Source organism: Heloderma suspectum, chromosome 5 (assembly GCF_057233095.1).
Source record: "Heloderma suspectum isolate Gila_16-S chromosome 5, 16-S_ref, whole genome shotgun sequence".
In the NCBI taxonomy this organism is placed as follows: Eukaryota; Metazoa; Chordata; class Lepidosauria; order Squamata; family Helodermatidae; genus Heloderma; species Heloderma suspectum.
The window spans coordinates 225,900,715-225,972,803 of NC_139462.1; positions in this window are offsets into that span (position 1 = coordinate 225,900,715).

Consider the following 72,089-nt stretch of genomic DNA (forward strand, 5'->3'; position numbering starts at 1 on the left):
TCTCGGTGAGGCTGAATGCCAGTGCATTCAGCCCCCCAAGACCCATCGCGGAATGGCCTGCCCCCCCGCCCCCCCACGGATCCCCCCCAGGACAAGACTTACCTGGGGCAGATGTTCCAGACAGCGGCGGCTCCAGAGGCGGCTTTGGCGGCGGCGGTGGCTGGTGTTCCGACCGGCTGCCACCGCCGCCATTTGCAGTCTGCGTCCTTTTTGTTTTCTTCTTCCCATAGACGTGATAGGCTACGTAAAGACTAACATAGCCTATCACGTCTGGGTTAAAAAAAAAAAGCGTGTATGCAAATGGTGGCGGCTATGGCCACCGCCATTTTATTCCTTATTTTTCGCCATCTTAGTCTACATCAGTATTTACGTAGACTAAGACGAAGAAAAGAAAGGGGAACGCAAATAGCTCCCACTACGCTATTTGCGTTCCCCTTTCTTTTCTTCATCTTAGTCTACGTAAATATTGACATAGACTAAGATGGCGAAAAATAAGGAATGCAAATGGCGGCGGCCGTAGCCACCGCCATTTGCGTATGCGGTTTGTTTGTTTTTTCCCAGAGCCCCCCACGGCCGGAAATCCGGATGCGGATGGGTCTGGCCTGGCTGGGCCTGGCCGGCTGCTCCGCGGAGCTGCTGCGGAGCACAGCCAGCCATCGAGGATTCTGGGGGGGAGGAACGGATCACCTCCCCCCCTGTCGAGGATTCTGGGCGGAGGGACGGAACACCTCACCCCCCACCATCAACATAATCCGCGAAAGGTAAGTCACTTTTGTACATCCCTAATTTCCTGGTCGACAGCTGGTTGGCCACTGTGGGAACAGAATGCTGGACTAGATGGACCCTGGGTCTGATCCAGCAGGGCTCTTCTTATGTTCTTATGTTCTTTATCTTATCGAAGCAGGTGAAATGCTCATGGACAGGCACTGGATTTGAATGAGTGATATTCGCCTGTGTGAGTGCTCCATGGGTGTGTGTGTGTAAGAGCTGTATGTTATATGGGAGATGTGTGTGGTTGTGCATGCATGTATATGTGCACATATGCACACATGTGCACACATGTGCTGTCCCATGCCTCCCCAGCATACATCCTCAGGGACAAAAAGGTCATGCACCTCTGCCTTAAAATGTGCCCTGTTTCTCAGCCAGGCTAGATTTTGGTGGCACACCTGGATCACCCACAAAGAGTTCGGAAATGGTGGGAAGTAGAGAAATGGTCAGAAGGTAGGATTGCCCACCATCCTGCACCCGGGGCACATCATTTCACAATATATGTTCCCTTCCAGGGAACCTCATCTGCCATTTTGTTCTCCTTTCACCCCATTTGGAGAGATCCTTGTGTATCTCCTCACTATCTGTTTGGATTTCTCCATGCTGGATGTTATTGCAAAACAAGTTGGGCAAGCTCAGGGATGTGCAGACCCCAGGTTGGGGGTCCGAGCTGGTGAAAACTCCGTGAGCTCTACCCCACCGCCAAATGGATTCCTCTGACATCCTTACCAAAATCTAGTTTGGCTGACAGACAGGAGACATTTGTCAGATGCCAAAGAAATGTGTCTGTGTTGTGCAGTTAGCCTGCTTGTACTGTTTTAGGCTTAATGAGCTCCTGTTATATAGGTCACTTAAATGTTGGATGTCCAGTGAAAAAGCATCCATGTCTCTCTGGATCCTTTTCCAAAGCATTTTCAAATACTCCATTGCACATGAGATGACCTTTTGTTATAACGCCTTCTTTATGATTTCATCCTGAATGGTAGACAGAAAGGTCTTCTTGTGGAGGAAGATTAGTGATGGTATGTCAATCACTTCCACTGTCAAATGTTGTAGAGGCCGCTTTTCTGAAGCTCTAGATTAGAGCAGAAAGTAAACTGAGGTGGGTGGGGTAGAGCAGGGGTGGGCAGAAAGTAGACAAGCAGATGTTTTTGACTTCAACTCCCAGCATTCCTCACCACTGGCCATGCTGCTAGAGGCGTTGGGGAGTTGAATTCCCAAGCATCTGGAGATTTACCCTCTGCCCACCCCTGGGGTAGAGAACCTTGTATTTGGTGGCAAGCATATACATTTAAATTCTCCTTATTCAAACTATATTTTAGCAATGTATAATTTTTACATTATAATTATTATTTATTAGGAAATGTGCAAGCATATTACTACTATTGCTGATGTTATCACTCTCTCTGCATATATATCTCTATCCTTTTGTCTGTCTACCTAACCTACCTACCTACCTACCTACCTGTCATATATCTTTCTATATGAAATGCTTCTATACTACTTATTTTTTAAAAAAATCCCTAATCAGTGCACATTAAAATGTGCGTCGGTGTGTCCGTGTGTGTGTCTATGTGTGTATGTGTGTGTGTGTGTGTGTATCTCTCTCTCTCTCTCTCTCTCTTTCTCTCTCTCCAATAAATAATTAAAAACTTTACAACAGAATGACAATAAGCCAGTGCAGTAACATAATCTATTACAGGTCAGGGAAAGCCTGTGTAATCAAGCATGTTTTAAGAGGCATTTGAAATTTACCAGAGTTTCTGCCTGTCATAGGGGTGTACGAATTACTTACCCCATTCTGTCTGGGGCAACCGCAGGGCGGGGGAGGCAATCTGTCCCTCCCCCCAGAATTCTCCCCGGCCAGCTCCGCTCCGCAGCGAGTCTGTGGAGCCGCTGGCCGGGCCCGCCCGCAGCCGGACTTTTGTCTGCTGCCAGGCCACGGCCGCAAATGGCGGCTGCCATAACAGCCACCATTTGCGTCCCTGTGTTAACTGTGATAGGCTACGTATATAATTACATAGCCTATCATGGCAAAAAGCAGGGATGCAAATGGCGGCCGCTACGCCATTTGCGTCCCTGCTCTTTTTGTGATAGGCTACGTAAATATATATGTAGCCAATCACGGCTAACACAGGGACGCAAATGGCGGCCGCAGACTGGGGCAGCCATTTGTGGCCACAGACCAGGGGCAGCGGATGGCTCAGATGGCTGACACCAGGTCATGTCCGTCCCGGAACAATTTTGCGGGGGCGCGGGGGGGGATTCCCCTGTTCTGCCACGAACCGGGAGGCCGGATTCTAAAGAATCTGGCCTCACTGGAGTCCATGGCGAAATTCTCTAACATCCCTAGTCTGTCATACCCCATGTGGTAGAGTGTTCCAGAAGGCTGTTGCCACTACTGAGAAGAGCCACTTATATGCTGTTACCTGGTGACATTCTACTGGTTGCAGACCGACCAATAAGACCTCTTCAGAAGATCTCAGAGAATGACTGGGTATATATAGGGGAAGGCAGTCTGCTAGGTATCCTGGTCCTGAGTAATTCAGGGCTTTGTTGTTTACAACAAAACCTTGAAGCTGGATCAGTAGCTAATAGGCAGTCAGTGCAGTTCTTTTAACATAGGTGTGACATGTTGCTGCTCCAATGAGCATCCTAGTTGCTGCATGTCAGGGTTCCCCCTATGACCTGGGTCCCCTGAGCAACTCCTTAAGGATCTCTTGCTCTTTAAGAGCCCCACCTTCCCCTTCCTAATAATGTGGGGTTTAGGCTTTAGACATGGGGTGATTGGAACTCCAGACACCTGGGGTTTAACAGTTTACTGGTAAATTTAAAATAAACAGATCACAGCTAAAGGTATTTACACAACAGAGCTGAGTTATACGAAAGGCATTAAGAGATAATAAAAGTTGCACAATGCAAGTTCCTTTACCCTAGCTGCACTTAGACTCCTCTAGGTGGCTTCTTCCAGCTCTGGTCTTCTGACTCTGCTCTCACTGCTCTGGTCTTTCTCACTGTCTCTTTTTATGCCCTCCTCCCCCAAAACTGAAAGTACTGTTTCGAACCTGAAAAAATTAAACTTAACTGGCAAAATGAAAATGAAACTTAACTGGAGAAATGAAATAACTCCTCTCAGGGGTACTCCCTCCCAACAAAAACTCCAAGCCTCTAAGCCTGACCTTTCCCCCCTTTGTCTCTGTAGACCTCAAACCTTCTTGCTATATTCTGCCCTGGCTGCAGCTTCCAAACAAGGTGCAAGGTAGGGATGTACAAAACACTTACCTGGTTTCATCCAGGGACATCCACAGTAGAGGGGAGGCACTCCGTCCCTCCCCCCGAAATCCTCAATAGGGGGGAGGTGATCCATTCCTCTCCCTGGAATCCTGCCCGGCCGGCTCCGCTCCGTGGCCAGGCTGCGGAGCTGCTGGCCAGGCCAACCCGCAGCGGGGCCTCCAGCCGCTGCCGGGCTGCTGTGGACGCAAATGGCGTCCTGAGTAGGGGACACCATTTCCGTCCCTATGGTAGCCCATGATAGGCTACATAAATATTTACATAGCCTATCACGGCTAAAGCGGGGATGCGAATGGCGTCCCCTACGCCATTTGCATTCCCGCTTTAGTCATCATAGGCTATGTAAATATTTACGTAGCCTATCACGGAGTAAACAGGAATGCAAATGGCATAGGGGACACCATTTGCATCCCTGCTTTAGCCGTGATAGGCTACGTAAATATTTACATAGCTTATCACAGGCTGCCATAGGGACGCAAATGGCGTCCCCTACTCTGGACACCATTTGCGTCCGCAGCAGCCTGTCAGCAGCCGGAGCCGCCGCCGGAGCTGCAGCCAGGTAAGCTCCGTTTCACGGGGCTTTCGCGGGGTGGTGGGGCAGGTTGCTCCGTTCTGCCATGGATTCCAGGGGGCCAAATTCACTGGAATTTGGGCCCCCTGGGATCCGTGGTGGAATTCTCTAACATCCCTAGTGCAAGGGCAGCCCTGCATAGAGCTAGGGGTGTCAGAGAATTTTGCCACAAATCTCGGGGAGGCCGAATGCCAGCACATTCGGCCCCCCGAAATCAGTGGCGGATCGGTCTGCCACCCTCCGCCCCCCCCCCCGGGACGGGACTTACCTTCGGCAAATCTTCCTGGCGATGGCGGCTCCAGCGGTGGTGCGGCGGCGGCCAGTCTTCCGACCAGCTGCCGCCGCCACCATTTCCAGTAAAAAAACAACAACACCGTGATAGGCTATGTAAATGTTTACGTATACTACTACTTAAATGTTTACGTAGCCTATCACGGCTGATTTAAAAGAAAAAAAAACGCGCATACGCAAATGGCGGCGCCCATGGGCGCTGCCATTTGTGTTCCTTATTTTGGCACGTCTTAGTCTACGTAAACATTTACGTAGACTAAGACGGCGAAAATAAGGGGAACGCAAATAGCGTACACCATTTGCGTACGCGCGGTGTTTTTTTTCTTTTAAATCAGCCATGATAGGCTATGTAAACATTTACGTAGCCTATCACGGCTGACTGCAGGGACGCAAATGGCGGCGGCTACATAGTTTGTACATAGCAGCAGAGCATCTGGTGGACCCTCACCCACTGTCTGATGTTCTACTTCTACAGCCCAGATAAAGACATTACTTCAGAAAGAACTCTGAGAACCTCCTGAGAAAAGTTGTAAGCCTCATTAAGATTCTTTATTGTTTTCTCTTGTCCTTGCTGTTTATCTTAAACTGTAACCCAGGGGCCCACAGACCACATGTCCCTGCCCAATGCACCCCCCTTAAAAACAATTAGGGGGACATTTATGCCTGTAGCAGTACAGCATGCCCAAAAGGCTAAACTGAGCTGTTACAGAGGCCTAAAAGGTCAAATTTAGCTTAATAACCAGCTAAATTTCACGATTTTGGCACTCTGTAGCGCTAGGAATGCCATTCCCCCCCCCCATTTTAATAAATGGGGTGGTTGGGGGCAGGGGCAACACTGGCCTCTGGACCTCCCAAAGTTGCCAACCCTTGCCAGGGGCACAAAACATATTTCAGTCTGAGGGAACACTCCATTTTGGAGAAGCTCTCAGATGACTCGCTCCAGTAGTGAGCAGGCCAGAAGGTCAAAGGGAGCAGGACCAAAAGCAAAAAAGGTGGGCCCAAAATGCCATAGGTACCAAAATTATCCACATGTTTTAGCCTAAAGCTCTTCCTGCCATTAACGAATCCTTAGGAGACTCATTTCAACCTTTTTCAAATGGGTGGAAAAGCCTGTGCAAAAGCTGGGAAGCCACAAAATGATTGGTCTTGGGGGAAAGGAGGTGGGGCCAAGGCAAGGGGGCATGGCCATGTGAAGAACCCTGGAGGGCCAGACTGGGGCCACAGGTGGGCTGGATTTAGCTCCTGGACCTGGGATTCTGCACCCCAGCATTATGCATAGTGAAGAAGCTGCCTCAGGAGGCAGGCTCTGGTGTGTGGACCAGCAGAAGTGAGGTATTTTAGGATGAGCTCTGTGTGTGCAACATGGCCTGACCTCCCCACCCACCCCTAATATAGCTTGCTGTCCTCAGATGTGGTGGAGGATGCTGTCCCATCACCATGATTGAAGTGAGATTCAAGACGAGTCCGTTTCTGTACATGGAATACGGATGTACAGATTTTGTAAAATCCATCTGCATTCTGTGGATGGTCTGGTGCCTTTCATTCCATTGTCTGCTCATCGATCAAATCTGATTTTTTCCAATTTCCTGAATTTGTGCAAATCGCCACTTGCACAAATGTGCAAATCCTCCCCCCCCCCAGTGCACAAATCACCTCCAAATACAAATTGTAATGCTTTAGCCTATGGGGGAAATGCACGTTTTCTGCATTTTGTAATGTATTTTTCTACAACTATATTTGCATAAAATTCTGGCTAGTAAAAACAAACAAACAAACACCTGATCCACAAGTCTGCGGAATCCATGCAACTCAGGAGAAGCCAGTCTGCTGCAGAATCTACAGGTCAGATTCACAGAAATCCAAACATATTTGCTTCCATTGTGGATTTCTTCAACATCCCTAAGGTGTAATGGGATGGGGTGGTTGACATCTCATCCAATTGGAATGGGAAGGGGCGGTCGCCATCTCATCTTCATGTGGAATGGGATGGGGCGGAATGGGATCGGGCAGCTGCCATCTCATCCTATCTCTCAGGCAGCCAATTGCCTTGGCCCAGCCCTGCCTCAGGATTTACCTCAATATTTTGCTTGAGGCAAAATTAGGGATGGCGGAGAATTTCTCCCTGAATCTTTGGGAGGCCGAATGCCAACTCATTCGGCCCCCCGAAATTGGTGGGGAAATTCTCTGCCGGACCCCGCCTCCCCCTCGGGATGGGACTTACCGTGGCCGAATGTCCCTCTCGGCGGCGGGTCCCGGCGGCGGTTCAGCGGCGGTTCGGCGGCGGTTTGGCGGGGGCAGGGGCGGCGGCCGGTCTCCCGACCGGCTGCAGCCACCACCATTGCATACATCTACATACATCTACGTACATCTTTACGTAGACTACTGGGACCAAATAAGGAACGTAAATGGCGGCGCCCATAGGGCGCCGCCATTTGCGTACGCAGGTTTTTTTTTTCAAAGTCACCCGTGATAGGCTACGTAACAATTTACGTAGCCTATCGTGGCTGACTTTGGAAATCTAGCTGTGATAGGCTACGTTAATCGTTACGTAGCCTATCACGGTTGTTTTTTGTTTTTTTTTTACACTTTTTCTCTCGCAGCCGGGGAGACGGGGCGCTTCTTCCCGGCCTGAATTTCCGCCAGGCGAGGCGGGGCGCCTCCCCCCCCGGCCTGAATTTCGGGGGGAGAAGCGAAGCGCCTCCCCTCCACCGCAAAGCAAGCTGCGGGACAAGGTAAGTCCCTTTTGTACATCCCTCTTGCACTCTCTCCCGGAGCGTGCTCAAGTCCATATTCATTGCATCAGTGATGCTATCTAGCCATCTCATCCTCTGTCATCCCCTTCTCCTTTTGCCTTCAGTCTTTCCCAGCATCAGGGTCTTTTCCAGAGAGTTTTCTCTTCACAATATATCTGTCTGTCTGTCTGTCTGTCTGTCTGTGTGTGTGTGTGTGTATATATATATATATATATATATATATATATATATATATATGCATAGAGAGGTAGTTTATTTTCCTCTGTCTGTATTTGTGTCTCCAGACACAGCACAAATGATGTACAGAAGGAGGCTGCTATTGTCACCCCAATGCCACTAATAGGAAAAATAGTGGCAGTGATCCCTAGGTGGGTTTCCTCCCCCAGCCCCTGAGTCCCCAAGCCTCCTTTGATGCATGTTGACTGTCTTATTGAGATTCATTAACAGGATGAGCTCAGAAGCAGTGACTGATAAAGAAACGCTTGCACCGTCTGTGGATAATTTCCACAGTGAGCAAAGAACACATCCACATGATAAATGCTTAAGGGATGCATTCTGTGGGTGCTGTAGCAGGTGCTTGAAACTGACAGCAATCCTGCCATCAATGGAAATTGGCCAGCAGATCAGTTAGCAACACCTAGGCATATCTGGATCAGCCTATATCTGGTCTGTGTCTGTCCTGCATGTATTCAGTCATAGGTCCATTCCATCCAATTTCCACTTCATTCGCAAATACTTAAAACACACACATGCAAATTCAGATTTATTTTCATACATAACTTCCTTCAACATACATGTTTTCCATGCATCTTTCCCTAATAGACACATTTTTGTTTTTCTCAGCAAAAACAAAACAGCAACAGGAAACCCCTGACTCCACCCAGATACAACTAAACCCACTGCCACCTAGTGACTAAGCTATATAATGACACTATCCATGCGCCATTGCAGGAACAACTCTCTGCACATGGGAGAGAGAGCAGTGGGAGAGTGAGCCAGGATGGTAGGTAGGGAATGCTGCATATCATGGAATATCACCCATGACAGGGGTCAGATGAGGGACCAGATCTTCCATTCTGCAAAACATGGCCCCTCCAGGAAATTCCTGACTTGTGTGGCGGATAACTTCCTCCTACAGAAAGTAGAGGAAGGAACTAGAGGATCGGCTATCCTTGACTTGATCCTAACCAACAGAGATGACTTAGTGGATAAAGTAGCAGTTACAGGAACTCTGGGGGAAAGCGACCATGTTGTACTTGAGTTCTTGGTTCTAAGGGAAGCAAAAGCCGAGTGTACTCAAACGCGTACCCTGGATTTTAGGAAAGCTGATTTTAATAAACTCAGAACAATGATCAGTAAGGTCCCATGGCAAGCAATGCTAGCGAGAAAAGGAGTCCAAGATGGGTGGGAACTTTTAAAAAAGGAAATTCTCAAGGCACAATCACAAACAATTCCAACAAGAAGAAAAGGTGGAAGACAACAGAAGAAGCCAATGTGGCTTCACAAAAAGCTTAGGGATGACCTGAAAACAAAAAAGGACACATATAGGAAGTGGAAAGAAGGCCAAGTAACAAAGGAAGAGTACAGGCAGGTAGCACAGAATTGCAGGGATGGCGTCAGGAAGGCTAAAGCGGAGAACGAGGTGAGGTTAGCGAGGGATGCTAAAAACAACAAAAAGGCTTTCTTCAGCTACGTGCATAGTAAAAGGCAGAGGAAAGAAATGGTTGTTCAGCTATTAAATAAGGATGGCAAAATGATAACAGATGACAAAGAAAAGGCAGAGGTGCTCAATTCCTACTTTGGCTCAGTCTTCTCCCAAAAGAGGGTCTATGACCCCCTTGGCAAAGGCGAAGTACAGGCTGAAGGGGCAGGATTGCAGCTTGAGATCGACAGGCATATGGTCAAGGAACACCTCATTACTTTGAATGAGTTCAAATCTCCAGGGCCAGATGAACTGCATCCTAGAGTCATAAAGGAACTGGCAGAAGAGCTCTCAGAACCGCTGTCTATTCTCTTTGAGAAATCATGGAGGACCGGGGAAGTGCCAGATGACTGGAGGAGGGCTAACGTTGTCCCTATCTTCAAAAAGGGTAAAAAGGAGGAACCTGGGAACTACAGACCAGTCAGTCTGACATCAATCCCTGGGAAAATTCTGGAGCAGATCATAAAGCAATCCATCTGGAAGCACCTTGACAACAATGCAGTGATTACTCGAAGCCAACATGGATTTGTCAAAAACAAGTCCTGCCAGACAAATCTGATCTCATTTTTTGATCAAGTCACCTCCCTTGTAGACCGTGGGAATGCTGTAGACATCATATACCTCGACTTCAGCAAAGCTTTCGACAAAGTGCCCCATGATATCCTGATGAGCAAACTAGCTCGAAGTGGGCTAGATGAAACAACGATCATGTGGATCCACAGTTGGCTACAGAATCGGACTCAAAGAGTGCTTATCAATGGGACCTTCTCAAGCTGGGGAGAGGTAACGAGTGGGGTACCGCAGGGCTCAGTCCTGGGCCCAGTGCTCTTCAATATTTTTATTAATGACTTGGAGGAGGAGGTGCAGGGAATGCTGATCAAATTTGCAGATGACACAAAATTGGGAGGGATAGCTAATACTTTGGAAGACAGAAACAAAATTCAAAGTGATCTGGATAGACTGGAGTGCTGGGCAGAAAACAACAGAATGGCATTTAATAGGGACAAATGCCAAGTTCTGCACCTAGGAAAAAGAAACCAAATGCACAGTTACAAGATGGGGGATACGTGGCTCAACCACACTACGAGCGAGAAGGATCTTGGAATGGTCGTCGATCACAAGCTGAATATGAGCCAACAATGTGATGTGGCTGCAAAAAAGGCAAATGCTATTTTGGGCTGCATTCATAGAAGCATCGCTTCCAAATCCCGGGAAGTACTAGTTCCCCTCTACTCAGCACTGGTTAGGCCTCATCTGGAGTACTGTGTCCAGTTCTGGGCACCACACTTTAAGAAGGATGCAGACAAGCTGGAGAGGGTTCAAAGGAGGGCAACAAAGATGATCAGGGGACTGGAAACAAAGCCCTATGAAGAGAGACTGAAAGAACTGGGCATGTTTAGCCTTGAGAAGAGAAGACTGAGGGGAGATATGATAGCGCTCTTCAAGTACTTGAAAGGTTGTCACAGAGAAGAAGGCCAGGATCTCTTCTTGATTATCCCAGAGTGCAGGACACGGAATAATGGGCTCAAGTTACAGGAAGCCAGATTCCGACTGAACATCAGGAAAAACTTCCTGAGTGTCAGAGCAATACGGCAATGGAACCAATTACCTGGGGAGGTGGTGGGCTCTCCCACACTGGAGGCCTTCAAGACGAGGCTGGACAGCCATTTGTCAGGGATGCTCTGACTTGGATTCCTGCATTGAGCAGGGGGTTGGACTCGATGGCCTTGTAGGCCCCTTCCAACCCTACTATTCTATGATTCTATGATTCTATGATTCCCCTTGGCCCACATGTCAAAGGCACAAATCTTTTGCTTTAAAAATAGGAGGGGACTATTTTTTCTGTGTTGAAAATATTGCTGTAGTTATTGTTATGAGGTGCATATCATCACAGGAGGTGGTGATGACTGCAGGCATAGCTGGCTTTAAAAGGGGCTTAGACAAACTAATGGGAAGACTGGTCTATCAATGGCTATTAGTTGTCATGGCTAGATGGAACCTTCATGTTTAGAAGCAGTGTGCCTCTTAGCAAGAGTTGCTTGGGAACAGCAGCTGGAGAGGGCTATTGACATTTTGCTTGTGGGATTTGCAAAAGCATCTGCTTGGCCATTGTAGGGCACAGGATGCTAAGGGCGTATCAGGAATTTGTTTCAGTCCATTTTTTTTTATTAAGATTTACACAGTTTGGACCTTCTGAACCAAATATGGACTTGGACGTACATTTCTGAGCTAGCAATGTGATTCACAGGGGAAAAAATTGTGTTCGACAACATGCTTACATTTGAAACATGTGCATGAAAAATGTGCACTGTTGAAAAATGCACACAGATATGCTGTAATCGATGGGATGAACAATGCATTCATTTCAAAGATGATCACAATCGATGTGTAAATTTGGGGGAAAAATACTCAAGAAAATACACACAGATTTTCATGAGAAAAGAAAGAAACAAAGCTCAGAATATGATACAAACTAGAGTCAAACAAGCTTTGAGATGGAATGTGGAGATCTTTGGCAAGCTTGAATTTTGCTAATTTGCACATCCCTAAGTGCTGGACTACATGGACCTTTGGTCTCATCCATCAGGGCTCTTCTTATTTTCTTGTATTTGCATCTGTCTAATCTGCAGAAAAAATCCCATGTGTGCTGACGCTGAAGTAAGTCCCAATGTGTCCAACAGAGCATTCTCCCAACTGTGTGTGCATAGGGACTACAGCCTTAATCTTGAGTGTATCTAACAGCACACTTCAAAATCTTGACAAGAATGGCCTGCCATTGTCTTTGCTCCCATCCTACTGACATCTGAGAAGTCAGTCTGGGAAACACTTGATCTTTTACAAGTCCTCCAGGCAATCTGAACCCCTGTTTGAGGTGTGTGCAATTGCATTTGAAGCACATTGGAAGGCAGTGGAGGAGAAAAGGCCATGCGCACTCTGGCTAATTTGATTATAACAATCCTGCAGTTGTCTCAACATTCCTTGGGCTTGCTTGGCAGAGGGCAATTGAGGATGCACCCATATGTCTTGTGTGACTTTCTCTAATGGCACTGGGAAATCTTAGGGATAAGCAAGAGAGTACTTCTTTCAAGATGCCAAAGTGGTTTGTTTAGGCCCAGTGCCTTTAGAAATGAAATTCTTCTCATCAGCAACCTGTAAAGGGGAACTCCTATGGCTTTCCAAATTTGGGGGCACACTGGGCACTTTGAGACAAGTTCTCTGGGCTTATCCCTGTGTTTAGTGCCCCTTCCCTTCCCTTCCCTTCCCTTCCCTTCCCTTCCCTTCCCTTCTTGGTTCACTGGAAAACCTTGCACAATGGGACACATTGCTTTCTGCAGCAAAGTGCTTTGAAGACCAGTATGTCTTTTTAAGAGAGAGAGAGAGAGAGCACAAACATTTCACAAGCCATGGGAGGGAAATCAAAGCAGGTCAAGAACTCAAGATGCTGAACAAAACCAGCAGGGATCGTATGTCTCAGCAAACTAGGCAACCCCAGCAATAATACTGCAGGCCAGTGGCATTTGAACTGTGTTCTCAGGAACTTTGAGATTCCTTGGAAACATGCCAAGAGTTTTTCATGAAACATTGCTTGTTTCATGAAAATGTGCATGATGTAGGCTGTGTTCCTGGGTGCACTGGAGTTTATGCAATGCTGGGGGCCACCAAAGCCAGCCACAGCTCTGTGTTGAGTATGTATCCTAGAACAGGGATGGGCAAAGGGTAGATGTCCAGATGTTTTGGACTTCAACTTCTAGCATTCCTGCCCTTTGGCCATGCTGGTAGGGGCTTTTGATGTTGAAGTCCAGAACATCTGGAGATCTACCTTCTGCCCACTGCTGCCCTAGAACATGACCCAGAATCCTCTGCAATGGATAGTGGTTCTATAACTGACATGCAGTGGCTCTTCCAGGATTGGTTGAAGCTCAGGGGGCAAAGTGCTATATGATGGGCCCTCTCCTACAGTGATGGCCACCAACTTAGATAGCTTTAAAGGAGGATTAGACAAACTTATGGAGAAGACTATCAATGGCTACTAATCATGATGGCTCTGTATTACCTCTCAATACCAGTGGCTTAGAAACATGAGTAAAGGGTGCAGTTGCACCTATGTCCTGCTTGTGGGCTTCCTATTGGGGCATCTGGTTGGCCACTGTGGAAACAGAATGCTGGTCTAGAAGGCCCTTTGCTCTGATCCACCAGTGCTCTCCCTATGTTCTTACAGCGGTGGGCACTTTGTGGACTCATCTGGTAATGAGCAGGGCCACAGTAGCAACAGCAGTACATCACTCAAATCAGCACTGAGTAGCTGCATTTTACATCTCCCCCAAATGTACTGTCACTCCAGAGCATTTGGGGAAATTGAGATGGCAGCTTCTGACTGGAGAGCTGCATTTCAAGGGGGAACCATTCTTTTCAGTAGGGGTGCACGAAAGTCACTTACCTGGTCTCGCAGCTTGCTTCGCGGTGGGGGGGAGGCGCTTCACTGCTCCCCCCGAAGTTCAGGCCGGGGGGGAGAGGCTTCCCTCCTCGCCCGGCCGAAATTCAGGCCGGGGAGGAGGCGCCTCGCCTCGCCCGGCCGCGAAATAAAAAGTTAAAAAAAAAAACGCCCCCGTGATAGGCTACGTGACGATTAACGTAGCCTATCACGGCTAGATCTGCAAATTCAGCTGTGATAGGCTACGTTAATCATCACGTAGCCTATCACGGGTGACTTAAAAAAAAAAAGCGCGTACGCAAATGGCGGCCCCCATAGGGAGCCGCCATTCGCGTTCCTTATTTGGTCGCTGTAGTCTACGTAAATCCCTATGGGGGCCGCCATTAGCCGTACGTGCTTTTTTTTTTTTAAGTCACCCGTGATAGGCTATGTGACGATTGACGTAGCCTATCACGGCTGACTTTGCAAATCTAGCCGTGATAGGCTACGTTAATCGTCACATAGCCTATCACGGGGGCGTTGTTGTTGTTTTTTTACTTTTCTTGGAATGGCAGCGGCGGCAGCCGGTCAAAAGACCGGCTGCCGCCCCCGCCCCTGACGAAGACCTGCCGAACCGCCGCCGGGACCCGCCGCCGGGAGGGACATTTGGGAAAGGTAAGTCCCATCCCGGGGGGGGGGCGGGGGGGCGGGGGGGTGGAGAATTTCTCCCCGAAACTACTTCGGGGGGCCGAATACGTTGGCACTCGGCCCCCCGAAGTTTCGGGGAGAAATTCTCCCCCATTCCTACTTTTCAGGGGTCTCTGAAAGCAAAACATTGGCAACCAGCACTTGCAGAAAATGCTGGGCAAAGCTATCATATTTCGACATGATCACTGGTATCTCCCCCCTAACAGAAAAGTTTCTTGCTGTTCATGTAATCGCATAGGTGAAAGTTGAACATGTTTGGCTCATTGGGGAGGTGGTTAAGCCAACACAACTCGGCATCAGCAGCCTGTAGTGAAGCAATTGGCTGCTTATTTTGACTGCAGGTGTCACTCGGCGTATACCTGCTGGACCTACTCTGGGTGGGAACTTGGAATGTCGCCGGGTCGCACCTTCAGCGCAATTGGAGCATAAAAGCTGAAAGGATTTCAACAAGAATCACTGTCGTTTGTTTGTTTGTTTGTATTTTTGTATTTGCAGGAATGGGGGGAAAACAACCACCACCACCACCTTGGGTGGGAAGTCCCATACAAATAAAAGAGACATGAATGCAACAGCAAAATGGGCTAGGGCTTCATGATTCTATGGGGAAACCCATTCAAAAACCCAAGAGCAAAGAAAATAGCATGTATTTGAATTCAAACAGTGATGTTCAAGCTTCCTTGGACTTGAAGAGGGGGAAATAGCTCAGTTTTCCCCAATTAAAAATTACTTCATCGGGAGCACAATGGGGTTTCTGGGACCCCAGCTGCAAACCCCTGAATACTGCCCCTGCCACCTCTTCCCCCTGTACTTACCTGTCCTGTCTTGGTGGTGGCAGCAGCAGCAGCAACATCAGCTGATCCCTTCTCCTGGTGCATGGATCATTAATGTTCCAGGTTCTGGAGATCTTAGAAGATTCAATCTTATTCATTCATTCATTCATTCATTTCATTTCTATACCGCACAATAGCCAGAGCTCTCTGGGCGGTTCACAAAAATTAAAACCAAAGAGCACACAATAAAACAATACAAAATATATAAAACATTAAAACAACAGTAAACAATACAACTAGAATAAAACCACAATAAAACCTAGCAGCAATGCAGGGATTTAAAATACAGATTTAAAACAGCAAAGCTAAAAGTCTAAAGTTAAAATGCCTAGGAAAATCAAAAGGTCTTCACCTGGTGCCGGAAAGAATACAATGTAGGTGCTAGGTGAACCTCACTAGGGAGCTCATTCCACAGCTGGGGTGCCACAGCAGAAAAGACCCTCTTCCTAGTAGCCACCCACCTCACTTCCTTTGGCAGGGGCTCATGGAGAAGAGCCGCTGAGGATGATCTTAAGGTCCGGGCAGGCACTTATGGAAGGAGGCAGTCCTTCAGATAACCTGGCCCCAAGCCATTAAGGGCTTTGAATGTTAATACCAGCACTCTGAATTGGGCCTGGAAATGGACTGGCAGCCAGTGCAGCTGGAAAAGTACTGGCATAAAATGAGCTCGTTGGCCAGTCCCTGCTATCAGTCTTGCTGCCCTATTTTGGACCAGCTGAAGTTTCCAGACCATTTTCAAAGGCAGCCCCACATATAATGCATTGCAGTAATCCAGACGAGAAGTTATCAGAGCATGGATCACTGTAGTTAGGCTATCTCTGTCCAGATATACCAGCCTAAGCTGATAAAAAGTGCTCCATGCCACTAAGTTCACCTGTGCCTCAAGTGACAGTTCATGATCCAAGAGCACCCCCAAACTACGAACGTGATCCTTTAGGGGGAGTGCAACCCCCTCCAGAACAGGTTGAATATCACCTAGCCGGGCAGATGAACCACCTGCTAACAGTACCTCCAATCTTGTCTGGATTGAGTTTCAGTTTATTGGCCCTCATCCAGTCCATTACCATGCTCAGGCACTGGTTCAGAACAGCCACTGCCCCACCTGGGTTTGATGAGGAAGAGAGGTAGAGCTGGGTGTCATCCGCATATTGATGGCACCTCAGCCCACCTCTGGATAACCTCCCCCAGCAGTTTCATGTAGATGTGAAACAGCATGGGGGATGGAACCCCATGGCACAATTGCCAAGGCACAGAGCAGTAATCCCCCAGCACCACCTTCTGGAGTCAGCCATGCAAGTAGGAGCAGAACCACTGCAGTGCAGTGCCTCCAACTCCCAACCCAGACAACCTATCCAGAAGGATACCATCGTCGATGGTATCGAAAGCCGCTGAGAGGTCCAGGACAATCAACAGGGCCACACTCCCCCGGTCCCTCTCCCTGCAAAGGTCATTTCACAGGGTGACCAAGGCAGTTTCCATTCCAAAACCAGGCCTGAAGCCTGATTGAAATGGATCTAGATAATCCATTTCATTCAAGAGTGCCTGGAGCTGTCCTGCAACCACCCGCTCAAGCACCTTGCCCAGGAAGGGGATGTTGGCCACTGGCCTATAATTATTAACATCCTCTGGGTCCAGGTTAGGCTTTTTCAGGAGTGGTCTAATTACCGCCTCTTTTAAAGCGGCAGGCACCACTCCCTCTCTCAAGGAGGAATTTACAATCTCCTGGACCCTTGAGCCAAGGAGACTCCTTAGAAAATTTTACTGTGTACATCAGCTTGCACAAACAGTATAAAAATCTCCTGTGCCAGAAAAAGAATGAGTATGTACGACAATCCTGGATGGAGCTAGGGCTGGCAATTCGAGAAAGAGATTCAACTAGATTCTGGATGTTAGTGACAAAAGGGACAAGGAGATATCATGGCTCTATTGATAATCAAATTACTTCCTCACAGTGGCAAGCTCACTTTTCAGCCTTGTTTAGACAATCTTTTGTTGGGACCCCATCTGATCCCCTTCACGGCAGGGATTTTTTGTCTTTCTCTTCCTGCCCTGATTGGGAACCAGTAACCTGGGATGAAGTGCATGATTTGATTGCCTCCCTGCCTCCTAAAAAGGCCCCTGGAGAGGATATGCTTCCTGGTGAATTGTTTAGATCTAATTCTACTTGGTGGTGCCCAATTCTTGCTAAAATGTTTACTTATATAAACCAGCATGGAAAAATCCCCCAGGGCTGGGAAGTGAGCTTTGTTGTTACTATTCACAAGAGAGGCTCTAAAGTAGATCCAAATAATTTTAGACCAATCAGTCTGCTTAATGTTGTTTCAAAATTATATACTAAATATCTTTTGCACAAATTAGAGTCATGGCCAGCTGAAAACTTGATCTTAGCTGAAGAACAGGCCGGGTTTGCAAAGGGGAAATCTACAATAGACCAGTGTTTTGTTCTCCATCACCTAATACAGAAATATTCTCAGCAGGACAGAAAAGAGTTATTTGTTACTTTTGTGGATTTTAGTTCAGCCTTTGACCTTGTAGATAGAGATCATTGTAGAAATGGACGAAAGTCCCTTACCTGATCCCGCAGCTTGCTTCGCGGTGGGGGGGAGGTGCTCCGTCCCTCCCCCTGAAATTCTGGGTGGGGGGGAGGCGTCCCGTCCCTCCCCGCCAAAATTCTGGCCAGGGGGGAGGCGCCCCATCCCTCTGGCCACGAAACCTCTTCTCCTGCCGGGACGCAAACGGCAGCGGCCATAGCCGTCACCGTTTGTGTCCCTGCAGTCAGCTGTGATAGGCTGCATAAATGTTTACATAGCCTATCACAGCTGACTTTGAAAAAAAAAAAAAGTGCGTACGCAAATTTGCGTTCCTTATTTGGGCATGTGTAGTCTACGTAAACATTTACATAGACAACGGAGAAAATAAGGGGAACACAAATAGTGTTCCCCTTATTTTCGCCGTAGTCTACGTAAATGTTTACGTAGACTACACGTGCCCAAATAAGGAATGCAAATGGCGGCGCCCATTTTGCCTACGCGCTTTTTTTTTTCTCAAAGTCAGCCGTGATAGGCTATGTAAACATTTATGCAGCCTATCATGGTGTTTTTTGAAAATCTAGCCGTGATAGGCTACGTAAATCTTTACGTAGCCTATCACGTTTGTTGTTGTTGTTTTCCTTGGAAATGGCGGCGGCGGCAGCTGGTTGGAAGACCGGCCGCTGCCGCCGCCACCGAACCGCCGCCGGGAGCTGCCACCGCCAGGGACATTCGCACAAGGTAAGTCCCATCCTGAGGGGGTGGGGGGGCAGACCGTTTCTCCACCAATTTCGGGGGGCCGAATGCGTTGGCATTTGGCCTCCCAGAGATTCGTGGAGAAATTCTCTGACATCCCTAAGATTCATTTGTGGCAAAAGCTATCTGCCACTAACATTGATAGAAGGCTGTTTCTTTTAATCCAAATGCTTCACTCTGACACTACTCTTAAAGTTAGGCTGGGGGTGAATGGATTGTTATCAGAAAGCATCCCAACTGATAAAGGAGTGCGTCAGGGATGTTTATTGGCCCCTTTTCTTTTTAATTTTTATATTAATAGCATTGTACAAGAACTGAGTGATTTGGAATGCTTCCCAGCTTCTATTCAGGATGTTAAACTCTCAGTCCTCCTATATGAGGATGATATCGCAATGATTTCCACTACATTAATTGGTATGTGAAGGCTCTTGAGAAAGTTGAGTACATTTTGCACAAGAGAGCATTTGTCTATTAACTATGCTAAGACTAAAATTGTAGTATTTGGGAAGAAAAGGAAAACACATATGTGGAAGTTGGACAATGAATCCATTGAACAAATGAACAACTTTAGATATTTGGGCCTTAATTTCAACGCCCGACTTTCGTGGAGACAACATCTAGATGTAATTAAGCTAAAATCATCCCAGTCTACTCAATCTCTCCTTCAGTTCTCTCCATCACAAGGGGGAAGTTTGGTTGCCCCTGCAGTTGAGGTATTTCAGAAGAAGGTAGTTTCACAACTGACGTATGGGGCTGAGGTATGGGGATACACGAATGCCTCTATTTTTGAGGTGGTTCAGAACTCTTTTATGAGATCTCTCTTAACTGTCCCCCGGAGTATACCTGGGGCCCTTCTAAGGGCAGAAGTAGGATTGATTTCAGTTAAAACATCTATTTACACTGCTCTCGCTTTGTATTGGCTCAAGTTGACCCATATGAGCGATTCCCGCCTTCCAAAAAAATGCTTTCAAGAGCAACTTCAGACCCCATCCCAAAAGTCTTAGGTAAACCTGACCAAACCTATGTTGCAAGCTTATGGAATTGATACTGAGTCCTTTCCTTCTTTCCCTTCTGATAGAGTAAAGCAGAGGCTTAAAGAAAAAAATATCTTTATTCTAAGTGGATGGATTTGGTTACAATCTCACAAATGCCTTACTCTTGCTGGTACCCATTATATAAGACGTCATTTGGTCTGGAGAGTTACTTTACAACTCTGTGCCTCACTTACAGAAATCATTTAGAGCATTGCGTCTACAATGCATGCCTTCTGCCTTCTTGAAGGGAAGATTTGACAATACCCCAGTCCATCAGAGACTTTGTATCTGTAGGTCTGGGGAGGCTGAGGATGTCTCTCATTACTTACTAAGATGCCCTCTCTATGGCCATCCTAGGCATAAATTTCTTGCCATTATTTCCCAGAGCCTCCTAAACAGAACACCTTTAGAACAGATATGTGTCCTTCTTTCTGGCACTGATGCTTTCACCACTGCCCAGGTAGCAAAATTTGCCTTGGCAGCAAGGAAAATACATGCCAAAGCCCAAACAGCCTACTAGGGATGATTCTGTTGGATGTATGAATTTATGTATACAAATATGTGACTGTACTGTTTTGTTTTTTTCTTGCTCTCTCTCTTTTTAATGTACACTGTGGTGGCCTATGGCTTTAAGCAATAAAGTATCATATTGTATCAATCTCCTGGACCCAGCCTGACATCCCGCCCCCCCCGTGTTTGATGTAATAAGCCATGAAGGGCAAGGATCAAGCACACGAGTGGTCGATCGGACTTCGCTAAGCAATCTTATGGGAAAGCTGCACCTCCCACAGTCTCTTGCACTGGGACACCAATGTTCTAGGTGCCAGAGAGGAGGCAGGCCTCTCTTGGACTCCAGATCTCCCTCTCTCCTGTTGGCTCCACTTCTGATATCCAGGTCAGTGGGATAGGACGACTAGGGCAGATTTACGGGACTGAGAAGTTCTTCTTTGGCTCAGAGTATGATCCAAGCTACGAGGGGGACTCAGGGGGAATGTGGGATGTTAATACTGATCCACCTTGCAGGTCTGTTGGGAAGATCATTAGGAGTTGGATAAATTATGAGCATTACAGGGTGGATATTCCAAAGTGCCCTCTCCTCTGCCTATTGGCATCACTTCTAGTTCGAGAGCAGACATTGTTCTATAGCATGAATCAGTGAACAAAGTAATTGCATTAACCCTCCCACTGGTGGCATGCTAGGATGTGAAGCACAAATAACTGAAACACAGTGAGTTTCAGTTTAGACATGTCTGCAAATAATAACTGGTTCACTGTGGGTGCAATGTTTTCTCATGAGTGCATCCTCCAGGGTGTTAGACAGACATCTCCAATGTTGCTTATCATTCCTCTGGAGATGGTTAAATATAAATCTGATCTCTTGTGGGATGCATTCATAAGAGAGTGAGGCACATGGAAAGCTCCAGGTTGGAATTTTATTTCCTAATTGTGGTCAACAGGTTTACCAAAAAATCCCTTTTGCCCCACCACCATCCTCATGGATGGGTCTCTAACCATGGTTTCTGGGCAAATAGTGATCCATCAGTGATTCCCCTGTACTCATCAGATGCAGAAAGGGCTGCATGAGGGGATCTTTGTGCACCTCCTACAGATGTTACTGCTGATAGACCAGCAGAAAAAGGGGCATCAATACCACATGGGGCATCTCCTCTCCACTGGGCACAGAGAATGGTAGAGAAGTTTAGCATGGTGGCATACTTTTTGAGCAACTATTGAGGCCTTCTCATGGGCCACTAGGATGATCCTGGTTGGTGATCACTGCTTAGGATAGGGGTGAGCAACTTATGGCTCTCCAGATGTTTTGGCCTACAACTCCCATCAACCCTAGCCAGCAGAGTCAATGATGAGGGGTGATAGGAGCTGTAGGCCAAACATCTGGAAGGCCACACGTTGCCCAACCCTGATGTAGGGTAAACTAGGAACTGTCAGCATCAGCCCATCTCCTGTCTGCAGATGGGGAACCTGCTGATTTTGTCGGTCCATTTTTCCCAGTGCCGAATGAAATACTCTGAGTAATGTCTTGATTAATCTGGAGGGCCTATTTATCCAGCTACAGCGATCAGCGCGAGTGCTTGCTGTGAATGCTTCTCTCTGACTCTTGTGCTCTCTTCCCTCTTTTCAAAACAGCAGAAACCCTGTGAGAAGGAGCACTTCACAGTACAAAATGTCAGCTGCTCAGGAAAAGGGACTGATCTCCCTTTCAGGACTAGTATATGGGGTCCTCAGATTATCCATAGAAATTGCTTTGAAGACAAAAAAAGCAGCAGTGAGCCCTGATGATGATGATACATTACAGGTATTGAACACAGGTATAATTGGTTAGTAGTAGTAATACTACTATTAGTACTACTAGTAATACTACTAGTAGTATTAACACACACACACACACACACAATCTAAAGTGGGGGGGGTGACTTGTAGGCCTTCAGATGTTTTGGATCCACTACCACAAGTTGCCCACTGCTGATCGAAGGCATGGGGAGTGGACAGTTGACATCATTGTCACCCCTCCACTGCTTCAGTCCTCACTGCTATTGAGAAGAGCCAGGAGCCACAGGCTTCCCAGCTTCCCAAGAGTCCCTCCTCCAGCAGGGACACAAACATCTGATTGCTAGACAACTCACCTCTAGTCTTGAGGGGAGTGATATCCCATTGCTTTCAATGGATCTACTTTAAGTATGGCTAGCTCTGGATCCAACCTCCTCCTCCTCCTCCTCCTCCTCCTGAGAAATAGAGAAGTACATCCTGCCATACTTGTAGATTTGATGTGGATCACTTTTATGCTTCAAGCATACTGGTAGAGGTGGAAGTAGCTGTAGCAATAATAAAATGGTACTAATAATAACAAAAAAAATCAGCAGCAACAGTGTCCCAATAATGTGTTGCCTTGTCATCATATTCTTTGAAATGTTAAAATGAGTTTCCTGCATGATAACTGCATGAACTGCTGATCTTGTCTGCCCATTCTCCCAGTGCTGAACGAAATACTCTGGGTAATGTTTTGATTAATCTGGGGGACCTATTTATCCAGCTACAGCGATCAGCGCAAGTGCTTGCTGTGAATGCTTCTCTCTGACTCTTGTGCTCTCTTCCCTCTTTTCAAAACAGCAGAAACCCTGTGAGAAGGAGCACTTCACAGTACAAAATGTCAGCTGCTCAGGAAAAGGGACTGACAGCATTGACCTCCTGCCAATGCAAGAGGCCAGAAGCTCTGGTCCTCCAGGAGGGAATTCTCTTGGGGTTGCATCGAGAATTGTCCTCATGGAGAACCCTCCTGATGAAACACTTCTGGCTTTCCTTGACTTTTTCCTGGATGTTTCAGCTGAGGAGGAAGCACCAAACACAGCTTGAATTTGGCATTAGGTGGGCAATGGTGGCAATTGAGAAATGTGCAGAACACCCCACCCACAGTAAGAAATTTCACTTTAAGATAGTGGCTTCCTTCAGCAACATGTTGCTTAGAATGAGGGGGTACAACAGGCCTTTGAAATATAGAGCAGGCCATGGCAGGGGATTGGCTGATGTAGGTCACATGATTCCCAGATTCTGGATGCTTCTGATCCATGGTTGTACCTTGGCTTGAAATACTTGCCATTTCATCCACCAACCAGCAACAGTGGTGGGGTCTAGCGTACAGGCCTCTTGGCTGAAGCCCCATGGTGGCAGGTGGGGGGCGGGGCTGGCGGATCCACATTCAGTGGGGTGGAGATTCCATTCTGAGTTTTAGTTACAAGCAGCCAGAAGTCTAAAGGGACTCAAATGGGTCCAGCACCTTGGATAGCTCTTTAGACTTCTGGCTGGTTGTAACTAAAACCCAGGATGGAATCTCTGCCCCACTGGAATCAAATCCACCAGCCTTCCCTGGAGCCAGGTAAGATTTGTGTTTCAACAGAACCATAGAATGATAGAGCTGGAAGGGACCTCAAAGGTAATCTAGTCCAATTCCCTGCCTATGCAGGAAATCCACCACTACAGCATCCCTGATATCAGGGCATCCTGCTTACAAGGGGATCAAACTTGATACTGATGTATGCTAATTTTTTAATAAATGCTTCAGTTCTTATCTCATGCAAGACCTTTGGTTATTATTTCATGCAGGTCCATGGGGCAGCTGCTGACAGGCTGAGCCCTCAGGAGGGTCCTCCACGACCACCACCACCTAGGGATGTACGGACTGTGTAAAATCCGCTCCGTCTGTGTTTTGCGGATTGTCAGGCACCTTTCATCCTGTCATCCGCCCACAGATGGATGTGATTTTTTTTTTCATCATGCGGAAAACTGTGGAAATAATTACGTAAAGATTTACATAAGTATTTACATAATTTACCCCGGTACATAACATAGAATGTATTGTTCCCTATTCCATTCTACATTTCTTCAGCAGAAACTTATGTATTTTCCTATAAGATTTATATGCGTAAATTTCAGGAAAGTAAAAACAAATCACCCAAAAGTCCACGGACGCTGCAGGGCCAGAGGGGGTCTCTCTGCAGCAGATCCCGCAGGTCAGATTCTTAGAAATCCAAGCTCATTTTAATCCATCTCACATTTCTCCAGCATTCCTCCTACCACCACAGTTGCCGGAGGCAAAATGGGCTGGCGGGCTCACATGCTTACCTGGTCATGGCAGTGTTCTCATGGAGCTGCAGCCACAGCCCATCCCTTCTCTTCCTCCTCCTTCTCCTCTGGGTGGGCCTCTACAGGGGCAGCATAATTGGCTCAAAGAAGGGATCTCAGAGGACATCTGACTCCCATCAGGACACCCACCATTTGATGTCCCACAACGCAATGGCCGATACTGGGTGTTGCATCACGGAGCATAAAATAGAGTGGGAGGAGTCAAGCAGGTGCTTGGTGCCTCCTTCCAATTGATTATGCTGCCACCACCACTGCCTGCACAGAGGAAGAGCAGGCTGCTGGTGGCTGCATGAGCACCATCAGGACAATCCACCTGCCTGCCTATGCTAAGGGGGAGGAGGCTGATGATGGCCACATGAGCACCATCAGAAAAATCCACCTGCCTGCCTATGCTAGTGGGGAGAAGGCTGATGATGGCTGCATGAGGACAGGGCAATCAGGACAACCTACCTGCCTGCCTATGCTAAGGGGGAGGAGGCTGCTGGTGGCTGCATGAGTGCCACCCCCACCAAGAGTGGTAGAGGATATCAGTGCGAGGGCCCAGTCATTGTGTGTGTGTGTGTGTGTGTGTGTGTGATTTGGCTGCCGCATGCCAAAGGCTCACCCAAGCCTGGCACCAGCCCTGATTTCATGACCATGCTTTAAAACATGTATCTTGTTAACAGATTGTTACCTGCCCTGGAATGTCTGAGGTGATCTGGAAACCCAAACCACACCCACATAATGTAAAGCATCGCTGTGCCATCCAGTCTCACAGCACGTGTAAATAAGAGCTCTCCAAATCCTATCAATCATTCCACAGCAAGAAGACTTTCAGTCTTCATTACAACATGGCTATTTGCTAGCATGTCTATAATAAGACTTTTTAAGTGCCTGGGAGTCTGGGAGCCTGGGAAAGGAGCCTGGGAAAAGGAGCCTGGGAAGGACCCTGGGAAAGGAGGACCAGCCAGCAGCTGCACCGGGTGATCCTGAGCCTGATCCTGCTTCTGCCCCCGACCACAGGTACTTAAGGCGGGGCTGCCAGAGGCAGCGCCTCGGCATCGCGCCAAGTGCGACGCTAAGTGCGCACTTAGCGTCGCACTTGGAATCGCATAGGACCTGAAGACCTACCCACCTGCTTCTCCAGAGACACCAGCAGTAGGGATGGCGGAGAATTTCTCCCCGAAACTTGGGGGGCTGAGCGCCAACGTGTTCGGCCCCCCGAACAAGTTTTGGGGAGAAATTCTCCGCCCCCCTGCCCCCCGCCCCCCCCAGGACGGGATTTACCTTTGCCGAATGTCCCTCCCGGCGGCGGGTCCGGCCGGCGGTTCAGCGGGTGTTGGTGCGGGGTGGGAGCGGCAGCCGGTCTTTTGACTGGCTGCCGCCGCCGCCATTCCAAGAAAAGAAAAAAAAAATAAAACGCCCCCGTGATAGGCTACGTGACAATTAACGTAGCCTATCACGGCTGACTTTGCAGATCTAGCCATGATAGGCTACATTAATCGTCACGTAGCCTATCACGGGGGCGTTTGTTTTTTTTAAAAAAAACTTTGGAGTTCGCGGCCGGGCGAGGCGAGGCGCCTCCTCCCCGGCCTGAATTTCAGCCGGGCGAGGCGGGAAGCCTCCCCCCCCCGGCCTGAACTTCGCGGGGGGAGCAGCGAAGCGCCTCCCCCTCACCGCGAACAAGCTTCGAGGACAGGTAAGTGACTTTCGTCCACCCCTAACCAGCAGCCACAATACCAGCAGCAAATAGCGGCAGCAGAGGGCAGCAGCTTTAAAGACAAGGGGAAAGGGGCAAACGTGGACTTTATCTGCTCCTTCTTAGCTGCTGTTCTCTTTTATCTCTTTTATCTTTTATATTCTTTTAAATTGTTGTGCTATTTATATCTTAACATTTTAATATATGCCTGGGAGGACTATTGGGCAACTCAGGGAGTCAGAGAGGTGCCACCATAACTGTGGTCACGGGCAGGGGGAGGTATGGCGTTGGGGGATTAACAGGCCAGCTGAGAAGAAGAGGGGCTAGACACCTTACAGCTGTCCCCTCTTCTGGTTCTTCCCCCAACCTGATGGTTCCTGGCAGCCTTACCAGTCTGCCCTCGGGTCTGGTGCTGCTGCTGCTGAATGCCAGGTCGGTCCAAAATAAAATCTCCCTCATCCATGATTTGATTGTGGATGAGGGGGCTGACCTGGCATGTATTACTGAGACCTGTGTGGGGGAACTGGGAGGGGTCACTCTCTCCCAGCTGTGCCCTCCTGGGTACTCGGTGCAGCACCAACACCGACTTGAGGGTCGGGGAGGGGGGGTTGCCATGGTCTATAGGAATTCAATCTCCCTCTCCAGGCTTCCTGCTCATTCGAGCGCAGATCTTGAGTGTTTGTACCTTGTGTTGGGTACCCGGGACAGATTGGGGATTCTGTTGGTGTACCGCCCACCCCGCTGCCCATCAGACTCCCTGCCTGAGCTGACGGAGGTGGTCTCGGACTTGGTGTTGAGGACCCCTAGGATGATGGTCCTGAGGGATCTCAACTTCCATGCCGAGGCCGCTGTATCCAGGGTGGCTCAGGACTTCATGGCCGCCATGACAACCATGGGGCTGTCCCAACATGTCATCGGCCCAATGCATACAAAAGGACACACGCTTGATCTGGTTTTCTCGACTGGGCAGGAGGATGGTGATCTGAAAGTGGAGGAATTAACATCTGTCCCTTTGTCATGGTCAGATCACTTCCTGCTGAGGTTTAGACTCCTGGTGGCCTTTCCCCTCTGCAAGGGTGGGGGACCTATTAAAATGGTCCGCCCCCGGAGATTAATGAATTCCGATGGATTCCAGAGGGCTCTGGGGGATTTTCCTGCTGGTATGGCTGGTGCTCCTGTCGAAGCCCAGGTCGCTCTGTGGAATGCAGAGATGACTCGGGCGGTTGACACGATTGCGCCCAAGCGCCCTCTCCCTCTGAGCAGAGCCCAGCCAGCTCCTTGGTATACACCTGAGCTGAGGGCAATGAAGCAAGAGGTGAGACAGCTAGAACGCAGGTGGAGGAAAACTCGTGCTGAGTCTGACCGAACACAGGTAAGAGCCCACTATCGAGCCTACTCTGTGGCGGTGAGGGTGGCAAAGAGACAGTTCTTTTCCACCAGCATTGCATCTTCTCAGTGTCATCCAGCAGAGCTTTTCCGAGTGGTTTGCATCCTGTTACATTCTGGGCCAGGGAGAGAGATGGTGGAACCCTCGGTAGCACGCTGTGACGAGTTTGCACGGCACTTTGAGGATAAAGTCGCTCAGATTCGTCATGAATTGGACACCACCATTAATGCAGTTCCATTGGTAGAGGCGTTCAGAGCACCGTCTGGTCCAGTTTTATTGGATGAGTTTCAGTTAGTGATGCCTGAGGATGTGAACAAGGTGCTTGGCCAAGTCCGATCGATCACTTGTGTGCTTGACCCTTGCCCTTCATGGCTTATTAAATCAAACAAGGAGGGGTTGTCCGGCTGGGTCCAGGAGATTGTAAATTCCTCCTTGAGAGAGGGAGTGGTGCCTGCCACTTTAAAAGAGGCGGTAATTAGACCACTCCTAAAAAAGCCTAACCTGGACCCAGAGGATGTTAACAATTATAGGCCAGTGGCCAACATCCCCTTCCTGGGCAAGGTGCTTGAGCGGGTGGTTGTAGGACAGCTCCAGGCACTCTTGAATGAAACGGATTATCTAGATCCATTTCAATCGGGCTTCAGGCCTGGTTTTGGAACGGAAACTGCCTTGGTCGCCCTGTGGGATGACCTCTGCTGGGAGAGGGACCAGGGGAGTGCGACCCTGTTGATTCTCCTGGACCTCGCAGCGGCTTTTGATACCATCGACCATGGTATCCTTCTGGATAGGTTGTCTGGGTTGGGAGTAGGAGGCACTGCACTACAATGGTTCCGCTCCTACTTGGATGGCCGATTCCAGAAGGTGGTGCTGGGGGATTACTGCTCTGTGCCATGGCAATTGTGCCATGGGGTTCCACAGGGCTCTATTTTATCCCCCATGCTGTTTAACATCTACATGAAACCGCTGGGGGAGGTTATCCGGAGGTGTGGGCTGAGCTGCCATCAATATGCAGATGACACCCAGCTCTACCTCTCTTTCTCATCAAAACCAGGTGAGGCAGTGACTGTTCTGAATCAGTGCCTGGGCACGGTAATGGACTGGATGACGGCTAATAAACTGAAACTCAATCCAGACAAGACGGAGGTACTGTTAGTGGGTGGTTCATCTGCCCGGCTAGGTGATATTCAACCTGTTCTGGAGGGGGTTGCACTCCCCCTAAAGGATCCAGTTCATAGTTTGGGGGTGCTCTTGGATCCAGAACTGTCACTTGAGGCACAGGTGAACTCAGTGGCACGGAGCACTTTTTATCAGCTTAGGCTGGTATACCAACTACGCCCTTATCTGGACAGAGATAGCCTTGCTACAGTTATCCATGCTCTGATAACTTCTCGTCTGGATTACTGCAATGCGTTATACGTGGGGCTGCCTTTGAAAACGGTCCAGAAACTTCAGCTGGTCCAAAATAGGGCAGCAAGATTGTTAACAGGGACTGGCCTGCGAGCTCATATTACGCCAGTACTTTTCCAGCTGCACTGGCTGCTAGTCCATTTCCGGGCCCGATTCAAAGTGCTGGTGTTAACATTCAAAGCCCTTAACGGCTTGGGGCCAGGTTACCTGAAGGATCGCCTCCTCCCATATGTGCCTGCCCGGACCTTAAGATCATCATCAGTGGCCCTTCTCCGTGAACCCCTGCCAAAGGAAGCGAGGCGGGTGGCTACTAGGAGGAGGGCTTTTTCTGCTGTGGCACCCCGGCTCTCGAATGAGCTCCCTAGTGAGGTTCGCCTGGCGCCTACATTGTATTCCTTTCGGCGCCAGGTGAAGACCTTTTTTATTTTCCCAGGCATTTTAGCTTTCTAAATTTTTATCTTTGCTGTTTTAAATCTGTATTTTAAACTCCTGCACTGCTGCTAGGTTTTATTGTGGTTGTATTGTTATATGGTGGTTTTAATGTTCTGTATATTTTAAATTGTTTTATTGTGTGTTGCTTGGATTTAATTTTTGTGAACCGCCCAGAGAGCTTCGGCTATTGGGCGGTATAGAAATGAAATAAATAAATAAATAAAGTGCATGGCAGGGTGACGGGTGGCAGAAGGGGGTTCTCCTGCTGTGGGGATGAATTTTGCAGGAGGCTGTTCATTTATATCAGTTACCCACATGCATTATCGCAGGTTAGTTCATATTTCACCAAAGAGTGCTCTCCATTTCAGGCAAGTCTTTCCACTTACTGGGGGCCGTTCCGCTAGTCTTTTCTGAACAGCAAAGTTATCATGCAGTGATAATAGATGAAAAAGAGTCCTAACTGTTCGTAAGTCACTGGTGATTGTAAGGTACACTTAAGGACTCCTGCCCAAATCCATGAATTTCCAAAGTTGTTCAGGTGAGACCCGGATTGCTTTTACAGTTCAATCATTACCCTGGAGTTTTTCTGTATTCCTATATTAGTGCTAGTTGTGACCTAAACTGGGAATCAAGAAACAAGGCGCTTGTCATTGGGTTAACTTATGTTTGCAACTTCATTTAAGACTAGTGGAGATTTCAGTCAGAACCAGACAAAACTCTAAAGGAGCTAACTGAGGTTCTCAACCTATTGGGGGATATGGATCAGCACCTTGGATAGCTCCTTCAGAGTTCTGGCAGGTTCTGACTAAAACCCAGAATGGAATTACAGCCCCACCAAAATCGGATCCACCAGCCTCCACTGTTTAGCATGAAGAGAATAAGAACTGCCACACTCATAACTAGGGATGCTGGAGAAATTCGAGATGCATTAAAAAGAGCTCAGATTTCTAAGAATCTGACCTGCAGAATCTACTGCGGAGCGCCCCCCCTCAGGCCATGTGGAGTCTGAGGACTTTCGGGCGATTTTTTTTTTACTTTCCCAAAATTTACACATATAAATCTGTAGAAAAATATGTAAGTTTCTGCTGAGGAAACGTTGAATGGAATGGGGGACAATACATTAAATGTTACGTACTGAGGTAAATTATGTAAATACTTACATAAATACTTCTGTAAATATTTACGTAAATATTTCCGTATTTTTCCAAATGACAAAAAAAAAAAAAAATTCACATCTGTCTGTGGGCAGATGACAGAATGAAAGGCAGCTGACAATCCGCGAAACACAGACAGAGCATATTTTACGCAGTCTGTACATCCCTATGCGTAACACTGTGGGATGCTACTAATGCAGGAGCTGCTCAGCAGTGATCCCTTCCTTATATTCGGGTGAGCCCTGCCCACCATGGATTGAAGTATAATAACGGCCCTCTCCTCACTGGCCATACCTCTGCAGGTGCTGAGGGAGTCCTCTCTGAGTTACTCCCCACACCTCTGAGAGCCCTGCAACTCTAGGTGGGTGAGACAGGTCATCTCCAAAGGGATTCCATACCCCACTCATCTGAGTTCCAGAACCCTTACTGGAGAGTCTCAGGAATCCCCCATCACTTGTAAGGTGCTGCAGAGTGTTCCTTGATACTCTTATCTGTCGATGTTAATTCTCCCACACAGGCCTGCCATTGTGACCAAATAAATGGCCTTCCAGATTTAGACACTCTCCAGTCATTCATTGCCAGTCCCCAACAGGTGGGCAGTGTAGACTAGGGATGTATGAGAAATGCAAGTCAGTTCATTTTTGATCAGGGTTTACCCAGTCCTCACCTCTCAGAATGAACACAGATTTGAATGCAATTTGTGGCCAAAGTCCAAATATTTCCAAGCTTGCAATGTGATTCATGGACCACAAAAAGAAGAAGTCTTTGACAGCATGAGTACATTTGAAAAATGGGCATTAAAATCTCTCCTTTTGAAAAATGCACGTGGACACACTTTAATCATGAAGGAAAGATTGCATATATTTCAAAGATGCATGTGAAAACGAACCCCCACACACAAAGATCAACATTTGATACGGACATGAGATGGAGTGCGCTTTGAGGTGGAATTTGGAAAATTTTAATTACCTCATATGAAGATTTGAGGCCTACAGAGGCAAAGAGAGACCAGGTCAGGCTCAGAGGCTGTTTTTGTTGTTGGGAGAGGGTATTCCTGAGAGGAGTAGTTCCATTTCCCAAGTTAAGTTCTAGTTTCATTTCCCCAGTTCAGTTCCTTTTGTTTTGAAACAGTACTTGAGTTTTGAGGAAAAGAACCAGAAATACAAGCTTTATGGATCCCTGGGGGATTAAACCAAGCCCCAGAACCTCCCCAGAGAGAAACAAAAGTAGTCCAGGAAGATGCAGAACAAGCCTCTAAGGAATCTGCTGACTCGAATGCTAGTCAAATAACTGAGGGAAGTGTTTCTGCAAAGAAGAAGGTCATAGAGAAGCAGGTTTCTGACTTAAGAGAAATGGAGGAGTTCAAGCAGGAAGTCCTCAGTGATCCTAGTTTGGAACCTTTACAAACAATTGCGCTTCCTCAAGAGGTGCCTTTTTCTAAGGAAAAGAAAAAGAAAAAAAGGAGTAGGTTATTTGGAACAAAGGGTTGCTTTATAGAGTCTGGTTGGCAAAAACCCAAGAGCTAAACTGGGAGCCCCTAAAGCAACTGGTAGTTCCTGAAAAATTCTAGCTAAAGTTACTGAAACTAGCCCATGGTGTGCCATGTGTGGGACATTTGCGGTTGCGGGGGGGAGACAAAACAAAATTTCTTCTGGCCTGGTATTGCCAAACAGGTAGCAGAGTATTGCAGGTCGTGTAAAACCTGTCAGTGCGTGGGGAAAGCAGGGCACCAAGGTAAAGCCCAGTTGAAACTTCTGCCTATCATAGGAGAGGCTTATTTTTCAGAGTAGGAATGGATAAAGTGCCCCCTTAAAAAAACCCACATGAAGAGGAAAAAACAAACAAACTTCCTCATGGTTTGCCAGTGTAGTGTAGTGGTGAGAGTGACGGACTGGGAGCCCGGAGATCCGGGTTCTAGTCCCCACTTGGCCATGGAAGCTTACTGGGTGACTTTGGGCCAGTCACAGACTCTCAGCCCAACCTACCTCACAGGGTTGTTGTTGTGAGGATACAATGGTGAGGAGGAGGATAATGTAAGCCGCCTTGAGTTCCTTGCAAGAGGGAGAAAGGCGGGGTATAAATGCAATAAATAAATAAATAAATAAATAAATGGTGGTAGATTTTGCCACAATGAACCTTGAAGGTGTGGCACTGGCCTCTATAGGTGCCCAATCTGTAGCCGAGGCTTTTCTGGGAATTATTTTTTTTTTAGAACAGGATTTCCCTCAGAGATTCTTCTACAGATTGTGTAACAAATTTTCTCTCTGAGGTAGTGGAATGTCTGTGGAAGTGTTGTTGGGTAAAATACTTGAAAACTACTGCTTACCAACCCCACTGCAATGGAAGAGATTTAATGCCACCCTTAAGTAGAGATGTGCGAACCCACCCCTATTGGGGTTCTCTGGGTTTCTGCCCAGCCCCTGTCCCAGCTTGCAGGTCCCCGGGTCGTGCTCAAGCTCCTCCCATGCTCGGTGAGCAGCCCGCAGGCACCCTGGTGGTCTTGTTGAGCTCCATGGTCACCATTTAAAAAAAATGAGGCAATCCCGAAGTGTGCATATTCACGTATGTGAAAAATGAGCATTTTGCACATGAACATATTTGTACATCTGCAAATTGCACATTTTTACAAAATGCACATTTTTGTGATCACTATGGCATTTATCTTCTGAAAAATGGCAACTGTGAATCTTGACGAGGCCTCTGGGGTGAGTGCAGGACATACACCAAGCACAGGCAGGGGGCAAGCAGGGACAAGAGCCCAGGGGTGTAGGCAGGGGTGGTTCCACTGGATTCTCAGATGGAATTGGGCACCCATGCCATCGCTACCCTTAAAGGAATGATCAAATCTTATATAAATACACACCCTAATGACTGGGATGACAAACTGCAACACCTACTCTTTTCTTATTTTCTGCAGGAGTCAACAGGATACTCATCCTTTGAGCTACTGTATGGCAGAAGAGTGAGAGGCCTTGGGGCTTTAGGAGTGAGAGATCTCCTAAAAGAAAACTGAGAAGGTAAACTGGTGAAAAACAAAGTGATGGACAATGTGCTGAATCTCAGACAAACCCTAGATACTCTCTGTAAACTGATTCAAACAAATATAACAAAGGCCCAGGAGGTGCAAAAGTTCTGGTATGATGAAATGCTCTAAAATATTTGAGGTGGGGAATCAAATAATTTTCTTTCTTCTCCTGCACAAAGACAAGCTCTAAGCTGCTTGGGAAAGCCCCTGTGTAATCAGAGACAAATTGGATGACTTGACATATGTGGTGGTTAACAAGGTCTCAGAAAAAGCCCATATTTACATATCATATCATGTAAATATGATAAAGCCATATTATACAAGAAGTGGATTGGTTTTATAGGTACACAGGGTACCTGACAGAAATGTGGAGGAAGAAGAGGGAAGGGCATTAGACCTCTTGAGTCACTAGTTGGAGGAATGCAACCCAGACCAGCTAAGATATTCAGAAAATGTTACCCCAGAGGACAGGAAAAATAACCTGTCAGTGGTATTAGAGTTCTCAGAAGTGTGTCAAAACAAACCTGGGAAAACTGATCTGGCTGAACACAGCATTGACACAGGAGACCATTCTCCAAGAGGGTTACCCCCTTATCAGGTCAATGGAAATGCATTTGGAGACATACACAGGGAGGTGGATGAAAAGCTATGGTTGGGGGTTATCAGATCCTCTAAGTCCCTGGTCCACACCAATCATGCTGGTCAAAAAACCTGTTAATACCATCAGATTCTGTGTTGAATACTGGAAATTAAATTCAGTAACTAAGCCAGATGCATATCCAAAGCCCTGAACAGACACCCTTTTAAATCAGCTGGGAGCAGCAAAAATCATTTGTACTATTGATCTGTGTAAGGGATTTTGGCAGATGAACTTGGAGGAGACTGCCAAGCCCAAAACAGCGGTTGTCACACCAGATGGGTTATTTAAGTTTAATATTTTGCCTTTTGGTTTGAGGAACTCCTCTGTGTCCTTTCAAAGGTTAATTGACTGCTGAATGGATTAGGTAAATTCGCAGTCATATTTATTGATGACATCGCCATATTTAGCCAAAATGTGGAAGACCACTTGGTATACTTAAGAACTGTATTAAGGGCTATATGTGATGCTGGTCTCACAGTAGAGCTGAGCAAACATCAATCTGGTATGCCTGAAGCAGTGTGCTTAGGACACAAGGTGAGAAATGGTCATATAACACCTTTGTGGGACACGGTTGAAGCTATTAAAAGCTGAGACATATCTAAAACCGAGAAACAGGTTAGATTATTCCTGGGACTTGCTGGGTATTACAGGAAATGTGTACCACATTTCGGTGAAATGGCTGGTCCTTTGTCTGATTTAACAAATAAATGTAAACATGATAAGATTGTGTGGACTGCTGAATGTAAGGAAGCTTTTGACAAACTGAAAGAGATTTTAATTTCAAGACCTGTTTTAAAGGCACCGGACTTTGGAAAGACATTTATTGTAGCCATGGATGTTTTGGAAACTCACACTGGAGCTGTGTTGCTACAGGAACATGACTCTGTCAAACACCCAGTAGCCTACCTGAGTAGGAAACACTTGCCCAGGTAAAGGGACTTATTGACCATCTAGAAAGAATGTTTAGCAGTGGTGTGGGCTCTGGACAAGCTCAACCCCTATATTTTTGGACAGACATTTACTTTATCACCATGCTTATTTTTGCAATGGCTGCAGACTATGCAAAATACCAACTCAAATCTTCAGAGATGGTCCTGGAAGTTATAGGAATTCTAGATGAACACTGAACGTGTCCCAGGGAAGGAGAATGTTATCTCAGATGCTCTTTCCCAGATGTAAAGACTGTTTGTTGCCTACTGTTAAGTTAGACGTTTCACAATTCTCCTTGGTTAAGAAAAAAAGTTTCACTTTAAAAGAAGTATGGGGGGAGATGTGAAGGTTTGAGGCCTACAGAGGCAAAGGGGGAAAGGGTCAGGCTTAGAGGCATGCTTTTGGGGGCGGGGTGGGGGTGTCCCTGAGAGGAGTAGTTTCATTTCCCTGGGTAAGTTTCAGTTTGATTTCCCCAGTTAAGTTTCATTTCTTCACGTTTGAAACAGTACTTTTGGTTTTGAAGGAAGAGGGTATATAAAAAGAGTGAGAGAGCCAGTAAGAGTAGAATCAGGGACACCAGAGCCTGAAGAGGGAGCAGGAAGAAGCACCAAAGTCTATGTACAGTTAGGGTAAAGGAACTTGCATTTTGCAACTTTTATTTTCTTTTAAGTCCTTTCGTATCACTCAGCTCTATTGTGTAAATACCTATAGTTGTGGTTGCTTGCTTTAAATTTACCAGTTAACAGTTGTGGTTAAACCCCAAGTGCCTGGGTGTGTCAAACACTGCACATCTACAGCCTAAATCCTTAGTGTACAGTAGGCACCCCCACACACAAACAAAAACAAACCCATATGCAAACATGGGAAACAGGCAAAAAACAAAACAAAACCTATTTTAACCAAAAGCAGCCAGTTAATCCTACAGTGTAAATGTGGGGTAGGAAGGTGGGGACTGAAACAGCAGCAAAAAAGTTGGGCTCTCCCACACTGGAGGCCTTCAAGACAAGGCTGGACAGCCATCTGTCAGGGATGCTCTGACTTGGATTCCTGCATGGAGCAGGGGGTTGGACTCGATGGCCTTGTAGGCCCCTTCCACCCCTACTGTTCTATGATTCTGTGATTAAACATATGTTTTGGCAATATTCAGTAGTTGCTTCTTTTGAGGGGGAGGTTATTACGCAGATAAATTTTATACTGGAACAGTCTTTAACGTTCACTGATCTACACTCTCTTTTAAATTATTAACCTGCTTCTTAGAAATTAACAAATGGTCAGTGTAAATTGATTCTCCATGCTCTTTTGACAGCTAAAAGTCTGATATTACAACACTGGAAGGATAAAAGCTCAAGTTTTTGGAAACAACGCCCTTGAAAAGACAAGATTGAGAGGAGATAGGATAGAGCTCTTCAAGTACTTGAAAGGTTGTCACAGAGAGGAAGGCCAGGAGCTCTTCTCGGTTATCCTAGAGTGCAGGACATGGAAGAATGGGCTCAAGTTACAGGAAGCCAGATTCCAGCTGAACCTCAGGAAAAACTTCCTGACTGTTAGAGTAATATGACAATGGAACCAATTACCTAGGGACGTGGTGGGCTCTCCCACACTGGAGGCATTAAAGACGAGGCTGGACAGCCACTTGTCAGGGATGCTCTGACTTAGATTCCTGCACTGAGCAGGGGGTTGGACTCGATGGTCTTAAATGCCCCTTTCCAACCCTACTATTCTATGATTCTATGATTTTAAGTTCTGGCTAGAGGTGGACTGAGCTTAAATTGCCCACCTAGGCACTGCCTGTGATGAGGATCAGAAAGAAATGTACAGCTGTACTTTCTCTCCTACATGTGTCCTGCCCCTATCCAAGGTTGGCTGCAAATTTACCCCTGCCCCCAAACCATTTGGGTGGGCTAGGGATGTAGGAGGAATCTGTTTGCAGGATGGAGTTCAACAAGCTTTCATTGGCTCATCCCCCTTGGACTTTGTTTAATTTTCTGCTAACTGGCCCATCTCAGACTGCAGCGAGTTGGGCCAGTTAGTGGATTTTCTGTATTTTTCAACTTACACAAATTAGGGAGTCAATTTGTGCAAATTTGCATAATTTGCACAAATTGTGCAAAATATGGGCACAATTGTGTAATTTGTGCAAATTTGTGCACGTTGCAGCCCTGCCCCCCCCCAAAAAAGCTGCAAAAAGTCCCCAGAGTTCAGGGAAAACCCACAGCTTGACTCCTGAATGGAGGCCAAGTTGGGTGGCCAGCAGCAATCCATCAAAGCCAAAAAGGGCCGGATTTCCAAATGAGGGACATCCCTAGGTTGGCAGAAGGAGCAGTATTCTCTCCGAGTTCATATCGCAGTTCTAGATCCATTTGATTGAATGCTCCTTCATGCAACCCCTCACCCCACCCCATTTCCTTGACATAGAAAACTATAATGGCGCTTGGAGACGCTTGACCAAACAGATGCCCAGCAATGGGTGGTGTGTTATCCTAAGAAAGTTTACATGTACTTATGTCCCAGTGAAGTCAGTGGGGTTTACTCCTAATTAAGGATTGTAGGTTGTGGTTACCTCCTGGAAGGGTTATACAGTTGTTATTCTTAGACCCCCTAGGAAATATATCCATACCTTCAACATCTCACACAGATACAAGGTGCTGAGATATAGTTGAGCCAAAACTCCTCATGGGGTGGCCATGGTGGTTGTTTTGCAAATTTCCTTATTACAAACAAAAAACCTCACAATTTCTCAGCAGCCCTTGCAAAAAGGTGCACCCACCTTTTCCTCCATTGCTTTCATTCTTAGTTCAGTGGCATCATCATGTAGCCACACCGCATTGGCTACACAGTGACTAATGAGGAAAGGAGAAAGAAGAAAACAGCTGCAACAATGGTACAGCAGCCGCTGAAAGAAACAAACGGTATCTAACATGATGAGGAAAATGAGCACATTCACACCATCTTAAGTGTTTTGGGGAGAAATATTTATCCCAATTGAAATGACAATTTCCTACTATTATCTCAATACTGTGGGATGTTCCATGTGTCCTTTCTAAAAATATGGATACTTTGCAAGGTGATCCTTTATTTTATTCCTTTGGTTTCAAAAGAAACCCTTGCAGCAAATGTACCTATTACCACCCTTTCTCTTATTTTATTTTTCTTACTGCCTTAGGGACATGCAGTAAAGAATTGATTGATGGAGATTAATTGCTCTTTGGCTGAAATGGCCATTAGTACTCCACAGAGGTGCAGTTCCATCCTTGCTGCTTTTATATATGCAAGATGATGTGGCTGCAGTCCACATAAACATAGCACAGGGACATCAGATCAAACATAAATGGTTTGAAGGGCCATATTCCTCACCCAGCAGATGCCCAAAGCCGTTGCTTCCGGTAAATCCCTCACTGAACAGAGTGAATAACAGAAGAAACAGGGCTTAACTTCACAACAGATCCTTCACCATCCTGCCCTAATGTGCCAGCCTCCCTCATCTTAACTGCCTAAATCAGGGTGCAGAACCTGATGGCAGTGGCCAAATTCAGCTCACTTGGGATCCCAAACAGGCACTGTGGGATTCCCCAGAAAGCCATACCTCCTTGGGCTGGCCCCGGCCCCATTTTCCCCAACCACCAACCAAATGGCGGTTTCCCCACCACACCCCCTTCCATTCTAAAAAGTTGAAATTCCCCTCCTAAGGTGTAGTTACTGGCAGTTACACAGGGAGACATTTCTCTCCCTCTCTCATGATATTAGAACCCAAAGAGGTCATCCCATGAAGCTGATTGGTGGGAGATTCAGGACAGATAAAAGGAAGGACTTCTTACACAGCACATGGTTAAACTATGGAACTCACTACCACAGGATGTAGTGATGGCCACCCATTTGGATGGTTTTAAAAGGGGGTTAGACAAATTCCTGGAGGAAAAGGCTATCAGTGGCTACTAGTCCTGATGGCTATGCGCTACCTCCAGTACCAGAGCCAGTGAGCCCAGATACACCAGTTGCTGGGGAACATGGGTTGTGTGTGTGTGCTGTTGCGCTCATGTCCTCCTTGTGGGTTCCCAGTCAACAACTGGTTGGCCACTGTGTGAACAGAATGCTGGACTAGATGGACCCTTGGTCTGATCCAGCATGTCTCTTCTTATGTTCTTATGTTCAATCCAATGGTCCCTGGGTGAGTATCCCAGGGACTATAGGATTGTTCAGATTCCCCTTTCTGAGGTTGGAGGCAGTGCTCCAACCTTGGAAGGGGGAGTTGGAAATCATCCACCCAATTTCCCTGCCCCCTCGCATGGAAAAAACCATGCTGGCTTCCCTCCAAGGACAGAAAGGAGTAGGAAAGGGGGGTGTTCCAGTGGGCAGGGAGGGGAGGAGACTGGAGAGGCCAGGATATGAGTTATTCTGATCCTCTCCCAGCCTCCCTCACTCCCCCTTTGAAGTTCTGTCACTAGATGAGCTACAAAGCCCATCTAGCATAAAACTGCAGGGTGGGAAGATGGGGAGGCAGAGATTGCCTCTGCCGCTCCTCCTGCCCTGCACTGGATGATTGGATGCTTCCAAGCACAGGGTCTTCCGATCACCAAGGGTGCAATAAATTGTGCTTCCCCCTGCTTTCTGTTTCACATCTCTCCATTGCTCTGCAGCCTCCCAGACTGCCTGCACATCTGCCTGCCTGAAAAAAGCCCTATGGGGGAAATTACCTCATGATGTCTTCCCCTGGGCTTTCATTGAAGTGCAGAAACTGAGGAGGCTACAGGCCGCTGGACATGTGATTGTGAAATTAAAGCCAGGACACTCACACACACTCCTTGGCCACCTCCTAACTAAGGATAGAGCAAGAAGCCCAGACCCAAGCCATGAGGCTTTCTCTGCGCAAAAAGCCCAGACCCCCAAGCCATAAGGCTTTCTCTGCGTAGTGATGTATGAAAGTCACTTACCTGGTCCCGCAGCTTGCTTCGTGGTGGGGGGGAGGCGCTTCGGTTCTCCCCCCGAAGTTCAGACCGGGGGGGAGGCGCCCCGCCTCACCTGGCCGAAATTCAGGCCGGGGGGGGAGGCGCCCCACCTCTCCCGGCCGAAATTCAGGCCGGGGAGAAGCGCTCCGTTTCCCCGGCTGCGAAATACAAAAGTGAATTTAAAACACACACACACACACACACACACACACACACCCGTGATAGGCTACGTAATGATTTATGTAGCCTATCACGGCTAGATTTCCAACGTCAGCCGTGATAGGCTACGTTAATCGTTACGTAGCCTATCACGGGTGACTTTGAAAAAAAAGCGCGTACGCAAATGGCGGGGCCCATGGGCGCCACCATTTGCGTTCCTTATTTGGGCCCGGGTAGTCTACGTAAAGATTTACATAGATTACGGCGAAAATAAGGGCAACGCAGCGTTGCCCTTATTTTTGCCGTAGTCTACGTAAATCTTTACGTAGACTACCCGGGCCCAAATAAGGAACGCAAATGGTGGCGCCCATGGGCCCCGCCATTTGCGTACGCGCTTTTTTTTCAAAGTCACCCGTGATAGGCTACGTAACGATTTACGTAGCCTATCACGGCTGACTTTGCAAATCTAGCCGTGATAGGCTACGTAAATCGTTATGTAGCCTATCACGTGGTTTTGTTTTTTTTTTACTTTATTTTGTAATGGCGGCAGCGGCAGCCAGTCGGAAGACCGGCCGCCACCCCTGCCCCCGCCGCACCGCCGCTGAACTGCCGCTGGGACCCGCCGCCGAGAGGGACATTCAAGGGAGGTGAGTCCCATCCCGGGGGGGTGCGGGGGGGCGGAGAATTTCACCAACAATTTCAGGGGGCCGAATGCGTTGGCATTCGGCCTCCCCGAGATTCGTGGAGAAATTCACGGCCATCCCTATCTCTGCACAAGAAGCCCAGACTCCAAGCCATGAGGCTTTCTCTGCGCAAGAAGCCCAGACCCCCAAGCCATAGGGCTTTTTCTGTGCAAGAAGCCCAGACCCCCAAGCGGCCAAGCCATGAGGCTTTCTCTGCACAAGAAGCCCAGGCCCCCAAGCCATGAGGCTTTCTCTGCACCAGAAGCCCAGACCCCCAAGCCATGAGGCTTTCTCTGCAATTTTCTTCTCCTTTGCAATTCTTTTCAAAAACAATTTCTTTTCTATCAGATTTAATGGAATTAGTTGAAAAATGTGGAAGACATTTTCAGCACAGAGCTACCTAGTACCCTTCACTGTGCACATTTGCAGTCAAGGTTTGTAAAGCACTTTGAAAATGAAAATGGCTCTATCGATAGCAAGACCAGTGGAGGCTGGTGGCTCTGATTTTGGTGGGGTTGTACATCCATTCTGGGTTTCAGTCAGAACCAGCCAGAACTCTAAAGAAGCTGTCCAGAAATTCTCGACCTATTTGGGGGATAGGCTCTAGCACCTTGCTTTAGAGTTCTGGCTGTTTCTTACTGAAACTGAGAATGGATGCACAGCCCCACCAAAATCAGTGCCGCCAGCCCCCACTGAGCATGTCTCTCAGTCATTTGCAGGATCAGCCCACGGTTGTATTACACTGAACTTGCATGCAGTGTGTGAAAGTAGGTGCTGAGGCTTTTAAAGCAGGAGGGGCCATCTTCATAACCTCTAGCTCGCTGTTGACCATTAAAAGACTTTATAAGTCCATTAATTCAAGGTTTTGAGATTTAGGCCCTAATGATTTACGATAATGCCTCTAAGACCCTTAAGTACAGAACTAAATTGCCATAAAGCCAGTGCTGTCTGGTTCCTTTGCTGAATCCGGGAGTCCTGTTGACTCAACAGTTGTTGCAATTGTTAAAATTTCCAGATGGTGGTTTTCCAGAAAAAGGCAAACGCCAACATTCAGTGCCTGCTAATTTATAACTCAGTTAAACATGCTTCTCAAAAGCCCCTGTGGGCTGGCAAAGGTTTTGCAGCATCACGAATCCTTCAGCTTCCCAAAGACATGGTTTGTGAAGACCATCTCGTTATGTATTTGTTGTTGATTGCAACAGATGTAAGTACACCTGGCTCAGTTGTGATCTCCAGGCCCAGCAGTTCCACGTAGAGTGACCAGATGCATAGGAGGACAGGAGTCTTGGACTTTGGGAAGCTATGCAGTAGAAAGCATTTTGGCAAAGGCAGTTTTGTCAGGAAAGGGCAAGGAAATATCTTTTCTACACAACTCTTAAAGTAATGGGAGCCCCTTCTACCTTTGGATCTGGTCATCCAGATCTTTATGGATGGACCACAGCTCAGTAATAGAACACCTGCTTTGATAGGGATGTCAGAGAATTCAGCCACGAATCTCGGTGAGGCTGAATGCCAGTGCATTCGGCCCCCTGAAATCGGTGGTGGAACGGTCTGCCCCCCCGCCCCCCCGGGATGGGACTTACCTTGGGCAGATCTTCCTGGTGGTGGTGGCTCTGGTGGCGGTGTGGCAGCGGTGGCCGGTCTTCTGACCAGCTGCCGCCGCCACCATTTCCAGTTAAAAAAAAAAAAAATGTAATAGGCTACGTAAAGATTTACGTAGCCTATCACAGCTAGATTTTTAAAAAACACCGTGATAGGCTACGTAAATGTTTACGTAGCCTATCACAGCTGATTTTTTAAAAAAAACTTGCATATGCAAATGCCGGCACCCACGGGCGCCACCATTTGTGTTCCTTATTTTGGCACGACTTCATCTACGTAAACATTTATGTAGACTAAGACGGTGAAAATAAGGGGAACGCAAATAGCGTAGATGCTATGCTATTTGCGTTCCCCTTATTTTCGCCGTCTTAGGCTATGTAAATATTTACGTAGACTAAGACGTGCCAAAATAAGGAACGCAAATGGCGGCGCCCATGGGCACCGCCATTTGCGTACGTGCGGGGTTTTTTTTTTCCCCAAAGTCAGCCGTGATAGGCTACGTAAACATTTATGTAGCCTATCACGGCTGACTGCAGGGACGCAAACAGCAGTGGCTACGGCCACCGCCATTTGCGTCCCTGCTAGCCAGCGGCCAGATGTCCGGCCGCTGGCGGAGCCGGCCGGTGGCTCCGCAGAATGCTGCGGAGTGGAGCTAGCTGGCCAGAATTTCTGAGGAGAGGGACGGAGCGCCTCCCCCCCACCACGAATGTCACCCTTCGAAAAGGTAAGTGACTTTCGTACATCCCTAGCTTTGCAATTAGAAGGTCTCAAGTTCAATCCACAGCATACCCAGTTCAAAAGATCAGGTGGCAGGTGACTGGAAGACCCTTCTCTGCTTAGGACCCTGAAGTCAATGCTGGGCTACGTGAACTGATAATCTGACCTGGTATAAGGCAGCTCCCAGTGTTCCTGATGGTTTCCATCAGGCTGAAGGTCAAAGAGCAGCCTGGATCCTATACAACAACGGCAGCAACATTTTATGCAATCCCCAAATTGATTAGCTAGTGAAAGATGAAATGCCACCAAAAGTGGGAAACAATATACTCCTGATTTGTTGGCCACATCGACCAGATCCTTGTCCATCACATTGGAGAATTGCCTTCAAGTACAGTCTGGCCACCTACATCTGAAAATATCTCCTTTCCAGAAGTCCTACCTCATACTTATTTATCTTCCTTCAGATTCTCAATATTTCAATAGTAGGTGGATTGTGGCCAAGTACTAGTTTCAAATGTCAGAGAACCCCAAAATATATTCATATTTTTGTCCTGTATTAGCAGAGCTCCTTCGAGGTACCCAGCAAGAACAGAGAATGGTGCTGAAATTTATTATTATTATATTTATTTACCCCGCCTTTTCCCCAATACTGGGACTCAAGGCCGCCTTACAATGTTAAAACTGCTACAATTAAAACCTATACATAGAAATATAAATACAACTGTATAAAAGTTAAAAATATAATTAAATCATCAATATTAAAATTGTAAAGATATTAAAACATTAAAAGACAACCAGAACAACAAAAATGGTATCCATACATCGCATTTTCCCAGGTCCAGACTAGTTATCCCCAAAGGCCTGCTGGAACAAAAAAGTTTTTGCATGCCTATGAAAACATATCAAGGAGGGTGCCACTCTCGCCTCCCTGGAAGGGAGTTCCAGAGCCTTGGGGCAGCCACTGAGACGAGAAGGCCCTCTCCCGCGTTCCTACCAGCCGTGCCTGTGATGATGGCAGGATGGCGAGAAGGGCTTCCCTGAAGATCTCAGGGCATGAGTAGGCTCACAGGGGAGAATACGGTCTTTCAGATAACCTGGACCTGAGCCATATAGGGCTTTATAGTACATGACAAGCACTTTGAATTGTGCCCGGAAACAGACTGGGAGCCAGTGAAGCTGTTTTAACAGGGGAGTTGTATGCTCCCTGTAACCAGCCCCAGTCAGCAGTCTGGCCGCAGCTCTTTGAACCAGCTGAAGTTTCCAAACACTCTTCTGAGGCAGCCCCACATAAAGCGCGTTACAGTAATCCAAATGGGATGTAACTAAGGCAGGTGTCACTGTGGCCAAGTCGGACCTCTCAAGGAACGGGCGCAGCTAGCGCACTAGCTTTAACTGTGCAAATGCATTCCTGGCCACTGCTGAAACCTGGGCATCCAGGCTCAGGGCTGAATCCAGAAGTACACCCAAGCTGAGAACCTGTGTCTTCAGCGGGAGTGTGACCCCATCGAGCACAAGCTGAATCCTATTCCCTCATCTACCTTTTGACAGACCAGGAGCACCTCTTTCTTGTCTGGATTAAGCTTCAATTTGTTTGCCCTCATTCAGTGTCCATTACTGCTGACAGACACCGGTTTAGCACCCCAACAGCTTCCTTGGAATTAGATGGAAAGGAAAAGTAGAGCTGGGTGTCATCAGCATAAAGGTGACACTGAACCCCAAAACTCCAGACAACCTCTCCCAATGGTTTCATGTATATGTTAAATAGCATGGGGGACAAAACAGAACCCTGAGGGACCCCACAAGCCAATGGCCAAGGAGTTAAACGGGAGTCCCTCAGCACCACTTTCTGGGTCTGCCCCTCCAAGAAGGAATGGAGCCACTGTAAAACAATGCCTCCAAGTCCCATCCCAGCGAGGCGGCCCAGAAGGATACCATGGTTGATGGTATCGAAAGCCACTGAGTGGTCCAGCAGAACCAACAGGGACACACTCCCCCTGTCTAGTTCCTTGTGTAGGTCATCCACCAAGGCGACCAAAGCTGTTTCTGTCCCATAACTGGGTCTGAAGCCAGATTGAAATGGATCTAGATAATCTGTCTCATCCAGGAATCTCCGGAGTTGGAAGGCTACCACGCACTCCAATATCTTGCCCAGAAATGGAATATTGGAGACTGGCCGATAATTATCCAATATAGTGGGGTTCAGGGAGGGCTTTTTTAACAAAGGTCTCACCACCACCTCCTTCAAGCGGGCTGGAATTCTGCCTTGCCTAAGGGAGGCATTAACCACTCCCCCTACCCACTCGGCCAGTCCACCTCTGGCTGCTTTTATGAGCCAGGGAGGGCAAGGATCTAGAACACATATGGTGGCTCTCACCGCTCCAAGGATCCTGTCCACATCCTCAGGCTGTACAAACTGAAAAGTATCCAACAACACTGGACAAGCAGGGGCCAAAGTTACATCCTCTGGGTCTGTAGCAACTATAGTGTCCAAGTCAGAGCACATCCAAGCGATTTTGTCTGCAAAGCGCTGAGCAAATTGGTCACAGAGGGCTGTCGAGGGGTTTAAATTATCCTCTTGCAGGCTAGGGTATAAAGGACCCCTAGCCACTCGAAACAGTTCTGCTGGATGGCTCTTTGCAGATGCAATAGTGGCAGAAAAAAAATATTTTCTTTGCTGCCCATATTGCCACAGAACAGGCCTTCAAATAGGCTCTAGCCTATGTTCGATCAGATTCACTCTGAGTTTTCTGCCAACGTTGCTCCAGTCATCTTCTCACTCATTTCATCACTGCCAGCTCCCTAGAAAACCAGGGTGCTGGTGCAGCTCCACTTCGTGAGACAGGATGCTCAGGAGCGATTGTGTCCATGGCCCTGGTCATTTCTCCATTCCAGAGATCGGCCAGGGCTTCGACAGAATCGCCTGCCAAGGCAACAGGAAAATCCCCAAGAGCATTTGGATCCATCAGCCTCCTGGGGCGGATCATCTTAATCAGCCCTCCACCCCTGCAGAGGTTCTGGGTGCCAGCAAGTCTAAACCCCACCAGGTAGTGATCTGTCCATGACAATGGAACTATGGAGAGCTCCTCCACTCTCAGATCACTATCACCCCATCCAGCAGAGAAAACGAGGTCCAGAGTGTGCCCAGCAGCATGGGTGGGGCCAGATACCTTCTGGGACAGACCCATGGTTGTCATGGCAGACATGAAGTCCTGAGCCACTCCCGTCCCGACAGGGCAGCCTCAGCATGGATGTTGAAATCCCCCAGCACAACAAGCCGAGGGGTCTCCAACACCAACACCAAGCCTACCCCGGCTAGCTCAGGAAGAGAGACTGTTGAGCAGCAGGGTGGACAGTACACCAACAGAATCCCTATTCTGTCCCGGGCACCCACCTTCAAATACACACACTCGAACCCAGCAGACTGCAGGATAGGGCACCTGGTAAGGGGGATCGAATCCCAATAGACCACTGCCACTCCTCCTCCCCACCCCCCAGGTCTTGCCTGCTGCTGAACAGAGAACCCTGGAGGGATGAGATGAGAGAGATTACCCCGCCCGCAGCTTCATCCAGCCAGGTCTCTGTAATACAAGCCAGGTCAGCACGCTCATCCAGGATCAAGTCCTGGATAGCAGTTGTTTTACCATTCACTGACCTGGCATTCAGCAGCAGCAATTTCAACCCAAGGGGTCTGTTGCCAGGGCCATCCAGGTTATTTGAACTGGGGAACAGTTTAGGGACAGTCGGCACCCTATTGTTACACACTCTGCCTTTAGAGTGTGACTGCCTCCCCCTCTGTATCTCCCTCTGCCCTGAAGAACCATAATGGCCGTTCCCTGGCTCCCAACACCTCCCCCCTTCATTGGAAAACACATATTTAATGCAGGCAGTCCAGCAGGCCACACTGAGGCAAACAGTCCCCTTCCCTCCTTTCAAGCAGGGGAACAGGCCCTCGCCCTCGTGCTCCCCCGAAGTGGCTCCCCCAAAGGGGCAACCCCCTTTGGAGTCACCCCCTTCAGCGGCGACACCCACTGGCGGCGGTCCCGCCCCCACCGGGCCTAGGTTTTATGTCCCACCTCCCACAGGTGTTGCAGCTGGGAGTGGGGTGGTGCTTGGCTGGACCTGGGTCTGCAAGGAGGCAGAGTAGAAGTCCCCCAGGTGGAGGTACAGCTCCAGCAAGGCAGCAGCAGCAAGAGCGCCGGATCCCACCTGCCTTGCAATACTGAAGGGATTCCTCTCCTTGCAGCAACGATGGCATTGAAATGTCACTCTTTGGCTCGGAGAACTTCAATTCAGAGGTAGGGATGGACAAGCAACCACCCATCTGGGTTTTCTGGGCACCTGCCGAGCCCTTGCCCCCGCTCACATGCCCCCGCACCCATGCCCACCCCTCCTCCTGTTTGGCAAGCCACCCGCACTCACCCTGGACCCATCCTGCAAACTTTGCAATCGCCATTTTGCAAAAAGAAACATGGAAGTGCAACAATGAGCACATTTGATCTTACATAAAATGGGGCCGTGAATGGCTGATATATGCAAGATTACAGGCATAAATGGGCCATTTATCCCTGTAATCTTACTTATATCACCATTCACAGCGCTATTTTACATAAGATCAAATGTGCACATTTTTGCAATTGCCATATTTGTCTTTTGCAAAATGGCTATCGCAGAGCTCACTGGATGGGCCTTGGGTGAGTGTGGGTGGCTCGACAAGCAAGAAGGTGTGGCTCGGAGCAGCAGGCAAGGGGGAGTCTGCCGGACCCCCTGAGCGGTGCCTGTGCCATCCCTAATCAGAGGAAAATTTAATTACCCCAAAGGTATCATGTGCTATAGCGTTGGCCAGATGGAGTTGGAACATCATCATTATGCATAGTTATAATGCTACCCTAATGGAAAAGTTTCTAGGAATGAGATATTTTTTTAAAAAAAACAACAACAACACATAATGCTTTTTAGAAGAAAGAAACTGAGTCCTTTAGATAAAATTGTTTTTTTTAGGTTACTTATGTTATTACCAAAATAGGTAGATGTGAGCACCAAACTGTCGCCTATATTTGAAAATCCACAGAGCTTTCCAGATTCAGAATATGAGAGAGAAAATGCCAATTGTAGCTAGGGATGTATGAGAAATTCATATCAGTTGGTTTTTGATCAGATTTACCCAGTTGACACCTTCCAGACTGAAGATGGACTTGGATGCAATCTGCGGTCAAAGTCCGTATATTTCCAAGCTTGCAATGTGTGTCGCTGATCCCAAAAATGCATTCAACAGCATGTGTATATTCAAAAAATGCATATGAAAAAATGCATACTTTTGAAAAATGTGCACAAATACACTTTAATCAATGGGAGAGCAATGCATATATTTCAAAGACATGCGCAATTGGTGCATACATTTGAGCCAGTGTGGTGTAGTGGCAAGAGTGCAGGACTGGGAGCCAGGAGATCCGGGTTCTAGTCCCCACTTGGCCATGGAAGCTCACTGGGTGACTTTGGGCCAGTCACACACTCTCAGCCCAACCTACCTCACAGGGTTGTTGTTGTGAGGATAAAATGGAGAGGAGGAGGATAATGTAAGCCGCCTTGGGTTCCTTGCAAGAGGAAAAAGGTGGGATATAAATGCAATAATAAATGCAATAATAATACATTTGGGAAAAAATGCACAAAAATACATATGGATTTTCATAAAAGAAGAAACAAAGTTCACAATCTGATATGGACTCGAGTCAGAATGAACTTCGAGATGGAATTCAGAGAACTTTGGGGAGCTTGTACATCCCTGGTTCGCACATTCCTAATCATAGCTGGAACATATCTTCTGAATGCTGATGCTGAGACTCGACTGTGATGGATTGTCTGCCTGCTCTCCTCTGTAGTTGATAATGATATCCTTAAAACTGCTACCAGAGAAAGGTTTCAGAAAAATATAACCATGCTTACCTTTCTCCCGAGTACCCCAAACTCTTAAAATCCTAGAAAACTGGCTTGGTGCCATTTTCTTAATTTTTCTCACCTTCACTGCATCAGTTCTCACTGCAAACATCTGCTCCAATCATGCTTTGCTGATTACTACTGTCCAGCCTTTGCTGGAAATGCTTTTTCTCTCACCTGCCCTGAGCAGAGGGTTGGTTTATGGCTTACAAGACCTCTTTACCTGTAGCATTCAATTGTGATATCCTCTTCCTTTTCCGAAGAGATGGGAGAATCTGTCAGGCTTAATTTTGGTCAGGTCCTCATTTTTACACTTTTCAGTTTGTTCCATCCCATTTCCTCATCAGATTGCAAATCATTTTTTTTTTTAATCTTCATGAACATTTGTACATATTTTTGTGCACATTTTTTCAAAAGATGCACATCCTTTTCAAATCTGCACTGTTTTGCAAGCCACTTTTCCATTAAATAAAGCTTTTTGTGTGCATTTCATAGAATAGTAGGGTTGGAAGGGCCATCATTGTTTTTCACAATATACACAATTTTGTGGACACTCTTATTTGTGACTAAATCACAAACTTCAGATTAGCATGGATTTCATCATCTAACTGCATTCTGGCTCATGTTTAGGTTGAAATGCAAACTAACTGAATTTTTCACCCAGCCAGCCCTACTTTTTCCTAACCTCCAAGATCCTTTGAGAGAGGAGTAAAAGCTGCTCCTTCTCATCCTCTTTGTCCCAGCATCCTTCTGTCCCTTCACTAATCCTCTTATTCCAGGATTTGAGGATGCCACAGAATGCCTCAACTACTTCCCATGCAAGTAATCCCACTGATTTCATCAGGATTTACTTCCCCAGTAAGAAGGTTTAGGATTGCAGTCCTAACTCCCACTCCCTTGGTTCTACTCCTTCCCCCCACCTTCTAACTCTACAACTCTTGTCAGTCCAAAAAGGATTATGCAAATAGTGCATATTATATAATTATCTTAATCTGCATAATTATTCTTAGCATAACATTTGCTTGCTTGGCTGGCAGTATTTTATTTCAGAGGGGAATGCAGAATACACCTAGGTTTTTAATCAACCGAGTTCTAAAATAGAAGCCATATTATTTACAAACCTCGGCAGTGTTTTGAGAGTTTTAATTGATTCACATTTGGGAAGCACACTGGTAGGCATCTCAGATGAAACGTGGCATTTCCTTACATGCTTCTCCTTGTCTCTCTTGTCTGCCTTTGCTTGCCTTTGAACCACTTTCCAGGAGAGAATATGCTATTAACATCCTGACATTTCTCCCCTACTGTAATCAAAATTAGTCAATTGGTGGTATTTTGACTTTGAAAGCTGAGAAATTGCCCCAGGGCTCCACAGAGAAAATTAAACACTGTCTGAATGTTTGTTTCTAACAGGACAAGGTACACACGAAGGCAAGCATATCTGAGAAGGTAATGAGAACCGCTGTAAGAGATTCCATTTGTGGCAGCCTGATTTATAAATGTGCTAAAGCAACATTTCGATTGCATTGGAAGATTTTGGATTGAAATTCCCCTTCCCTCAGTTTTGGCATCCCACTCGCAGGCAGCAAAGAGGGGGACAACCAGTTTTATGGATGGAGGAGTGAAAGATGGCTGAACTCATCGGCCAGGGCAATGTTTCTCCAGGCAACTGTTGGCTGCCATCTTTTTTTTCTCTTTCCTTTTTACCCAGAAGCCCCTTCAGAAAAACATTATGTCATTATGGTTCTGAAAGGACTTCTGGGTAAAAAAGAAAAGACTGCCACCGCCTACTAGGAGGGGCACTGTCACCGTGAAATAGGCAGTGGTGGCTAAAAATGACATGCTAAGGGGACATTTGGGGGGCATCCTTCACACACACACACACACACACAGCTAGGGATGTACGAAAGTCACTTACCTTTTCGAAGGGTGACATTTGCAGTGGGGGGGAGGCGCTCCATCCCTCCCCCCAAAATTCTGGCCAGGGGGGAGGTGCTCCGTCCCTCCCCCCCGAAATTCTGGCCGGCCGGCTCTGCAAATGGTGGCGGCCATAGCCGCTGCCGTTTGCATCCCTGCAGTCAGCTGTGATAGGCTACGTAAATGTTTACGTAGCCTATCACGGCTGATTTAAAAGAAAAAAAAACAACGCACGTACGCAAATGGCGGCGCCCATGGGCGCCACCATTTGCATTCCTTATTTTGACACGTCTTAGTCTACATAAATGTTTACATAGACTAAGACGTGCCAGAATAAGGAACGCAAATGGTGGTGCCAATGGGCGCCGCCATTTGTGTACGCATGGTTTTTTTTTTCTTTTAAATCAGCCGTGATAGGCTACGTAAACATTTACATAGCCTATCACAATATTTTTTAAAAATCTAGCCGTGATAGGCTATGTAAATCTTTATGTAGCTTATCATGTTTTTTTGTTTGTTTGTTTGTTTGTTTTTACTGGAAATGGCGGCGGTGGCAGCCGGTCGAAAGACCGGCTGCCGCCGCTGAACCACTGCCGAACCGCTGCCGGAGGCGCTGCTACCAGGAAGATTCGCCCAAGGTAAGTCCCGTCCCCGGGGGGGGGGGGCAGACCGTTCTGCCACCGATTTTGGAGGGCTGAATGTGCTGGCATTTGGCCTCCCCGAGATTCGTGGTGAAATTCTCTGACATCCCTACACACAGCCCAATTTTGAAGAAAAGGTTCTTCACAGAGAACTTTCAGCTCAACATTAGAAATACTCAAAGAATTCCTGGAAAGGTAGAAAAGACTTTTGATAGAGCCAAAGCTCACTCCCCTGATATCTCAGTCCAGCTCTCAGAGGTTCCTCAAATGGCCACACCCACTTCCTGTGGCCCCACCCCTTTCTGCCAACCACTGATCATTCGATAGTCTCCCGGATTTTGTGCATTGGAATCTGGCTGCCAAGGCCTTGTCCAAAATTGGATTTGGGCCTCGGGCTGAAAGAGATTCAACACCCCTGCTGTATGCATATGCTTGCCAGTGCTTGGGCCCCAGCCCTGATGACCCGTGTGAGAGGCAGCACTTCACACCGTGTTCTTCCCTCTCAGCCTTCTGAAATATGCCCAGTAAAATACGAAGCATCCTTGGGAAAGTTCTGCCAACCTGTGGAAGTTTGCGTGCAGAAGAAAAAAAGAAGCAGTCTCAGGTGTTTCTAAGGCACTGCCAGTTTCTAAGCAACATTCACAGTGTGACTTGCTTCTTCAAAACAGTTCGATGTAGCAACACATTCTAGCTGGAAGCAACTTACTTTAGGTATTCAGATCCAATCCAGACAAATGTAAAAAGGGGAAATAAGTTGTCAAGGTGTTTGTCTGATAAAGACATGAAGCCACAAAGAAAAAAGAAAAGAAAAGGTCAGCAGACAGTGCGTTCGATGAAAAAGAGGCCCATTCTAATCTAACCAGCTCCCAAACTGTACCAAGGTTTATGGATTAAATTTCATTTCATTAGGGCTCTACACCGCTTCACCCCGAGGGCCGAACCCTAAGTCGAGGCGGGCTGCTTCGGGTCACTTTGAGCCCTTGGTGTGCCTTGGAGCTTCGGCACCGCTGGCCCAGTCATGCCAGGTCTTTACTTGAGCCGCCACGGCTACCTCTGCCGCGGCCTCCGTTGCTGCTGCCACCCTTGCCACTGCCAGCTCCCAAGGCCTGGATGTGCACGCTAACTCTTATTGCAGAGAGTTGCCATTTTTAAAAGTTCCTGGAATTTCCTGGAAGTTGCCATTTTAAAAATGGTGACTCCCTGCAATAAGAGTCGGCATGCACGTCCAGGCCGCAGGAGCTGGCGGCGGCGAGAACGGCAGCGGAGAAGGTGGTGAGGACGGTGGAGGTGGCAATGATGGTGGTGGCCAGGGCAGCATTGGAGAAGGTGGCAGCAAGGTAAGGGCATTTGTGTGGGGGCGTCGGAGGGTAGCTGAAGCAGGATTTGACATCGAATCCCGCTTTGGGTTCAGGGCCGAGTCATGGGGGGGGCTGAATCTGCCCGAGCCAAATTGGGCCCTCATCCAAAGCCACTAAGCAGCTTCCAAGTCAGATCAGGGGGTCCTTGCACAGCCCTACATTTCAGTTCATTTATTATATTTCTATACCATCCCATAGCTGAAGCTTTCTAGGTGGTTCACAAAAATTAAAAGCCATTAAAATGCATTATATAAAAAATAAAAACCATTCACATAATGACATAAAACAAATAACACAACAACAACTGTAGCAGCAACAACAACAACATATATCTAAAACAATTTCAAACAATCATCCAGAGACAATTAAGGGACTCGCACTGCCAAATGCCTGAGAAAGAGGGCAGTTTTAAGTTGGTGCTGAAAAGATGACAATGTTGGTACCAGGCAGGCATCATCAGGGAGATCATTCCATAAATGGGGAGCCACCACTGAAAAGGCCCTCTCCCTTGTTGCCACCCTCCAAGCCTCCCTCGGAGGAGGCTCCTGGAGGAGGGCCTTAGGTGCAGAGCATAATGTATGGGTTGGTTCATGCTGGGAGAGGCGTTCTGTCAGGTACTGTGGTCCTGAACCGAATAGGGCTTTATAGGTAAAAAACCTAGGGGTGCACGAAACCCACTTACCTGGTCTCGCGGCTTTTCGCGGTGGGGGGGAGGCGCTTCGCTGATCTCCCCCCGAAGTTCAGGCCGGGGGGGGAGGCTTCCCGCCTCGCCCGGCCAAAATTCAGGCCGGGGGGGAAGCTTCCCGCCTCGCCCGACCGAAATTCAGGCCGGGGAGGAGGTGCCTCGCCTCACCCGGCCGCGAAATTAAAAGTTAAAAAAAAAAATGCCCCCGTGATAGGCTACGTGACGATTAACGTAGCCTATCATGGCTAGATTTGCAAAGTCAGCCGTGATAGGCTACGTAAATCGTCACGTAGCCTATCAGGGGTGACTTAAAAAAAAAAGCGCGTACGGATAATGGCAGCCCCCATAGGGAGCCGCCATTCGCGTTCCTTATTTGGTCGCTGTAGTCTACGTAAATCTTTACGTAGACTACAGTGACCAAATAAGGAACTGGAATGGCGGCTCCCTATGGGGGCTGCCATTATCCGTACGCGCTTTTTTTTTTTAAGTCACCCCTGATAGGCTACGTGACGATTTATGTAGCCTATCACGGCTGACTTTGCAAATCTAGCCATGATAGGCTACGTTAATCGTCACGTAGCCTATCACGGGGACGTTTTTTTTTTTTTTAGTTTTATTGGAATGGCGGCGGCGGCAGCCAGTCGAAAGATCGGCTGCCGCCCCCGCCCCTGACGAAGACCCGACGAACCGCCGCCAGGACCCGCCGCCGGGAGGGACATTCGGGAAAGGTAAGTCCCGTCCCGGGGGGGGGGTGCGGGGGCGGGGGGGCGGAGAATTTCTCCCCGAAACTTGTTCAGGGGGCCGAACACGTTGGCGCTCGGCCCCCCGAAGTTTCGGGGAGAAATTCTCTGCCAACCCTAAAAAAAACCCAGCACTTTGAATTGGGCTTGGATTCTGGAAGCATATAGGCAGCCAGTGCAAGCAGGCCAGAAACAGTCTTATACGTTCAGACCTTCTGGTCCCCATTATCAGTCTGGCTGCCATATTTTGCATAAGCTGCAGCTTCCGGACCATCTTCAAAGGCAGCCCCATGTAGAGTGCATTTCATAGAATCATAGAATCATAGAATCATGGGGATGGAAGGGGCCTACAAGACCATCTATTCCAACCCCCTGCTCAATGCAGGAAGCTTTCATTAATCTCACTATAATACACAACTGAAGCCAGACTATCCCTGTCCACATAGGAGCATAGCTGCTGGGCTACCAACTGAAGCTGTACAAAGCAGTCCATGACATTGAGGCCACCGGAGCCTCAAGTGACAAAGATGGCTCCAGGAGGACCCCCAAGCTATGAACCTGCTCCTTCAGGGGGAGTGCAACCTCATCCAGAACAGGTGGAGCACCCTCCGTCCGGTCAGCAGAACCACCCACTAATAGCATCTCAGTCTTGTCTGGATTACATTTTAGTTTATTAGCCCTAATCCAGTCCATTGTCACAGCCAGGCACTGATTAAGCACAGCCACAGCCTCACCTGAAGGAGATGAAAAGGAGAAATAAAGCTGTGTGCAATCAGCATACTGATGACAATGCACTCCAAAACTCTGGATGACCACACTCAATGGTGTCATGTAGAAGTTGGATAACATGGGAGACAAAACTGACCCCTGCAGCACCCCATACTGGAGAATGCACGGGGACAAGCAATATGCCCCAAGTACAACCTTCTGGAGCCAACCATCCAAGTAGGAGTGAAACCACTGCAATGCCGTGCTTCCCCCTCCCAGTCAGACAATTGCCCAAGAAGGATACCATGGTCGATGGTATCAAACGCCACCAAGAGATGAAGGAGAATCAACAAGGTCACACTCCCCCCATCTCTCTCCTGACATAGGTCATCATACCAAGCCTGTTTCCATGCCAAAACCCAGCCTGAACCCTGACTGAAATGGATCTAGGTAATCAGTCTCATCCAAGAGTGTTTGGAGCTGGTTGGCAACCACCCGCTAAGAAGCCTTGCCCAGGAAAGGAACATTTGCCACTGGCCTAAAATTATTAAGGCCAGTGGTAAATCCAATAGACTCTCCTATGTGGGATAAGAGTTGGCAATATCTTGCATTTTTAAGAGGTTTGCTTTGAACTAGTGAGCAGCAAACTCCTCCAGATTCAAGACAGACGACGACAATGATGATGATGGAACACGCCCTTTCACCACCTTTCCCTCGTCTCTGCACTCCATTTTCCGAGCAGAGAGGGGTAGCCAGCATGGTTGTCTTCATGCCAGCTACAGGCTGGGGGTGGGGAGTGTGGTTTCCTCGCTCCAAGTTTGGAGCCTGTTTCCAAATGCGGAACCAGGAAACTAAACGATCCTATCTCCTCCAGATGGTGTCTAGGGGACATAGGATTGCCCCCTTAACTTTTTTTTTTTTCTCTCCTTTACTTTACTGGCAAAAATACAGGTGGAATCCATTGGCTACTTGGAGATTTTCTTTATTGTTCTTTACAATAACAATTGATATTTAGTCTCCTTTCCATAATGTTTGATGCTTTTTGATATTTGCAGAGTTTTATTTTTGCTGCTGGTTTTACTTTGGTTTTACTATGTGCTGCATTGTTTTTACTGCCTTGCTGTTGGCTTTGTTGTGGTTTTATATGAACTGTTCTTACCATTATTTTCCATTTTATGCTTTGAATTTGCCTGCAAACCTTTCAGAGAACTCTTCTTACTGGGTGACCACGAAAACATTGGCTGTCAGGGGAAAGGAGCTGGGGCTGGGGAAGGGGAAAGGGTCATTTGGGAAACCCAACGTGGCCAGAATAGTGACCCTGGCTGGGCTGGATTTGGTATGCAGGCCCAAACCCCTGTTCTAAATAAATAGATTGGCCAGACCCTGATGAGTGCTATCAGGAATTCAAAGTGCCAACAACCTACGCATTCGGACATTAGTGAACGGGCTCCTGTTGTGCTCTCTGCCTGCTCTGTTGGGGGCTTCCAAAGGAGTACGGGGTCTCAGGGGCAGGGATGCTGGATAAATTCAATGCAGATTAAAATGAGCTCAGATTTCTAAGAATCTGACCTGCAGAATCCACTGTGGAGCGACCCCCTCAGGAGTCCATGGATTTTCAGTTTGTTTGTTTGTTTGTTTGTTTAACTTTCCCAAAATGTATGAATAAAAACATTTATTCATAGAAAACCATGCACGTTTCTACTGAGGGAAAGTTGAATGGAATGGGGGACAATAGGGTAAATGTTCTTATCTATGTAAATGTTAAATATCGTAAGGAGCGCCTCCAGCAGCACCAGACAGGCCGCTTAACAAGATCAGCCTTGGATGGCCTTCTCTCTGTCCCATCAGCCAGGACAGCTAGACTGGTGGGGACGAGGGAGAGGGCCTTTTCTGTGGTGGCCCCCACTCTGTGGAACTCCCTCCCTAGGGAACTCCGTCATGCCCCCTCTTTAATGAGCTTCCGTTGTGCATTAAAAACGTGGTTGTTCAGGCAGGCATTTGGGGTGGGTTAGGGTATTTTAGAAAATGTTTTTTATTGTAGAATTTTATTGTTTTAAACTGTTTTATTGTATGTTGTACATCGCCCAGAGTGGCTGGGTGACCAGCCAGATGGGCGATTAATAAATTTAATAATAATAATAATAATAATAATAATAATGATACGTACTAAGGTAAATTATGTAAATCGTTCTCTTACGTAATTATTTGTGTATTTTTCTGCATGATGAAAAGAATTGCACCTATCTGTGAGCGGATGACAGAACTAAAGGTGCCTGACAATCCATGAAACACAGATGGATATTATACAGTCTGTACATCCCTGCTCAGGGGGTTGGTGAGTTGACTGGGTTGGGCATTTTGGGCCCTCCTTAAGGAGTCTCTGACCCCATGTTCAGAAACAGAGTTGGGCATCAACTCATCTTTTCTCAAGTGGCCAACAGGGTTCTCTTTCTCAGGTTAGGCTCAGTTGGGGTCTGTGGGATTCTTGAGACAGACTCTTGCTGACCCACAACTATAGATGACTAGTGGCAACTTCTGCATCATCTTCAAGGGCAGCCCCACTTGAATAGGGGTGGTGCAGATGCCTGTCTTGGTTTGGGATACCAGTGGACTGCCTGTGCCTGCAGCACTGAGCTGCTCCCACTGAGCCCCTGCCCCCACTCACCAAGCTGCCTATGACTTACCCAGGCTTCATCAGCTTCCACCACGATCGCCATGTTTTGAAAAAAACATGTCAATCACAATACTGCACAATATATGCAAAATGGAATATGAGCCAACAATGTGATGTGGCTGCAAAAAAGGCAAATTCTATTGGGCTGCATTAGTAGAAGTATAGCTTCCAAATCCCAGGAAGTACTGGTTCCCCTCTACTCGGCACTGGCTAGGACTAATCTGGAGTGCTGTGTCCAGTTCTGGGCACCACACTTTAAGAAGGATGCAGACAAACTGGAGAGGGTTCAGAGGAGGGCAACGAAGATGATCAGGGGACTGGAAACAAAGCCCTATGAGGACAGACTGAAAGAACTGGGCATGTTTAGCCTTGAGAAGAGAAGACTGAGGGGAGATATGATAGCACTGTTCAAGTACTTGAAAGGTTGTCCCAGAGAGGAAGGCCAGGATCTCTTCTTGATCATCCCAGAGTGCAGGACACAGAATAATGGGCTCAAGTTACAGGAAGCCAGATTCCGGCTGAACATCAGGAAAAAATTCCTGACTGTTAGAGCAATATGACAATGGAACCAATTCCCTAGGGAGGTGGTGGGCTCTCCCACACTGGAGGCGTTCAAGACGAGGCTGGACAGCTATCTGTCAGGGATGCTCTGACTTGGATTCCTGCTTTGAGCAGGGGACTCGATGGCCTTGTAAGCCCCTTCCAACCCTACTATTCTATGATTCTATGGCACTGTGGATCTTGTGTGTATGGGCGATTCATGGCACCATTTTGCATATAAGTCTATTTGTGTAGTACTGTGATGGCCATGTTTTGAAAAACGTTGCAGCAGAGCCATACGGGACCTGGGCGAGCATAGGTGGCTCAGTGAGTGTTTGCCCCTGCAGTGGGCTTCCAGAATTTAGAGGTGCTGAGATAATGATAAGCCAGATCCAGGTTTGTTTACAAGGAGACTTTATTGAGTACTTACAGTGCACAGATGTACCCAATGGTTGTATCAGACAGCTTCTCTGAACCCAGAGCCAAGGGGTAAAATGGGTTTTATACCATACATGTTAGCAGTGAGGCAGCATGACAGGGGCAAGCCTTAATTAGTGTTCATCTGCAACTTTCCCAGCATAGACTAACAGTGCTTGTTCAGGAGGAAAACAATCAGAACTTTCCCAGCACAGACACACAGAGCCTAACTTCTCAGGTGCATCCTAGGCCCTGATAAGATACCAGAGCTCGTTAGCATGGAATGTGCTGAGGCGGCAATATCGACTTTTGACTCATCTTACCAGCCAAGAGGCCCAATAGCAAGAGAATTGCACTAATAAAGCATTATGGATCTCTAGGCCCCTCTAAAACTACTGGTGACTTGGATACAGGCCTGGGGCCATCACAGCGAGCAGGACTGGGTCTCGAGCATGGGTCTAGGGATGTATGAGTGGGGGCAGGGGCTGGGTGGGCACCCAGAGAACCCAGACGGGGGGTGGGGGGGCGGCATCCATCCCTACATTGGAAGTCATGGCTGAGGAGTGGGAAGATGGGATCCTCACAATGGCCAAGCCCTTTTTTCTGCTCCCGTTTTGCTGACCCATTTGTAGATGGCGAAATGGGAGTACACATTTAGGCACATTGGACATGCAGCAAAATTTTTGGGAGCTGGCTGTGAAGCTTCACACCTTCTGTTGAATTCCTGGTGGCAGCCATTTTTTTTTCCTCCCTGAAGCCCATGGGGAGAAATCTACATCAGTCTGATGGGGACTTCTGGAGAAAAGATGATGGCCCTGGAGTCAGGGCAATGTGGTGACACCATGTAGCATTTCTCTTGAGGGCTTTGAGGGAAAAAAAATGGCAGCCACTGGGAAGAGTTCCACCATGAGAGGTAAGTTCCTCCCTGCCATTTTGGTCCCCAAATTTAACCCACATTTGCCAGCAGCATTTTCCCCTCTTGCCACTGCGCTGCAGAAAACTGAAGGTGCATTTCTCAAAAAAAGAACTTTCAGCTCAGGCTAAGTTATGTTGACACCTTTCACTGGCTGCCTGGAGGATTTGTAGTTAGAGTTTCTGCCTCAGCACAGAGTAAGCAATGAAGAAATCCTAGAAGCCAGAGATCAAAGCCGCAAGCCGAGAGACCAGAAACAATGGTCCGCTGTCTCTTCCAGATCTATCAGACTACGATACGGCTCTGTCATGTCAGCCAAAAGGCCTTTCATCCCTATGGTGGACAGATAAGGGAGCCGTATCACCTTTTCTGTTGCTGGAGGAGATGGAATTAAAAACAAAACAAAATTCTGCATGTCAACCAACACTGCAGCTCCAGATTGTACAAATGTTTGTTCCCTGCATGTAAATAATGGCAACGACCTGAAGGTTTGATGGCTTACCCTTTAGGGAATCATTAAGGTGAAAAGAAAATGTCAGCCTCTGGGAATAATTGCTTATGCATGCTTAGGTTGTGGAGTTCCTGGAGAACTTGATAATAAGGAATGCTTAGAGCAGGGTTAGGTAGGCAACCTAGTGTCCTCCAGATATTTTGGACAACAACTCCCATAATCCATGACCATTGGCCATGCTGGCTGGGGCTGATGGAATTGTAGTAAAAAAGAATTGGAGGGCAGCAGGTTGCCCACCCCTGCCTTACAGTAGGGTTCCAATATAGCCCAAAGAAATAACCACACTGTTTTCTGGGTTTCTCTTCATTCTCACAGATGGGGCTTCAGCTAAGAGAAGACTGCTCAGTGGGGATGTATGAATCCCTTACCTTGTTCCAGTCTGGGGCATCTGTGGTGGGGGGGGAGGTGCTTTGTCCCTCCCCCCAGAATCCTCCCCAGCTGGCTCCACTCCACGGCAAGGCCGCAGAGCCGCTGGCCAGGGCCAGCCGCAGCCGGACTTCCAGCTGCGGCCGGGCTGCTGCGGCTGCAATGGCGGCCGTTGTAGCAGCCGCCATTTGCTTCCTTGCATTAGGCCATGATAGGCTACCTAAGTATTTATGTAGCCTATCATGGCAAAAGGCAGGGACACAAATGGTACACCATTTGCATCCCTGCCTTTTGCCGTGATAGGCTACGTAAGTATTTAGGCTATCACGGCAAAGAGCAAGGGCACAAATGGCATTATGTAGCCTATCACGGCCTAATACAGGCATGCAAATGGTGGCTGCTACGATGGCCGCCATTTGTGGCCATAGCAGCCCGGCAGTGGCCAGAAGATGAGCCGCATCCGCCGCCTCATCCGCCGCCACATCCACCGCCACATCCGCCGCCGCATCTGCCGCCGCATCCGCTGCCACCACAAGTTAGGTCTGCCCCAGGGGGATTTCAGGGGGTGGTGGTGAGGGGGTAGCCCATTCCGCCACAGACTCCGGGGGGCCGGATTCCAAAGAATCCGGCCCCACTGGAGTCCATGGTGGATTTCTCCAACATCCCTACTGCTCAGTCTTATATATGTCTGTAGAGATGTACGAATCCCTTACCTGGCTCCATTCCGGGGCATCCACGGTGGAATCCTCCCTAGCCAGCTCCACTCCACGGTGATTCCACAGAGCTGCTTGCCGGGCTCGGCCACAGCTGGAATTCCAGCCACTACCGGGCTGCTGCAGCCAAAAATGGCGGCCACTATGCCAGCCGCCATTTGCGTCCCTGCCAAGCCGTGATAGGCTACGTAAATATTTACATAGCCTATCATGACAAAAGCCAGGGACGCAAATGGCGGCTGCTACGACAGCCACCATGTGCGGCCGCAGCAGCCCAGCAGCAGCCGGAAGATGAGCCAGAGGTGCCACCGCCGCCGCCTCAGCTGCTGCATCCACCACCAGGTAGGCTCCATCCCAGGGGCATTCTGCAGGGTGGCGGAGGGGGGTTCCTCCATCCCGCCATGGACTCCGGGGGGCCAGATTCTTTAGAACATATCTAAACATATAGAACATATCTGCAGACATATAGGGATGTCAGAGAATTCCGCCATGGACTCCAGTGAGGCTGGATTCTAAAGAATCCAGCCTCACTGGAGTCCATGGCGGAATTCTCTGACATCCCTATATGTCTGCAACATAGTGTCCCATCCTGTCCATGAGTGGAAATCCATAGGGGACAAGTGTAGTTTATTGGGCTGGGTAGGGTCAGGTTGGCGTTGCAGGACCTTGGATAGCTCCAAGCTCTCAGAAGGGTGGGAGCTCAACTGAGGCCTTTTATCCCACTTGGGTTGGACTCCTCTTCCTAGGCCCCACCCCTCCCTGCAGAGTGAGAAGTATTAAAGGGGCAGCCCCCTGGGGTACAGCCCTAGCCCTCCAACCCCTCTCAGTTCAGCTCCTTGCCTTGTTTGTTGCCCCCGCTGGAGAGCATGCCTTGGAAACTGAGAGGGCCCCATGTGAAGGGACTGGTCCCTTGGCATAATCTGGTACAGAGGATCATGTTTCCAGGGGTTCCAATTTTGGGGTCTGTGGATCAAAGGAGTGCTGACAGGCTCCGGGTTGGTCTCAGGGCCTGGGTGTGAGTTCATCACCTCTATAACGTGCTCCTCTGGTCTTCCACATCCAGCTGGCTCCTCCTCCTCTTCTGTGTCAGAGCTTTGGCTGCTGTGTGGGTTTGGAATCATGCTGACACACAGCAGGTGTACAGGCTGGTGCCCCACTTCAGCTGCCATCACAGCCTGCACCTGGCAAATGGGTAGGGATGTCGTGGGAGATGGAAGGTGGGGGAGTCTGGCACCCTCCCCCCTGCTCAGCTTCCTGGACCCCGCTCAATGAGCCGCTGTGATCACCAGACCCCACTTGCCATGCTGCTGCACAGTCCGCGAGCATCTGGCAGCTGCCTGGCCCCTCCGCAAGCCGCCATTTTGCCCACGTCTGGCCGCTTGGGTTTTTCTGTAAATGTAATGTTATAAAACTGGCAGCCATAAAGGGGCCACTTATGCAAAGTTACAGAATCAAATTAAATGTTCCGCAAATTGCCCTTTTATGGCCACCATTTATCCAACATTGCATTGATGGAAAAACCCGAGCCACCATTATTTATTTATTTCATTTGTTGCAAAATGGTGGCTTGTGGAGGGGTCAGGCAGCCACTGGGTGCTCACCAGGTGCTGGTGAGCCATGCAGCAGCTTGTTCAGGGAGACAAAGAGGGGCAGACAGACAGCGGCGGCACAAACGGAGGGGAGTCCATCCATCCCTACAAATGAGGTAGAGCTTCTCAATGCTAACACACCTACTGGGAAGCTGAAAACCCATTTCTTATCATTTGAACCTGTTCATTCAAGTCCTATCCTCTAGAGTAGGGATGTCACGAGCGCAGTTCGGGGTTCGGTAGGGATGGGGGAGAATTTCTCCCCAAAACTTCGGGGGGCCGGGTGCCAACGTATTCGGCCCCCCGAAGTAGTTTCAGGGAGAAATTCTCTGCCCCCCCGCCCCCCCCGGGATGGGACTTACCTTTCCCGAATGTCCCTCCCGGCGGCGGGTCCCGGCGGCGGTTCGGCAGGTCTTCGACACGGGCAGGGGCGGCAGCCGGTCTTTCGACCGGCTGCCGCCGCCGCCATTCCAAGAAAAGTAAAAAAAAAAAAATGCCCCTGTGATAGGCTACGTGACAATTTACGTAGCCTATCACGGCTAGATTTGCAAAGTCAGCCATGATAGGCTACGTAAATCATCACGTAGCCTATCACAGGTGACTTAAAAAAAAAAAAAAGTGCGTACAGCTAATGGCGGCCCCCATGGGGAGCTGCCATTTGCATTCCTTATTTGGTCGCTGTAGTCAGCGTAAAGATTACATAGACTACGGCGAAAATAAGGGCAACGCTATTTGCGTTGCCCTTATTTTTGCCGTAGTATATGTAAAGATTTACGTAGAGTACAGCAACCAAATAAGGAACGCGAATGGCGGCTCCCTATGGGGGCCGCCATTTGTGTATGCGCTTTTTTTTTTTTTTAAAGTCAACCGCGATAGGCTACGTGACGATTAACGTAGCCTGTCATGGCTGACTTTGCAGATCTAGCCATGATAGGCTACGTAAATCATCACGTAGCCTATCACGGGGGGGTGTTTTTTTTTTACTTTTTATTTCGCAGCCGGGCGAGGCGAGGTGCCTCCTCCCCGGCCTGAATTTCGGCCGGGCGAGGCAGGAAGCCTCCCCCCCGGCCTGAATTTCGGCCGGGCGAGGAGGGAAGCCTCCCCCCCCAGCCTGAACTTCGGGGGGAGCAGCAAAGCACCTCCCCGCCACCGCGAAGCAAGCTGCAAGACCAGGTAAGTGACTTTCGTGCACCCCTAGGGTTCGGGAATTCATCAAGCAACCCCTGCCTGCGACTCCCAAACTGTGCCAGCAGAGGCGCTGTCCTTGTTCGTCCCCTGCTCGTGCCTGCTCACACTCCAAAGTACTCACCACAAAGCTGTTAAGTGAGTGCCGCCGTTTCCGCGCCTTTGCTTTCTAGGGTAAACAGGAAGTTTAAAAAATACGCATATTCAAATATGTGCAGTTTGGAGCTAGGAAAGCTAAATAAGTGCAACATTAGAGGTATAATCCCTCTAATATTGCACTCATTTAGCTTTCCCAGCTCCAAACTGCGCTGTTTTGAATATGTGCATTTTTTTAACTTCCTGTTTTTCCTAGAATGCAAAGGTGCGAAAATGGCGTCGCTCACCGAATGGATTCACGGTGAGTGCTGGGGAATTCACCAAACTCGTGGGTGGCTCGAGCACAGGTTCGGGGGGGGGGAGCAAGCAGGGACACTGCTTCGGTGAGTGCATGGAGAACCGAACTAGGGTGAGTACTTACATCCCTACTCTAGAGTAACAAAGGACAAATTTGCCCCATCATCCATGTGGCAAATATTCAAAGATTGCTATTGCCATTTAATCATCCCTTCTTCAGGCTTAACAAACTTAACGCCTTCAACCTGTCCTCAGAGGCCGTGATCTCCAGGCCCCTTACCATCTTTTTTGCCCTCTGGACACATTCCACTTCATCAATAATCCTTTTTAAATTGCAGGGCCCAGATGTCAGTAGAAGACAAACAGTGTTCACATATCCCAACATATCTCCATGAATATGAGGGCTAGAAACTTGCTTTCTGGGCAGAGCAATCAGTGTAGTTGGAGCACTCTCAGATTGGAACACTCTGACATTTACAATGCTCTGCCAGGTTTCTGATGGCAATGTAGGGAAGGAGGAAAGGTGTTTATTGTTCTTCCTCCATCCCCCCCCCCACACCCAAACTATTCCCTTTTCATTGCTCTCAATGGGAGGGAAATTGTTTAGACCAGCTTCAGGGCTGGTCTACATGTTCCCTCATGTTGGGGGTGTGCTTGGGGTTCACCCACTTTTCCCCTCTCCAAGGTCAGAGCTCTGAGATCAGGAAAATAAGGGGCGCAGATCTTTCTGCAGTGGCGGGGGGGGGGATTTGAGGTCAGAGCTCTTTCTCCAAATTTGGAGGGGGAAATCTGATATTTCCAATGGCCTCCACAATTTCATCCCAGGAACCATAGTATTGCACCTTAACTGCTCCTGAGTTATGCAAATACATTTGCATCCTTTTATGGCTATGCATTATTTTTAAATAGGAAAGCATACATACTCAAAAGGCAAATGTTGAGATCAGCTATTATATTCCACTATGAACTCATCTTTTTGCCTTAAGACACATGGCACATTGGCCTTAACATTGTCTGATATGGTTGGTTCTATCTATCTATCTATCTATCTATCTATCTATCTATCTCAATAAATGAGCTGTAATGTTTCTTGATGGATTTTTCCGCTTTTGCTCACTCCTCACCTGTAAACGCAGTTCGCCATTTGTTCCATTCTCATAATTATCTCCCCAGCAGCTAACAGAGATGCACAAAAGAGGGATGATGATGATTTCAGATGAAGACTAACCAATGGGACCAGATAGTTTGCTCGAAGCAGCAAGGAGATCAGTTAGCTTGGCTTTCCCGGGAACTGGGAACCTCCAGCGCCCATTGATCGAAGAAAAAGAAAAGGGAAAGGAAAAAGCTCTTATTGACTTAAGCCTACCTGTGCATCAAGAGTCCAACTGGGCTGTCTAATTTCACAGGTTTGGGTCACTCAAAAGCAGAAGTGGAATGGCCACAGTGAGAGGCAAACTGTCACTGCCTGGGGTCAGGGATGAGTTAGGAATGGGAGCACTAGGGCAGTTCAAGCTCATCAGCATTCTAAAAACGTGGTTCAGCTCACCCCGATTTTTGTTTCTGACCTGTTTTTCAGTTTGTTCAAATGGGGAAAATGTGCATTTAGAACAGGAAAAGTGTGCGTGTATGTGCACACGAATGTGTGCATTTATGTGAGCATGTATGTGTGCATTTTTCAAAAGTGCACACTTCCCCCCCACTGAGAAAAGCATGAAAATGCATTCTAAAAAATGGGTCACCGAGTGCTCGGTGAGGACAGACTGTGGTGAGTCCGTCCATCCCTAATTGTGCTGGTACATTCTGCCCCCAGCCCCACCAAGTCCAGCACGAGACATTCCCTCACTTCTTATTTGAAATGTGGGATTATATGAAGTGGTACAGCCCTAAAACAGATTTACAACCCCATGGAGAATTAAGCTTTAGGGATGCGCAGAACTCACCAAGAAATTTGGTAAGCCTTACTCTCTTCTTCCCCACTTGGTTGCTGAAATCCCTCAGATGTTTCTGTTAAGGAGGAGCCTCCAAATTCACCTGTGTGATTGGGATCTAAGGTGTTCCCTTAAGATTGGAGCAGCCACAGCCGAGGTTTGAACTGCTCAGCTTCCTTGGTGCATCCCTGCATCGCAAAACGTCATGGTGTGCAGCGACAATATTTACCCAGGCATGTTTGTGGTACCCCCTTCATGGATCACTGCCTTGTTGTGGCGGAGGGGCTTGCGTAACTCAGTGAAGCCATAAGCTATGCTGTGCAGGGCCACTCAAGACAGACAGGTCATGGTGGAGAGTTTGTGGTACATTTAATATGTAACAGATGTCAGCATTCATGCATCAAGTCATGAATACCCGAGAGACTCAAAGTGAACACCATGCACGTCTCACTAAGCATGTGCACCTGTTCTCTTGGTGTTTGTATCCTCTTGTCCAAGTATTCAAAGGACTTCTGATCCTTTCAGTGGTAGCACCTGAGAGACGGACCTGCTCATACACATCCTCTGTAAATCTATTCCAATCTCTGAGCTGAGAAAATCCACAATTCTTCAAATGAATGACGCTTCATGCTAATTTGTTGATATGGCTCCATCAGCACTTAACAGTTTTAGACTCAGCTACTCCCTGACTTGCTCATGGGCAGGGAGATCTTTCATCTGGGAAAGATTCAAACATTCATAGAATCATAGAGTAGGACAGGACCTTGGACCTTGGAGGTCATCTCATCCTACCTCCTGCTCAGTGCAGGATCTACAATGCATGATGCAACTAGAGATGTCTAGAGACAGATGTCTGCCCAGCCTCTACTTAAATACCTCCAGTGAAAGAGAGCTAACTACCTCTCAAGGCAGTATTTTCCACTGTCGAACACTCTCACTGTTAGGAAATGTCTCCTGATGTTAAGTTGAAATCTGCTTCCCTGCAATTTCCACCCATTGGTTTTAGTCCTAACGTCTGGAACAACAGCAAAAAAAGTATCCTCCATCTTCTTTGTGACAGCCCTTCAGATATTTGAAAACAGCTATTATTTCTCTCCTACATACCCAGCTCTTCGTATGAAACCTCATAGGATGGTTTCCAGACCTTGCACCAGCCTCTTCTGGACACATTGAACCTCCCACCTAGAATCTAAAGGGGCACACAGAGCAGGAGGAACACTTTTACATCTTCTTGTCCTTCCCTGTGGCTAAAAGAAGCAAGACCAAATGTAGATAATATACCAGTATTAGCAAAGGTGTGCATTTGTACAATTTACATCCGTTTTGGTGTCAGGAGAGTCAATATGTGGATGACAACCAGCTCTACCTCTCTTTCTCATCAAACCCAGGTGAGGCAGTGGCTGTTCTGAATCAGGGCCTGGGCATGGTAATGGACTGGATGAGGGCCAATAAACTGAAACTCAATCCAGACAAGATGGAGGTACTGTTAGTGGGTGGTTTGCCTGCCCGGCTAGATGATATTCAACCTGTTTTGGAGGGGGTTGCACTCCCCCTAAAGGATCAGGTTCGTAGTTTGGGGGTGCTCTTGGATCCAGAACTGTCACTTGAGGCACAGGTGACCTCAGTGGCACGGAGCACTTTTTATCAGCTTAGGCTGGTATACCAACTACGCCCTTATCTGGACAGAGATAGCCTAGCTACAGTTATCCATGCTCTGATAACTTCTCGTCTGGATTCCTGCAATGCGTTATACGTGGGGCTGCCTTTGAAAACGGTCCGGAAACTTCAGCTGGTCCAAAATAAGGCAGCAAGATTGTTATCAGGGACTGGCCTGCGAGCTCATATTACGCCAGTACTTTTCCAGCTGCACTGGCTGCCATTCCATTTCCGGGCCCGATTCAAAGTGCTGGTGTTAACATTCAAAGCCCTTAATGGCTTGGGGCCAGGTTACCTGAAGGATCGCCTCCTCCCATATGTGCCTGCCCGGACCTTAAGATCATCGTCAGCAGCCCTTCTCCGTGAGCCCCTGCCAAAGGAAGTGAGGAGGGTGGCTACTAGGAGGAGGGCTTTTTCTGCTGTGGCACCCCGGCTCTGGAATGAGCTCCCTAGTGAGGTTTGCCTGGCACCCACATTGTATTCCTTTTGGCGCCAGGTGAAGACCCTTTTATTTTCCCAGGCATCTTAGCATTTTAGCTTTCTAGACTTTTAGCTTTGCTGTTTTAAATCTGTATTTTAAATTCCTGCACTGCTGCTAGGTGTTATTGTGGTTGTATTGTCATATTGTGGTTTTAATGTTCTATATATTTTATATTGTTTTATTGTGTGCCATTCGGTTTTAATTTTTGTGAACTGCCCAGAGAGCTTCGGCTATTATTGGGTGGTATAGAAATTAAATGAATGAATGAATTAAAATAAAATAAAATAAAATAAAAGAGTGCCAACACAGCAGGATATTGGCTGGACAGAGCACAGGGTGAGATCCACAGGAAGGTGATTCTGGGACACAATGAAATGCAGACCTGGGTCTGGACTAAGAAGTCTGTTTTTAAAGGGGGTGGGGAGCTGGAATGATGTAAGCAGCAAAACATTCACATGGATATAGAGCAGGCAGCCAGGACAGGGGAGGGCTAAAACAAGGCTGCCACACAAACAAGAGTAGCCTGCTGTTGCTCCAACAAAGAGCCAGGCCTGGAAATACATAGCGCTTGGCTCAGTCAGGAACAACCAATGGGCTCGCAACCATTAATAGGTGGGAGCATAGCTTAGTTCAGGGCTGCAAAAAGCTCCCCAGGACCCCTAGTCACCGACACCAGTGGGGGAAAAAAATGCTGCAGCACAACTGTTGGCACCCCCCCGAGAAAAATGGGATGTGTAGGACTGTACTACATGTTTATTAAATATGTGGCATGTAGCTGATTCTCACCAGCCTTTTGCTTACCTTGGGGTAAGTGCATGGGGCCCTGATTGGCACCAGTGGAGCATTTGGGTTTTGTTTGTTTTTTAGTCCCTGCAATGAGAGAGGGGCATTTGGAGAAAAAAATGCTGGCTGGGAAGGTTTAAACCTCCCTTACCTTCTTGCAGTGGCCTTGATCCAGATTAGGGCTCCATGTGCTTACATTAAGGCAAACAAAAGGTGAGGATCGGTTGCTAGGGATGTATGAAAGGCTCTTACCTTTCGCGGATTATGTTTATGGTTGGGAGGGAGGCGTTCCATCCCTCCCCCTAGAATCCTCACTGGGGGGGAGGCGCTCCATTCCTCCCCCCCCCCCCGGAATCCTGGCCAGCCGGCTGTGCTCCACAGGGATTCTGCGGAGCTGCCAGCCGGCTCCGCCAGCAGCCGGACATCCGGCCGCTGGCTAGCAGGGATGCAAATGGCGGCGGCCGTAGCTGCCGCCGTTTGCGTCCCTGCAGTCAGCCATGATAGGCTACGTAAATGTTTACATAGCCTATCGCGTCTGACTTAAAACAAAACAAAACACGCGTACGCAAATGGCGGTGGCCACAGCCATTTGCGTTCCTTATTTTGGCACGTCTTAGTCTACGTAAACATTTATGTAGACTAAGAATGCTATTTGCATTCCTTATTTTTGCCGTCTTAGTCTACGTAAATGTTTACGTAGACTAAGATGTGCCAAAATAAGGAACACAAATGGCGGCGCCCATGGGCACTGCCATTTGCGTACGCGTGTTTGTTTGTTTTTTTTAAGTCAGCCGTGATAGGCTACGTAAACATTTACGTAGCCTATCACGGTTTCTTTAAAAAACCTAGCCGTGATAGGCTACATAAATCTTTACGTAGCCTATCAGGTTTTTTTGTTTTGTTTTGTTTTTTAAACTGGAAATGGCGGCGACGGCAGCCGGTCAGAAGACTGGCTGCCGCAGCCGCCGGCGCCGAACCGTCCCAGAGCCGCTGCCGGAGCCGCCGCTGCTAGGAAGATCTGCCCAAGGTAAGTCTCATCCCGGGGGGGGGGGGCGCGGGCCATTCCACCACCAATTTCGGGGGGCTGAATGCGCTGGCATTCCGCCTCCCTGAGATCCGTGGCAGAATTTTCGTACATCCCTATCGGTTGCGCAGCCCATTTTTAACATAGTGTGTCGTTTGGCACTTAGAAAACACATAGAAAAGGACTTACAAATATAAATGGACACATGCTACTGCCACTACTGCCAATAAGCCATTCCTCCATCCATTTGTGGGTTTGAATGTCCTTGGGGGCTCCAAGAATGCTCGCTTCCTTTTTTACTTACTTCCAGAGATGCTCTATAAATGGGGCTTCCATGGCAGGAATCATAGAATCATAGAATAGTAGGGTTGGAAGGGGCCTACAAGGCCATCGAGTCCAACCCTCTGCTCAATGCAGGAATCCAAGTCAGAGCTTCCCCGACAGATGGCTGTCCAGCCTCATCTTGAATGCCTCCAGCGTGGGAGAGCCCACCACCTCCCTAGGGAATTGGTTCCATTGTCATATTACTCTAACCATCGGGACGTTTTTCCTGATGTCCAGCCGGAATCTGGCTTCCTGTAACTTGAGCGCATGATACTGTGTCCTGCATTCTGGACTGATCGAGAAGAGATCCTGGCCTTCCTCTCTGTGACAACCTTTCCAGTACTTGAAGAGCGCTATCCTATCTCCCCTCAGTCTTCTCTTCTCAAGGCTAACCATGCCCAGTTCTTTCAGTGTCTCCTCATAGTGCTTTGTTTCCAGTCCCCTGATCATCTTCGTTGCCCTCCTCTGAACCCTCTCCAGTTTGTCTGCATCCTTCTTAAAGTGTGGTGCCCAGAACTGGACACAGCACTCCAGATGAGGCCTAACCAGTGCTGAGTGGAGGGGAACTAGTACTTCCTGGGATTTGGGAGGTATCCTGGGATTTGGAAACTAGAGTTCTTCAGGAGCATCTCCCAGAGCCTTGGAGATGATCTGCCTGCACTTCCCATCTACTGCTGCAGTTGCTGCCAGGAGGCACAGCAAAGCACTGCTTTACACACCAAAAGGGAGCCAATTCACTTTGAAGTGGAGGAGGCGGAGTGTTCGTTCTAAAAAACAACCACAAAAGAAAACACCCCCAAACCAAAAACTCTTGAGTATATAATGAATGGAATAGAATAACGTTCAAAATAAAAATAGAGAAAATGGAAGGGATGAGATGATTGAGTCTAAAAACGGAATGGAATGGAATGAAACACTTCAGCTGTGATATAGTAAAAAAGTAATGGAAGTGGATGATAAGAATAGATGGAAAGGAATAGGACTTTATGAAAAGGAATGGAATGGAGCATTATAAAAAAGGATGGGATGAGAGAAAATGTATAACATGGGAAAACAAAATAAAAGATGATACAAATAGAAGGGGTGGGATGGCATGAGAAATACTGATGGCTCTAGACACACACACACACACTTCATGGCTCTGGACACACCGCGAATTCTGTGTAGCCCTTGCTAGGTCACCCAACACCCAATGTGCCCACCAACCTAGAAAAGCTGCTTCAGCCCTGGCTTAGGTGGCAGGCACCATAGCTTTTCATGCAGAGGACCTAGGGCTGTTGGTCGCTGGGAAATCCAGTTCTTTTTTTGGCTCGACAGAGTTTTGTGGTATATATGACTTGCTTTGAGTCTGTATGCCAAGCTACAGCTCTTCCCTGAACTCCAGGAACATTTTTGTGCATTTGGGGGGAAGTTCTGCAAGCTGCGGGAATGTCTGAGCAATTTGCATAAATCGTGGCTGGATTTGCATAAACTGCAGCTGAATTTGCGCAAATTATGCAAGTTCGGTCATAGTTGTGTAATTTTTTTAAACAAAAATGGGCTGTAATTTGTCTAAA